Raw genomic sequence first — 72,089 nt, forward strand, 5'->3', positions numbered from 1 at the left:
CCGTGAACATCTCTGAGTGGTCCAGACTGTGGAGAGCACATAGGGAAGTGATTACTGGCTAGCTTGCTCTATCCTCTTTTGATCTGCCCTCTTCTCCTCCTGGTCACCTCTATCTCCCTCCTCCCTCTTCTCTTCTCCATGTAACTCTGTGAACCTCTTGGGGTGTCCCTCACTGTGGAGAAACTTTTCATCTTTAACCTAGATATTTTATCAAGGGTGCTGCATAGATGGAGAAGTCTTGAGGCTACTGTAAGAAAAAGACTGAAAACCAGAGGCAGGAGGCTTAAGTCCAAATCCTGAGAACACCAGAGAACTCCTGACTCCAGTAGTTCAGTTCAGTCACTCAGTTGTGTCTGACTCTTTGCGACCCCATGAATCGCAGCATGCCAGGCCTCCCTGTCCATCACCAACTCCCAGAGTTCACTGAGACTCATGTCCATCGAGTCAGTGATACCATCCAGCCATCTCATCCTCTGACGTCCCCTTCTCCTCCTGCCCACAATCCCTCCCAGCATCAGAGTCTTTTCCAATGAGTCAACTCTTCGCATGAGGTGGCCAAAGTACTGGAGTTTCAGCTTTAGCATCATTCCTTCCAAAGAAATCCCAGGGCTGATCTTCAGAATGGACTGGTTGGATCTCCTGGCAGTCCAAGGGACTCTCAAGAGTCTTCTCCAACACCACAGTTCAAAAGCATCTATTCTTCCGCACTCAGCCTTCTTCACAGTCCAACTCTCACATCCATACATGCCCACTGGAAAAACCATAGCCTTTACTAGATGGACCTTTGTTGGCAAAATAATGTCTCTGCTTTTGAATATGCTATCTAGGTTGGTCATAACTTTTCATCCAAGGAGTAAGCATCTTTTAATTTCATGGCTGCAATCACCATCTGCAGTGATTTTGGAGACCAAAAAAATAAAGTCTGACAGTGTTTCCACTGTTTCCCCATCTATTTCCCATAAAGTGATGGGACCAGATGCCATGATCTTCGTTTTCTGAATGTTAAGCTTTAAGCCAATTTTTTCACTCTCCTCTTTCACATTCATCAAGAGGCTCTTTAGTTCTTCTTCACTTTCTGCCATAAGGGTGGTGTCATCTGCATATCTGAGGTTATTGATATTTCTCCCAGCAATCTTGATTTCGGCTTGTGCTTCTTCCAGCCCCGTGTTTCTCATGATGTACTCTGCATATAAGTTAAATAAGGAAGGTGACAATATACAGCCTCGACGAACTCCTTTTCCTATTTGGAACCAGTCTGTTATTCCATGTCCAGTTCTAACTATTGCTTCCTGGCCTGCATATAGGTTTCTCAAGAGGCAGGTCAGGTGGTCTGGTATTCCCGTCTCTTGAAGAATTTTCCACAGTTTATTGTGATCCACACAGTCAAAAGCTTTGGCATAGTCAATAAAGCAGAAATGTTTTTCTGGAATTCTCTTGCTTTTTCGATGATCCAGTAGATGTTGGCAATTTGATCTCTAGTTCCTCTGCCTTTTCTGAAACCAGCTTGAACAACTGGAAGTTCATGGTTCATGTATTGCTGAAGCCTGGCTTGGAGAATTTTGAGCATTACTTTACTAGCATGTGAGATGAGTGCAATTGTGCAGTAGTTTGAACATTCTTTGGCATTGCCTTTCTTTGGGATTGGAATGAAAACTGACCTTTTCCAGTCCTGTGGCCACTGCTGAGTTTTCCAAATTTGCTGGCATATTGAGTACAGACTTTCACCGCATCATCTTTCAGGATTTGAGATAGCTCAACTAGAATTCCATCACCTCCACTAGCTTTGTTCATAGTGATGCTTCCTAAGACCCATTTGACTTCACATTCCAGGATGTCTGGCTCTAGGTGAGTGATCACACCATTGTGATTATCTGGGTTGTGAAGCTCTTTTTTGTATAGTTCTCCTGTGTATTCTTGCCACGTCTTCTTAATATCTTCTGCTTCTGTTAGGTCCATATCATTTCTGTCCTTTATCGAGCCCATCTTTGCATGAAATGTTCCCTTGGTATCTAATTTTCTTGAAGAGATCTCTAGTCTTTCCCATTCTGTTGCTTTCCTCTATTTCTTTGCATTGATCACTGAGGAAGACTTTCTTATCTCTCCTTGCTATTCTTTGAAACTCTGCATTCAGATGTTTATATCTTTCCTTTTCTCCTTTGCTTTTCGCTTCTCTTCTTTTCACAGCTATTTGTAAGGCCTCCTCAGACAGCCATTTTGCTTTTTTGCATTTCTTTTCTATGGGGATGGTCTTGATCCCTGTCTCCTGTACAATGTCATGAACCTCAGTCCATAGTTCATCCGGCACTCTGTCTATCAGATATAGTCCCTTAAATCTATTTCTCACTTCCACTGTCTAATCATAAGGGATTTGATATAGGCCATACCTGAATGGTCTAGTGGTTTTCCCTACTTTCTTCAAATTTAAGTCTGAATTTGGCAATAAGGAGTTCATGGCCTGAGCCATAGTCAGCTCCTGGTCTTGTTTTTGCTGACTGTATAGAGCTTCTCCATCTTTGGCTGCAAAGAATATAATCAATCTGATTTTGGTGTTGACCATCTGGTGATGTCCATGTATACAGTCTTCTCTTATGTTGTTTGAAGAGGGTGTTTGCTATGACCAGTGCGTTTTCTTGGCAAAACTCTGTTAGTCTTTGCCCTGCTTCATTCCGTACTCCAAGGCCAAATTTGCCTGTTACTCCAGGAGTTTCTTGACTCCTACTTTTGCATTCCAGTCTTCTATAATGAAAAGGATATATTTTTTGGGTGTTAGTTCTAAAAGGTCTTGTAGGTCTTCATAGAACCGTTCAACTTCGGCTTCTTCAGCGTTACTGGTTGGGGCATAGGCTTGGATCACCGTGACATTGAATGGTTTGCCTTGGAAATGAACAGAAATCATTCTGTCGTTTTTGAGATTGTATCCAAGTACTGCATTTTGGACTCTTTTGTTGACCATGATGGCTACTCCATTTCTTCTAAGGGATTCCTGCCCACAGTAGTAGACATAATAGTCATTTGAGTTAAATTCACGCATTCCAGTCCATTTTAGTTCGCTGATTCCTAGAATGTTGACGTTCACTCTTGCCATCTCCTGTTTGACCACTTTCAATTTGCCTTGATTCATGGACCTAACATTCCAGGTTCCTATGCAATATTGCTCTTTACAGCATCGGATCTTGCTTCTATCACCAGTCACATCCACAGCTGGGTATTGTTTTTGCTTTGGCTTCCATCCCTTCATTCTTTCTGAAGTTATTCCTTTGCTGATCACCAGTAGCATACTGGGCACCTACCGACCCGGGTAGTTACTCTTTCAGTATCCTATCATTTTGACTTTTCATATTTTTCATGGGGTTCTCAAGGCAAGAATACTAAAGTGGTTTGCATTCCCTTCTCCAGTGGACCACATTCTGTCAGACCTCTCCACCATGACCCATCCATCTTGGGTGGCCCCACACAGCGTGGCTTAGTTTCACTGAGTTAGAGAAGGCTGTGGTCCATGTGATTAGACTGGCTAGTTTTCTGTGATTATGGTTTCAGTGTGTCTGCCCTCTGATGCCCTCTTGCAACACCTACTGTCTTACTTGGGTTTCTCTTACCTTGGACGTGGGGTATCTCTTCAAGGCTGCTCCAGCAAAGTGCAGCCACTGCTTCTTACCTTGGACAAGGTCGCCCCTTCTTACCTTGAACATGGAGTAGCTCCTCTCGGCCCTCCTGACTCCAGGGAACATTAATCGATAGGAGCTCATTAAATGCCTCCATACCTACCTAGAAACCAAGCACCACCCAAGGGCTAACAAGCTCCAGAGCAAGACATACTACACAAATTCTCAAGCAACACAGGGACATAGCCCTGAGCTTCAATATACAGGCTGCTCAAAGTCACACCAAACCCATTGACATCTCATAACTCATTACTGGACACTTCATTGCACTCCAGAGAGAAGAAATCCAGCTCCACCCACCAGAACACAGACACAAGCTCCCCTAACCGGGATACCTTGACAAGCCACGTGTCCAACCCCACCCACAGCGAGGAAACTCCACAATACAGAGAACTCCACAAACTGCCAGAATACGGAAAGGCCACCCCAAACAGAGCAATATAAACAAGATGAAAAGGCAGAGAATACCCAGCAGGTAAAAGAACAGAATAAATGATCACCAAACCAAACAAAAGAGGAAGAGATAGGGAATCTACCTGATAAAGAATTCCAAATAATGATAGTGAAAATGATCCAAAATCTTGAAAACAAAATGGAGTTACAGATAAATAGTCTGGAGACAAGGATTGAGAAGATGCAAGGAAGTTTTAACAAGGACCTAGAAGAAATAAGAGTCAATATATAATGAATAATGCAATAAATGAGATCAAAAACACTCTGGAGGGAACCAACAGTAGAATAACTGAGGCAGAAGATAGGATAAGTGAGGTAGAAGATAGAATGGTAGAAATAAGTGAAACAGAGAGGAAAAAAGAAAAATGAATTTAAAAAAATGAGGACAATCTCAGAGACCTCTGGGACAATGTTAAACACCCCAACATTCGAATTATAGGCGTCCCAGAAGAAGAAGACAAAAAGAAAGACCATGAGAAAATATTTGAGGAGATAAAAGTTGAAAACTTCCCTAAAATGGGGAGGGAAGTAATCACCCAAGTCCAGTAAACCCATAGAGTCCCAAACAAGGTAAACCCAAGGCAAAACACCCCAAGAGACATATTAATCAAATTAAAAAAGATCAAACACAAAGAACAAATATTAAAAGCAGCAAGGGAAAAACAACAAATAACACACAAGGGGATTCCCATAAGGATAACAGCTGATCTTTCAATAGAAACTCTTCAGGCAAAGAGGGAATGGCAGGACATACTTAAAGTGATGAAAGAAAATAACCTACAGCCCAGATTACTGTACCCAGCAAAGATCTCATTCAAATATGAAGGAGAAATCAAAAGCTTTACAGACAAGCAAAACCTGAGAGAATTCAGCACCACCAAACCAGCTCTCCAACGAATGCTAAAGAATCTTCTCTAGACAGGAAACACAGGAAGGGTGTATAAACTTGAATCCAAAACAATAAAGTAAATGGCAATGGGATCATACTTGTCAATAATTACCTTAAATGTAAATGGGTTGAATGCCCCAACCAAAAGGCAAAGACTGGCTTAATGGATACAAAAACAAGACCCTTAGATATGTTGTCTACAAGAGACCCACCTCAAAACAGGGGACACATACAGACTGAAAGTTAAAGGCTGGAAAAAGATATTCCACACAAACAGAGACCAAAAGAAAGCAGGAGTAGCAATACTCATATCAGATAAAATAGACTTTAAAACAAAGGCTGAGAAAAGAGACAAAGAAGGACACTACATGATGATCAAAGGATCAATCCAAGAAGAAGGTATAACAATCATAAATATATATACACCTAGCATAGGAGCACTGCAATATGTAAGACAAATGCTAGCAAGTATGAAAGGGGAAATGAACAATAACACAATAATAATGGGAGACTTTAATACCCCACTCACACCTATGGATAGATCAACTAAACAGCAATTAATAAGGAAACACAAACTTTAAATGATACAATAGAGCAGTTAGACCTAATTGATATCTATAGGACATTTCACCCCAAAACAATGAATTTCACTTTTACTCAAGCACACACGAACCTTTTCCAGGGTAGATCACATTCTGGGCCATAAATCTAGCCTTGGTAAATTAAAAAAAAATTGAAATCATTCCAAGTATCTTTTCTGACCACAATGCAGTAAGATTAGATGTCAATTACAGGAGAAAAACTATTAAAAATCCCAACATATGGAGGCTGAACAACACGCTGCTGAATAACGAACTAATCACAGAAGAAATCAAAAAAGAAATCACAATATGCATAGAAATGAATGAAAATGAAAACAAAACCTGTGGGACACTGTAAAAGCAGTGCTAAGGGGAAGGTTCATAGCAATACAGGCATACCTCAAGAAACAAGAAAAAAGTCAAATAAATAACCTAACTCTACACCTAAAGCAACTAGAAAAGGAAGTAATGAAGAACCCCAGGATTAGTAGAAGGAAAGAAATCTTAAAAATTAGCGCAGAAATAAATGCAAAAGAAACAAAAGAAACCATAGCAAAAATCAACAAAGCCAAAAGCTAGTTCTTTGAGAAGATAAATAAAATAGACAAACCATTAGCCAGACTCATCAAGAAACAAAGGGAGACAAATCAAATCAATAAAATTAGAAATGAAAATGGAGAGATCACAACAGACAACACAGAAATACAAAGGATCATAAAAGACTACTATCAGCAACTATATGCTAATAAAATGGACAACTTGGAAGAAATGGACAAATTCTTAGAAAAGCACAACTTTCCAAAACTGAACCAGGAAGAAATAGAAAATCTTAACAAACCCATCACAAGCATGGAAATTGAAACTGTAATCAGAAATCTTCCAGGAAACAAAAGCCCAGGACCAGATGGCTTCACAGCTGAATTCTACCAAAAATTTAGAGACGAGCTATCCTATTCAAACTCTTTCAGAAAATTGCAGAGGAAGGTGAATTCCAAAACTCATTCTATGAGGCCACTGTCACCCTAATACAAAAACCTGACAAAGATCCCACAAAAAAAGAAAACTACAGGCCAATATCACTGATGAACATAGATGCAAAAATCCTTAACAAAACTCTAGCAAACAGAATCCAACAACACATTAAAAAGATCATACATCATGACCAAATAGGCTTTATCCCAGAGATGCAAGGATTCTTCAATATCTGCAAAACAATCAATGTAATACACCACATTAACAAGTTGAAAAATAAAAACCATATGATTATCTCAAGAGATGCAGAGAAAGCCTTTGACAAAATTCAACATCCATTTATGATAAAAAACCCTCTAGAAAGCAGGAATAAAAGGAACATACCTCAACATAATAAAAGCTGTATGACAAACAAACATTATCCTCAATGGTGAAAAATTGAAAGCATTTCCCCTAAAGTAAGGAACAAGACAAGGGTGCCCACTCTCACCACTACTATTCAACATCATTTTGGAAGTTTTGGCCACAGCAATTAGAGCAGAAAAAGAAATAAAAGGAATCCAGATGTGAAAAGAAGAAGTAAAACTCTCACTGTTTGCAGATGACATGATCCTCTACATAGAAAACCCTAAAGACTCCACCAGAAAATTACTAGAGCTAATCAAGGAATATAGTAAAGTTGCAGGATATAAATCAACACACAGAAATCCCTTGCATTCCTATACACTAATAATGAGAAAATAGAAAGAGAAATTAAGAAAACAATTCCATTCACCATTGCAACATACCTCAACAGAATAAAAGCTATATGACAAACCCCCAGCAAACATTATCCTCAGTGATGAAAAATTGAAAGCATTTCCCCTAAAGTCAGGAACAAAGACTTAAAAGAATAAAATACTTAGGAATATATCTACCTAAAGAAACAAAAGATCTATATATAGAAAACTATAAAACACTGGTGAAAGAAATCAAAAAGGACACTAATAGATGGAGAAATATACCATGTCCATGGATCAGAAGAATCAATATAGTGAAAATGAGTATACTACCCAAAGAAATCTATAGATTCAATGCAATCCCTATCAAGCTACCAACAGCATTCTTCACAGAGCTAGAACAAATAATTTCACAACTTGTATGGAAATACAAAAGACATCGAATAGCCAAAGCAATCTTGAGAAAGAAGAATGGAACTGGAGGAATCAACCTGCCTGACTTCAGGCTCTACTATAAAGCCACAGTCATCAAGACAGTATGGTACTGGCACAAAGATAGAAATATAGATCAATGGAACAAAATGGAAAACCCAGAGATAAATCCACACACCTATGGATGCCTTATCTTTGACAAAGGAGGCAAGAATACACAATGGAGAAAAGACAATCTCTTTAACAAGTGGTGCTGGGAAAACTGGTAACCACTTGTAAAAGAATGAAACTAGAACACTTTCTAACACCACACACAAAAATAAACTCAAAATGGATTAAAGATCTAAATGTAAGACCAGAAACTATAAAACTCCTAGAGGAAAACATAGGCAAAACACTCTCTGACATAAATCACAGCAGGATTGTCTATGACCCGCCTCCCAGAATATTGGAAATAAAAGCAAAAATAAATGGGACCTAATTAAAATTAAACGCTTCTGCACAACAAAGGAAACTATAAGCAAGGTGAAAAGACAGCCTTCAGAATGGGAGAAAATAATAACAAATGATGCCACTGACAAAGAATTAATCTCAAAAATATACAAGCAACTCCTTCAGCTCAATTCCAGAAAAATAAATGACCCAATCAAAAAATGAGCCAAAGAACTAAACAAACATTTCTCCAAAGAAGACATGCAGATGGCTAACAAACATATGAAAAGATGCTCAACATCATTCTTTATCAGAGAAATGCAAATCAAAACCACAATGAGGTACCATTTCACGCCAGTCAGAATGGCTGTTATCCAAAAGTCTACAAGCGATAAATGCTGGAGAGGGTGTGGAGAAAATGGAACCCTCTTACACTGTTGGTAGGAATGCAAACTAGTACAGTCACTATGGAGAACAGTGGGACTGCTGCTGCTGCTAAGTCACTTCAGTCATGTCCGACTCTGTGCGACCCCATAGATGGCAGCCCACCAGCCTCCCTCGTCCCTGGGATTCTCCAGGCAAGAACACTGGAGCAGGTTGCCATTTCCTCCTCCAATGCAGGAAAGTAAACAGGGAAAGTGAAGTCGCTCAGTCGTGTCAAACTCTTAGTGACCCCATGGACTGTAGCCTACCAGGTTCCTCCGCCCATGGGATTTTCCAGGCAAGAGTACTGGAGTGGGTTGCTATTGCTTTCTCCAGAGAACAGTGTGGAGATTCCTTTAAAAACTGGAAATAGAACTGCCATACGACCCAGCAATCCCACTGCTGGGCACACACACCGAGGAAACCAGAATCGAAAGAGACGTGTATTCCAATGTTCATCGCAGCACTGTTTATAATAGCCAGGGCATGGAAGCAACCTAGATGTCCATCAGCAGATGAAAGGATAAGAAAGCTGTGGTACATATATGCAATGGAGTATTACTCAGAATAATGAGTAATACTCAGAATACCATTAAAAAGAATACATTTGAATCAGTTCTAATGAGGTGGATGAAACTGGAACCTATTATACAGTGAAGTAAGCCAGAAAGAAAAACACCAATACAGTATAATAATGCATATATATGGAATTTAGAAAGATAGTAATGATAATCCTGTATGCAAGACAGCAAAAGAGACACAGATGTATAGAACAGTCTTTTGAACTCTGTGGGAGAGGGCAAGGGTGGGATGACTTGGGAGAATGGCATTGAAACATGTGTATTATCATATGTGAAATGAATTGCCAGTCCAGGTTCAATGCATGATACAGGATGCTTTGGGCTGGTGCACTGGAATGACCCAGAGGGATGAGATGGGGAGGAAGGTGGGAGGGGGGTTCAGGATGGGGAACACATGTACACCCATGGCGGATTCATGTCAATGTATGGCAAAACCAATACAATATTGTAAAGTAATTAGCCTCCAATTAAAATAAATAAATTTTTTAAAATTGAAAATACAAATACCATATGATCCAGCAATCTTATTTCTGGGTATACATCCAAAGAAAATAAAATCAGTATCTTGAAGAGATACATGCATTCTCATGTTCACTACACTACTATTCACAATAGCCAAGATATGAAATCAATTTTAAGTGTCCATCAATGGATAAAGAAAATGTGGCATATGTATCCAGTGGATTATTATTCAGCCCTAAAAAAGAAGGCAAGCTTTGCATTTGTAACAACATGAATGAACCTGAATGACATTATACTGAGTGAAATAAGTAGGCAAAGAAAAATACTGTATGATCTCATTTTAATCTAAAAAAGTCAAAGTCATTGAAGCAAAGAGTAGAATGGGGAGTGGGAGAAATGAGGAGATGTTGGCCAGAAGGTACAAAGTTTCAGTTATGAGGGATGATAAGTTCTGGAGGTCTAATGTATAACATCTTGACTATAGTTAGTAATACTGTATTATATACTTGAAATTTGCTGAGAGTAGTTCTTAAGTATTCTTATTACAAAAGAAAAAAAAGGATAACTCTGTGAGGTAATGGATATATTAGTTAGCTTGATTGTGGTAATAATTTCATGGTGTATACATATGTCAAGGCATCATGTTGTACACTGTAAATATATATGTGTTACAGGCCAGGCCTAAGAGACTGGCAGCTTCTACTTCTGTCTCTGAGAACACTTCTTCTTAGAGTCCTGACTTGTCGCATAAGAAGGCTGATTGCCATGCTGGAGGAAACAGGTGGAGAGGCCGTGGTATCATATGGAGAACAGAGGCACCCAGCCAAGCCCAGCCTACAAGTCATACATGCTAAGGCACCAGGCATGTGAATTCAATAAAGCTGTCTTGAACACTTTAGGTCAGAACAACTACCACTTAGTGTTCCATGTTGACATCATGTGCAAGAGAGTGATCCATCTGAGTCCTACCTGAATCTCTGACTCAGAAAATTATAAAATAGTTGTCAATCTATTGAGTTTGGATTAATTTGTTACACAACAATAGATAACCAGGAAAACCAGGAAAACCAGTTCAGTTCAGTCGCTCAGTCGTGTCCAACTCTTTGTGACCCCATGAACCGCAGCATGCCAGGCCTCCCTGTCCATCACCAACTGTCGGAGTCTACCCAAACGGATGTCCATTGAGTCGGTGATGCCCCTCAACCATCTCATCCTCTGTAGTCCCCTTCTCCTCCTGCCCTCAATCTTTCCCAGCATCAGGGTCTTTTCCAATGAGTCAGCTCTTTGCATCAGGTGGCCAAAGTATTGGAGTTTCAGCTTTGGCATCAGCCCTTCCAATGAATATTCAGGACTGATTTCTTTTAGGATAGACTGACTGGATCTCCTTGCAGTCCAAGGGATTCTCAAGAGTCTTCTTCAACACCACAGTTCAAAAGCATCAATTCTTTGGTGCTCATCTTTCTTTATAGTCCACCTCTCACATCCTTATATGACTACTGGAAAAACCATAGCCTTGACTAGATGGACCTTTGTTGGCAAAGTAATATCTCTGCTTTTTAAAATGCTGTCTAGGTTGGTGATAACCTTCTTTCCAAGGAGTAAGCGTCTTTTAATTTCATGGTGGTTTTTAAAGCTGTGGTTGTGGAAGGGTTGCTGAGGGCAAACACAACAAGCACCAGGTTTACTCTAAAAATCACCTGTAACAACGTTTGTGCCTTACACCCAAGGTAGTCTTTATACATCAGAAGATGAAGATGATAATTTCCCCCTTAATAAACAAGTCAAGTCCCTTCTTTGCAATTTTCTTTTGTTAGTCATATTCCTTCTTTCTAATTTTCAAGATTTTCAAAATCCTATTTGCTATCTCTTTTCATCATCCCTCTGAATTTTGTGTCATTTATACATGAACACTCAAGCATGGGTTTGTTGTCTTATTATTATTTTAACTCATTAGGCTCCTTTTTAAAGAAAACTTACTAGGCAAATCTGCCAATGAGAGTTTTCAACAATAACAACAAAAACTAAACTTTTCTACCTGGAGTTCTAAAGTCACTTCTTTAAAGCTTGTGACCAGTGGAGAAGGACAAGGTCCTGTCATCTCCAGCCCAGAAAAAGAGAGGAGGGAAGGAAAACATTGCATGGAGCCTTTGCCTGGTAATCTCACCAGCTCTGGTGAAAAGGGGCAGGAGCAACTCCCCGAAGGGAGAGCTGAGTACTTGAAAGGTGGACAGTGTATCTCACAGGGAAGAGATGCTGGGTAGTCAGAAAAATGAAGTCTACTATAGTTTCCCAAACTATACTTCTGTGGATGCCTATAAAATCATCATTTTTTTTTTGAAGTCACAATGTTTATCTAGTTACCATCATATATATCATACTATGATATTTTATGCCCCATTGCTTTTGCCTGAAATTAGGTGAAAACATCTTTATTAATCAGTGAAAATATTACAAAGTCTATGGAAGGCAGGATAACAAGGTATTTTTGTTTTAAAAATTCAACATCCTTGTTGGTGTAACCAGATGTGCCTTGGCTTTTGTTTTTGTGTATTCATTAGCTTTCATTGTTCACAGTGATCTTGTAAGAATCTGGCCAAGCTTTGCAAGAGGATGTCACACTGGCCTCATTCCAAGGAAATTAATAATCTTATTTCAAGCTCCTCTCCCTTCTGTTAGCTGTGGGCTTCTAGGCAAGGCCACTGGTGTTCCCCTCTCTATGAAATTACAAATGGTTTAGGCCCCCAATATTTCTATTATAGAACATACTGTCTTTCATTGAAAAATTGCCTCTTATGAGTATTATTCTCTGTTCTAAAAAGATGTCATTGTTTCACTCCTATTCTACACTCCTTCTGTGTTCAAGGTCGCTAGTTACTCTATTATTCAGGCATACAATCTTTTCATAATTTTTTTCCAATCAGTTTCAGTTCAAGGACTTACGTGCTCAATATCCCCCACAAGTTTTGCCATTTCTTCTCATGAAAACATTTTTCATAGCATCTCTTTCTTCAGCAGCTTCCATGTATTCAATTCTTCCTAATACATTGCTGCATGGAACGTAGGCAAGCCTTGTTTATGGTGAGTTTTGTTGCGGCGGGGGGAGGAGGGGGGCGGCGGGGAGAATGATTTTTTTCTCATATTCTTAGATTCAGCATCAATTAACTAAAGTTTATTGACTGTTTTTGGAAATGAACTGTTTTCATCTAGCTTACCTGGAAAAGAGTTCTGAGTTTCCAAAGGGCAAGAGATAAAAGTTTTGAGGGTAGCAGAAATAGACCATAAATCAAAAGCAAAGTTAATCAAAGCAGGAGTTTAGTGAAAAAATTGCAGAAAGTAAAAAAATCCTTTCGATCAAAGTTTCAAAATAAAATGGTCAGAAATCTTGCTCAGAATAAAAGAAAGAAAAGAAATCTTGCTCAAACTAACACTGTATGTCTATATGTGTTACATTGGTTTCTTTTCTTCCAGTTTTATTCAGATAATTGAAATACAGCACTGTATAAGTTTAAGGTGTACTGCATAGCGATTGATTTACATACATCATGAAATGATCACCACAATAAATTTGGTGAACATCCATTATCTTATGTAGATACAAAATTAAAGAAAGGGAAAAAAATTTTTTCCCTGTGATGAGAATTCTCAGGATTTATTCTTTTAACTTTCATATATAACTTACAGCAGTGTTGGTTATATTTCTCATGTTGTACATTATATCCCTAGTACATGTTTATCTTGTCATTGGAAGTTTTTATCTTTTGATCACCTTCATCCAGTTCTCCCTCCCCCAGTTGCTCACCTCTACCAACAACCAATCTGTTCTCTTTTTCTATGAGTTTGTTTGTTTCTGAAGTATAATTGACCTAGAATAATATATTAGTTTCTGTTACACAACATAGTGGTTTGGTATTTCTATACATTTCAAAATGATCACCATGATAAGTCTAGTTACCATACAAAGATATTATATAATTGTTGACTATATTCCTCACACTGTATATTTCATACTCATGAGATGATCCCATTAAGGCTTATATTAATAGTGTTTAGTCACTCAATCGTGTCCAACTCTTTGTGACCCTATAGACTGTAGCCCTCCAGGCTCCTCTCTCCATGGGGATTCTGCAGGCAAGAATGCCATGCCCTCCTCTAGGGGATCTTCCCAACCTAGGAATCAAACTGGGGTCTCTTGCATTGCAGTCAGATTCTTTATCAGCTGAGCTACAAGGAAAGCCCCCCAAAAAGGGAAAGTCATGTCCGACTCTTTGCAACCCTATGAAATGTAGCTTGCCAGGCTCCTGTGTCCATGGAATTCTCCACGCAAGAATCCTGGAGTAGGTAGCTGTTCTCTTCTCCAGAAGGTCTTCCCAACCCAGGTATCGAACCCAGGTCTCTCACATTGCAGGCAAATTCTTTACCGTTTGAGCCACCAAGGAAGTCCAAATTAATGACAGCTTATCATGTACTGCTTATGACCATGAAAAACTGCAATTAAAATCTTCATTTACAAAATCCCAAATCAGAGAGCTGGTAAGAGATGGGTATGTTTAATTCCAAGTTAGTTATCTTTGAAATTAAGTAGTATGGACAGTGCTGCCTTATAACACAGCATACAATGATGTAAAGCTAATCTTTAGATCAGAAAGTAATCCTCATAAGAGGCACTATTTTTAATGAAATAGACTACATATTCTCAGCCCTTCTCTCTATGAGAATCATAGATCATTTTTCTTGGGTTGGAAATCCAGACAGACCCAATAGTTTGATGTTAGGGAGGCTTCTAGAGTACGTACATAAAACAAGGACTTCTTCTTTTGTGCTACCATCATTATCATGCCAGTCCCAACAGATATTCATTATCATGATGCAAACCAGCCCCACCACACTTCCTAGCATTGTGAACCTGTAAAGTTACTTAGCCTCTCTGAGCCTCATTTGTAGCATCGGTAAAATGGAGAGAAGAGACTGGACCAAGATGGCATACTAAACACATTTCAGCCTTCTTTTCTCATCCTAAAACCTTAGAAATGACAGGAAAAAGTATTTTGAAAACTCATAGCTGTCTGGAAAACAACAAAACAACAAAGGATAGTCTTAGTGAACCAGAAATCATAAGGAATTGTTGACAGTCAGGAAGCAGGTAAAACTTGATAGAGAAATTGTAACCTAAAACACACTCAGGAAAGGATGGTTGGAGAAGGTGGGAAGCTTCAAGAGCTCAGAGGAAGCAAACACAAGTGTAGACACAGGAGTCCTGAGACAGCTGCCAGGTCATAGAATTCATAGAAGGGAGCTGGGCCACTCTGCCCCTTCTCCACCCTTGCCTTTCCCAGGTCGGGCAGTGAACAGAAGGATCTAATGTCTGCACAGAAGTGGAATGTTCTGGTTGAGGGTGCTGTGGCTGAGCACACCCAGAAGAACCCAGAGCCTGCTTCCCAGAAGAGTATCTCATGACTAATCCATCCAGAACATCCCCAATATCTTCCAACCCAACCTCCAGAAGAAGAATGTGGCTCTAATCAGAATGCATTTTCCACACAGGCTAATGGATTCTGCAAGTATAAAGACACAAATCACCAAGATGGTAATTTCAAGAAGCATTAAAGTTTGACAAAAACCAATACCGCAACACTTCATGGGTTCCTTCTCTGGGTAGGGAAGATCTCCTGGAGAAGGAAATGGCAACCCACTCCAGTATTCTTGCCTGGGAAATCCCTCGGACAGAGGAGCCTGAGGGGACTACAGTCCAGTCCATGGGGCTACAAAAGAGTCGGACACAAGTTAGTGACTATAACAAAGCAAACACCGCAAAGAGAACTAAAAATCAGTGGATAATAGGACCAATACCCAAGGAACATTTAGTGGGAGAAATTATAAGATATCTTAAACAAAGTGTAATTTTAATCTTTCAGTTCAGTTCAGTTGCTCACTCGTGTCTGACTCTTTGCAACCCCATGAATCGTAGCACGCCTGGCCTCTCTGTCCATCACCAACTCCCGGAATTCACTCAGACTAACGTCCATCGAGTCAGTGATGCCATCCAGCCATCTCAGGTGCTCTGTCGTCCCCTTTTCCTCGTGCCTCCAATTCCTCCCAGCATCAGAGTCTTTTCCAATGAGTCAACTCTTTGCATGAGGTGGCCAAAGTACCAGTTTCAGCTTTAGCATCATTCCTTCCAAAGAAATCCCAGGGCTGATCTCTTTCAGAATGGACTGGTTGGATCTCCTTGCAGTCCAAAGGACTCTCAAGAGTCTTCTCCAACACCACAGTTCAAAAGCATCAATTCTTCGGCGCTCAGCTGTCTTCACAGTCCAACTCTCACATCCATACATGACCACTGGAAAAACCATAGCCTTGACTAAATGGACCTTTGTTGGCAAAGTAATGTCTCTGCTTTTCAATATACTATCTAGGTTGGTCGTAACTTTTCTTCCAAGGAGTAAGCATCTTTTTATTTCATGGCTGCAGTCACCATCTGCAGTGATTTGGGAGCCCCCCAAAAATAAAGTCTGCCACTGTTTCCACTCTTTCCCCATCTATTTCCCATGAAGTGATGGGACCAGATGCCATGATCTTCATTTTCTGAATGTTGAGCTTTAAGCCAACTTTTTCACTCTCCTTTTTCACTTTCATCAAGAGGCTTTTTAGTTCCTCTTCACTTTCTGCCATAAGGGTGGTGTCATCTGCATATCTGAGATTATTGATATTTCTCCCTGCAATCTTGATTCCAGCTTGTGCTTCTTCCAGTCCAGCATTTCTCATGATGTACTCTGCATATAAGTTAAATAAGCAGTGTGACAATATACAGCCTTGACGTACTCCTTTTCCTATTTGGAACCAGTCTGTTGTTCCATGTCCAGTTCTAACTGTTGCTTCCTGACCTGCAGAAAGATACTTAAAGATATCCCATTAATTTCTTCAGCTTATTCAATGTGTACTTTTTGAGCCAAGCACTATGTATACACTGAAAATACAGCAATGAAAAAAATAATTTCTACTCTTTTAGAATTAAGATTCTAATCATGGGAGCAAGAGATAATAAATAAGTAAAAAAAAAATAAGCAAAACAAATATGTCAGTTGGTAATAGCCATGAAGAAGGCTAAAAGAAGAACAATTAAAAAATTTTAATTATATATTTTAAATTAAATTTTATTTACATTTAATTTACAAGTATAGCTGATTTATAATGTTGTGATAATTTCTGCTGTATAGCAAAATGACTCACTACACACACACACACACACATATATTCATATACATTCTTTTTCCTTTTCTTTTCCATTATGGTTTATCACGGGATATTGAGTATAGCTCCCTGTGCTATCCAGTGGAACCTTGTTGTTTGTCCATGTGCTTAGTTGCTCAGTTGTGTCCGACTCTTTGGGACCCAATGGACTGTAGCCACCAGGCCCTTCTGGCCTTGGGGATTCTCCAGACAAGAATACTGGAGTGGGTTGTCCTGCCCTCCTCCAGGGGATCTTCCCAACCCAGGGATCAAACCCAGGTCTCCCACACTGCAGACAGATTCTTTACCATTTGTCCATTACATGTACATAATAGGTTGCACCCAAACTCCTAATCCATCCCTCCCCCACCCCCTCTCTTCCTTGGCCACAAGTCTGTTTTCTATGTTTGGGAGTCTATTTCCAAAATAAGAACAATTTTTAAAAATTATCTTTGACAAAAGTTCTTTATTTTGGACCACTTGAACACAGAAAGGCAACTACAGATATACTCTTAAATTTATTTCTAAGATGGTTCTTATTTTTATATATTAGATTCACTTCACTTGAAAACATGTTTCCTTGCAGAAATATGACAAACAATGGGTTATAAGTTTGGGCTATCCCCTTCTGTTATTATCATGGCTAGATATATCACCTTTTCACAGTTCAAATTTTAGTTTTACTGGTGGATAATTAAATATGAGAGCAAAATTACCTTATTTCATTGTTTCTTTTTTTAATTTATTTTTAATTGGAGGGTAATTGCTTTGCAATGTTGCATAGTTCTACTACACAAAAAGGTGAATCAGCCATAAGTATACATGGAGCCCCCTCTTGAGCCTCCCCTCCCCAACCCAAGAGCAATTTGTTAATATGAAAGACCTAGTTAGAAATTCCTGAAATGAAAAATATGATTGTTGACATGCAATTCTCAGTAAATGGACTGTATAACAGAGTAGCTGAAGGGGAAATTTTCAATTTGAAAATTGAAGCAATGCAGAAGGATGAAGAGTCAGAAATACAAAGGAAAATTAAGGAACATAAAGCACAGACTTACAAGGTCCCATGTCTATCCAGTGGGAATTCCAGGAGAGCAAAACAGAGAGAGGGAATGCAGAGGGGTGGTGGTGGCTCACCCAAATCAGACTAGAACATTTTTCCAGAGCTTAAGAAAGACCAGTGTCTTCAGATTTCAAGACCCCGCTAACATGCAACAAGATTTCCTTAAAGAACACTCAGCCTGGACACACTTTGGTAGATTTTCAAGATGTCAACAATAAAGAGATTACCCCCAAAGCCTCATTCCTTCTTTCAACATCCATCCAGTGACAACTTAAGGAGTGTCAGTATGTATGTTACAGGCAGAGGGTCGAGGATCATGGTGAACACAGGTAAGGGGTCAACCTCATGGGGGCAGAGCAGGGGAGAGGCCAAGGTCAGTATATTGAATACTTAAATACATTAATTTCCTGTGAGTGTGTGAATGGGTGTGTATGTGTAATCAGGATGAAGGAGCTGGAAGCATGTAGGGGTGAGGGGCTCCTGTGGATAGGAGATCACGAAGGAATGCTCTGAGGAGCCCTGAGACTGAAGAAAAGGACCAGAAAAGGAGAGACCAGAGGAAACTTATTCCAGGCAGGGGGACCAGCAAGGTCCCAGGCTGCTATGTGGAAAGAAAAAGGTGTTCTAGGATGGGGGAGAGCCAGCATAGGGAGAGTAGGATAGGTGGGGTGAAAGTGGAGATGGTTGCTGGGATTGGGAACCCCTCGGAGACACTTGTGTCTCTGGATGACATATTGTGTTGTAAGGACTTCAGGGGATCATGACAACCACTGACGGTGCTGGTGACAACTTGTTTCTTCTCTAATGCCTCTTCTGCATCTTATATCAACTGCCAGGCTAAGACCTCAACCTCACTGTCTGTCCTGGAGAACTAAGGAGAGTTTGGGGGGTTGATGAGTGATTTGCCCAAGCTCCTCCCTAATTTAACTTACAGTTTCCAGCTCAGAGGGAGGGGCTACTGCCAGAAGGCACAAGGTGGGACTGAAAGAGAATTGGGTGGGGCACAGGCCTTGAGCTGTTCAGTGATCAGCATCCAACATGAATGAAAAGGCTATTCAAGCCCTGTTCATCTTTGGAAGGTTGGCAGGTGATTGTGGATGGAAGGTTGTGCCAGGAGAGTTGCAGCAGAGAGCAGAAGCCACTTGCTTTCTTCCTGACATGAGGCCTGATGCCTTTTTCCTATCCCCATTCATATCTGCAGTTTCCAGAACTGAAGTGGACTATCAAGAATCCATTTGAGAAGGAAGCATGGAGTAGCATTTTGAATGTGGGCTGATAACCGCTCCTCACTTATCAGCAGTGAACTGCAGGCCACAGGGCAGCATTGGATGGGATGTCTAGTGGATGAGGAATTCCACATTCTCTGTCAGCAGGGTTTTGGCTGCAGAGAGGAAGTGACATTTGGGAAACTCAAGAGCCTGGCAATTGGCCTGGGAAGGGGGCTGGCCAACTCCCCTCATGGCTTTCAAAGATTCTTCCAGAGCAATCATTAAGCAAATAACTCTGGGTCTGTGGTCCTGACTCCAGGGTGTGTTTGAGGCTTGAGAGAAAGTCCACTGGGAAGATTTCAGGAGGTTGAGGACCAGGGAAGAGAAAATCCTAAGGGTTCTGCTGCAAAATGGCCCAAAGGGTGGCTAATTCATGGAGCCGTGTGTTTGCATCCAGAGCTATAGGCTATGAAAATTGTTACAGGAAAACACCACTCTAACGCATTCAGTAAGATCCCCATTTTTCAATCCTGTAAAACATGGGGGTCACAATATCGGGCACTTAATAAAAAACAGTATTTGTCACTGTCACCATTGCTACAAAATGCACAGAAGTAAAGATGGTAGAAAATGTGTTGTGCACACATGGGCATTCATAAATAAAAGAGAATCTTAAGTGACCATGGGCCATTGCTTTCTGTCCATCTGTCCCTCATAGCTCCAGCCCAGGAGAAGAACTTAGCTGCTCCTGCTTGAGAAAAGGAGTCAACTGCTAAGCTCAGTGTAAGCAAGTTTGTGTCATTAAGGGTGGCTATGGGTGGAGGTTTAGGTATTATTATCCTGGCTAAACCAATCTATGGTGCTGAGGGGGAACTGATGACCTCAGACATATGGAAAGCTGAAGCTGTTAATAAGTATGGGTTCATTCTTGTGGGCCAAGGAATATTCAGACAAATTATAATGCCCCTGCTCAATATATATGTGGCAGAAATCTACTTTCTCAAAAAGGGTAGAGAGACACTGCGGGTGGGGAGAGGAGAATGGGATAGAGAGGGAGGAGAGAGAGGAGGGGCGAGGAGGAAGGGACTGACAACTCAGATTAGTGAAGTTTATAGCAACTAGTCTGCATTAACTTTTTGTCTCTACAACCCAAGAGTCAAAACCTCCTCTGTCATGACTCCTAAGGGCATCTTATCAGGGATGAAAAAGTATCTGTTACTGCATAGATATTAGAATTATTCCCTGATCAGATTCATTACAATCGGGAGAGAGTCTTGATGACTTGATTATTATGGAAAGTGTTTTAATTATCGAAGATCAAGCAGTCTATAATCATTCTCTATCTTCCCAAAGAAGCAAATAACCGGATGGAGGCTCTATGTGGGCCCACGAGTAGAAATTACACCACTCTTTTCAAAATGAGTCTTGCTTTTCAGACCAGAGTCAGGTCTCTGCCCCCTGAGTCTCTGTTTTCTACTTTGCTGCAGACAAGGGGGCAGGAAGTGTAGTCCTATCTCATAAACTGCTAAACTGAGGAATAGTCTCCAAGGAACAATGGTAGGTGGGCCACTGGGGTCTCTCAGGATAACATCATGAGACCAAAAACTCCTTGAGACCCCATGTGTGGTTCTAGCACGTGCATGCTATATATGGGCCTCCTTTCAGATGGTGGGGAGGGGGGCGGGGTTCTCAGCACTTGTTGGGGACCCTACTTTTAAACTGTACCACTCAGGACCGCAGCCATGTTCAGTTCAGTGGCTCAGTAATGTCCTACTCTTTGAGACCCCATGGACTGCAGCACACCAGGCTTCTCTGTCCATCACCAACTCCTGGAGCTTAATCCAACTCATGTCCATCATGTTGGTGATACCATCCAACCATCTCATCCTCTGTTGTTCCCTTCTCCTCCTGCCACATTACAGAAGCTATTGGAGACTAGAGTTGGTGAGTCTCAGTGCTGTGTTAGCACTTAGCCTATGCCCACTGGTGGGGATTTTCACACAGTCCTAGTGCTGTGATGTTCACATAGAGGACCCAGGACAAAAGGCAGGTGTCCTAAAGGACCTGACAGGGTTCCAACAGCCCCTTGGTAAGAGGCAGTGATGGTGGAGTAAGGGACAGTTGGCTCTGTGTAAAGATGAAGCACCTATCATCTTGGAGAAGCAGCAAGCTGCCTGCATGAATCTGAATCCAGAGCAGTAGCTTAAGTCCAGGGGATTCAGACAGAGTATCTGTATCAGGAACTATCAGTAGCACCGAGAAAGGGGTGATGATACACAGTGGGAGGGAAGAAGCTGGGTTTCCAGAACTGAGGAACAGGTTCCGGTTTAGCACAGAGGGTTCTGAGAAATCCAGAAAACGGCTCAGGTAACTCATGCTGTCCTGGACAGGCATGCCTGAGGCGGACACATCTCATGTGGCTAAGATGCTGTATGTGCCACACAGTGATGTTAACTCAGATGTCCTGGTCTTCTTTATCCATCTGAGCAGGGGAGAATAGGTTTTCTGGTTTTTCTAAGGATTGTCAAGGTGTTTCACCTTTCCTAGAGTGTGAGGTAATAGAAAGGGGCCCTTTGTGCCAGAACTCAAGGTGGGGACCAAGGCAGAACCTCCCCCTGGTCAGCAGGACATGTGAGATGTTCTTACAGGTTAGATCTTGCAGCTCATCTCTCTTTGCTTCCAGTCCAGGATTGCCCTTGTCCTTGTGTGATTTTTGTATCTTACCTGGTGTAGACCACATTCCCAGGGTGGAAGTGGGTGGGACCTTGCAGTGAGTGACGGCCATCACCGGAGCATCTAATCAGCTACATTTGGAACATTATTAAACACTGTATCAGACTGGATTCTGATTGCTAACACTAAATACCTAAGACTTTGTCAAGCTGCCACCACTCTGGATGATTTTGGGACCTATAAACATTTAGGTGCAAGTTCTAATACAGGATCTAGCTTTGGTAGCACATTTTCATTTTGTATCACAATGTATACAATGAGCACAATGTACCATTTTGATACATTAAAACTGTTATCAAGCTCCTTATAAAACATCCTCCCCAAAAGGACTTTTAAAATAGGGCAGGACTCTTAAAATATGATACACTTATCTGTGTAGCATAAGTTGCTGGAGACAGAGTGCTGTCTTGAGCCAGGTCCAGAGGCACCTTTCTACCTAAGAGGCCTTTTCCAACCAAAATAACACTGCAAGGATGTGTACATGTTGGCATGCTGGTTGGTGGTCATGGGAGTGGTTACCTTGTGTGTCTTTTTGCAAGTAAGCTTCTCCCAGTCCCCCCCTCAATCTTCTCATTTTATAGAAGAACTCAATCAGCTCCTTTTTTTGATTTCTCTTGTTGATAGCCAGGGAAAACCTATGTTCCTGCCACCTTCTGTGTACCCTGGAGGAGCACTGGGGGAGACTGGGACCACGGGTGTTGCCAGACCATGTGGTGGGGGCTGGGGATTAGGGAGAGGCTTAGGACCCCCAAGTGACTGTCTGGTGCTTTTGCTTTGATTTGCTTCTTTGTGAAGTTCTGTAATGAATGGGCCTTGGGGGGAATCTCTTTCCCCCTTGCATTTCCTTTTCGTTGCTAATTCTTGTCACAAAGAGGTCCTCAGTGGAGGGCCAAGCACTGAGGGGAAGGAGCTGGGGAGGTCACCTGGCAGGCTGGGGCCTGGGCACACTGGAGGTATGAGAAGTCACCAGGAGTCTGGGCTAGCTCAAAGGTTTGGCATTCCACAAAAGAAAATCCTGTGTCTCCTACACTGCTCCCTCAAGACCTGGCTGGCAAGGGCAGCTGGGAATATCCTCTCTCTTTACGTTCACACCACCTTCCAGAGTGGGTGTCTCCCTTACCTGCATCTCTCTTTGGGCTTTGTACAGACTTTCCCCACATTGCCTCTCACTAAAGGTGGCCATGACTTTTTTACTAGGGTTGCTTCTTTCTGTGCACTCTCAGAAGAGCAGTGTCCTCGGTAGAACAAAGTCAACTCCGCCCTGTCCGCCCCCACCCCTGCCCCCGCTGCCAAATTTGTGTCCTTACTAGAACCTCAGAATATGACTTTATTTGGAAATAGGGTGTAAATAGTTAAGATAAGCTTATACTAGAATAAGGCAGGTCCTTGGGCTTCCCAGGTGGCTCGGTGGTAAAGAATCTGCCTGCCAATGCAGGAGATATGGAGTTCCACCCCTAGTTTGGGGAGATCCCCTGGAGGAAAAAATGGCAACCCACTTCATTATTCTTGCCTGGGAAATCCCATGAACAGGGGAGCCTGGTGGGGTACAGTCCATGGGAGTCACAAAAGAGTCAGACATGACTGAGCATGCATGCAAGGGTGGGTCCTTAATCCTATATGACTGGTGTCCTTATAAGAAGAGCTACAGAGACAGACACACAGAAGAAGATGATTTGAAGAGATACAGGGGAACTCCCAATGATGACAGAGGCAGAGAGTGGAATGATGCACTTGCAAGTCCAGGAACATCAAGGGTTGCCAGCAAATCACAGAAACTGGGAAGATGCAAGGAAGGGTCCTCACCTAGGGATTTTGGAGAGAGTGTGGCCCTGCTGACACCTTGATTTTGGACTTCTCAGCCTCCAGACCTGTGAGAGAATGAATTTCTGTTGCTTTAAGCACCCCACACTCCCCAGTCTGTGGTCCTTTGTCACAGTGACCCAAGGAAATTAACCCTGGAGCTGTGCTCTGGTCACTGTTGTGTTGCAGGTACCTAAAACCAGGGTCTGGAACGGAGAGGCAAGCTGTCAGTATTTGCCAAAGGTGAACTGTATGTAGAGATGGAGCAAAAGAGAAATGGGCTGGATGAGAGAGCAGACACAAAAAGGTAGAAAGCTCACCCCTCTAGTTTATGACCGAGTATTTGGCATACCTGGAAATCAAGGTAGATGATATGTGCCCAGGAAGTGGGCACATTTATTCATTCACTGAGAGAATGAATAAATGAATGAATGAATTTGTGATACTGGATTTCTCTCACACTGACATCACCTCTCAGAGAATGATCAGTTGACATGCCTGGTGGCAGGAAGTGATGAAACTCACCATGTACAAAATAGCAACGGGCCAGAACTGTGTCAAGAAACATACAGGTACAAATGACTGTGGACAGTGTGACAGTTCAATTTACCCCAAATTTCAGGGCCCACTGTCAAGGATAAGACCAGCCTCAGTCATGGAGCGAGGCAGTGATGCTTAGGGTCATGTTGTGCCTGCTGCTCTGCCTGCGGTGACCTGCTTCCACACTGAACTACACCCCAACCACAAGGTTTTCTTCCCCATCTTAGCTCTGCCACCTGATTCCCATGGAGGACCCCACCCCAGCACTGTGGAGTCTCTCTGGGAAAGCAGGCTGTTTTTCTTGCAGCTGCGCCCCAGCCCCCACTCCACATCCCCTCCCGTCCCTCATTGTTCATCATTGTCCAGCCTTGTTTGCAGCACAAGGACATAAAGAAGATATTTCTCCTATTCTCCAGTCATTGTCACTAATTGAAATGGGAAGCTAGACAAGGCTCCAGAAGAAAAGCTTATTATAGGCTGCCTTGTTGGAAGAAAATGAATCACCTAAGCAGATAGGTTTCCGTGATCTCAGGCAAACCTCACTCTTTATTCGACGCAACCCTGTCTAATTGTTCAAGAAAATGTTCATCTGCTTCATAATGGAACAGCCATAATGGAAGTGTTGTGAAATCACTGAAAAGTTTATTCAAAGCTCGCTCCTGAAAGCCCGGCCATAATGCATGGGGCTCCAGAGGAGTTAATAGAATTGGCTCTCATTGAAAATGCATGGATAACAAATTTCCCTAACACAGATCCTTTTAAATATGCCCGCTGATGGAAGTCTGAATTGGCATTTGACAGATGCGAAGCACTAACAAAAGAGGTGACTCTCTTAACTCTGCTGCAAGTCATTCCCCTGCAGCTGTGTCATTCGAGTCCCTGCCCAGCATCCCATAACTGAGTAGGGCCTAGAAACCCCAAGATGTCCCATGAAACCAAGTCTTGTGAACAGGAAACATTGAACTTTTTCCTCAAAGTGTAAACCATAGAGTAAGAAGAGAAAACCATCTGTCTTAGTCCATTTGGGCTACTCTAACAAGATACCAACAGACTAGGTGACTTACAAATAGCAGAAATTTATTTCTCATAGGTCTGGAGGCTGGGAAGTCCAAGATCAAGATTCTGGCAGATTCAGTATCTGAGGAAGCCCTGCTTCCTTGTTCATAGATACCCAACTTCTGTCTGTGTTCTCACAAGGCAGAAGGGGCAAGAGAGCTCTCTGGGGTCTATTTTTTTTTATGAGGGCACTAATCCCAACCATGAGGGTTCCACTCTCATGAACTAATCACCTTTCAGAGGTCCCACCTCCTAAGATCATCATGCTGGGGAGTTAGTGCTTCAACATGTGAATTTTAGGGGGACACACATTGAATCGTAGCACCATTCCATAAAGTGGAAGGAAAATACCCAGAAAGAATGAGTGGGCAAAACAAGGCTATAGAAGACAAACTACCTTGTAGTGAAATTTCCTTTCAATAACATACGTCCGGATGGAAGAGTCGTAATCAACTGAAGAAAAAGAAACAAAGCCATAAGGCCAATGTGTGCGCTATCCTTGCGCTGCACGAATCCTGATGAATACAAAGAAGTTTAAGATGAATTTCTGCCCTCAAGAAGTCTAGTTAGATCATTACAGGGTATTGAGTAGAGTTCTCTGTGACTAACACAACTTTGTAAATCAACTATACTCCAATAGAAATTTTTAAAAGATTAAATTAAATGAAAAAAAAAAAAAGCCTATTTAGAGTTGTTCATCATTGAAGAAACACTTTAGAGCCTACAGCCATCGCAAAATGATGATGGTTCAAGTACAAAACTAGAGAAAGTTGACCATGAGTTTAAGGCAAATCTGGAAAAAGAAAATAACACTTGAATTGGAGATGAGGGAAGTTGATTTGGAGCCCTCTTCTCCTACCACACACATGCTATATTCCCTCTAAGCTTTACCTAGACCTACCTTTCCAGAAACTTGTAACTGGAGTTGTTGGGCAGTAAATGAAGAGGTGATTCTCTTTGCTTCTTTCATTGTTCCCAGATGCCACAGAGCACACTGAGATAAACTAAATTTTTCTGCTACCTATCATGACTACATGCATAGTGAATTAAAGGTGACTGCACATTCATTTGTACTCCTTCAGTTGAGTAGTGAGATCTATGTCTTTCCTCTGGAAGCTTTATGACAGCTTTGACCAATGGAATATGCTTGCGTGCATTCTCAGCTGCTTCAGCCATGTTCAACTCTTTGCGACTCTATGGACTGTAGCCTGCCAGGCTCCTCAGTCCATGGGATTCTCCAGGCAAGAATACTGGAGTGGGTTGACATTCGCTTCTCCAGGAGGATCTTCCCAATTCAGGGATGGAACTCATGTCTTCTACAGTGCAGGAGGATTTTTTACCGACTGAGCCACCAGGGAAGCCCCTTAGAATATGGTCAATCATATACATATATATAGTGGAAGTGATGCTATGCCAGTCCAAACCCAGGCTTTGAGGAAGAAACTGACAACTTGCACTTCTTGTCTTTAGGAGCCCTGAGCTGCCATGCTGGTGATGGAAAGGCTCCTGGTTGGTCCTCTGGTCCACAGTTTCAGTCTTTCCTTCTTCCCTTCTTAGGAGATCAAGTCTTCCCTTCTTAGACAAGAGATTAAGAAGTAAAGCCATCTGGGACCCTGCAGCCCAGCCCAGATGCCAACTAAATACCATCAAGTGACCTCAATTGATACTACCTGGAGCCAATGAATTATCCAACCAAGCCCCGCCTGAAATTTGGACCCCAGAACATGAACCAAATATGATGAACTGGATGTTGCTTGAAGCTACTGAGACTTGGGGTGGCTTGTTACATAGTAACTGATAGCTTGAAAAGAAGGTTAAAGGCACCAGTGTTAGGGGTGCTTCATTTCCTCCCTCTGTGTGAAAACTTTTGTGTTCGCGTCTCCTGTTATGCCTGGTTAATCTCAATTTACTCACATCATGGATCCTTTTTCGTGACTCATACTACAGCTAGAAGGTTACATAGTGGGGGCTTTTCTATTTGAGGCGCCTTTTTTTTTTCCTCTCAGAGACGCATCCCAGGTCAAAAGGAACTTGCCCACACAATGGCCCGAGTGCAAGAGTGTGTGTGTTTGCTTATTGCTGTGTGAGCAATGTATGTTTCATTACCAGACTTTATTTTCTGTCCTCAATGGAACCTTTTTCTTTTGGTGTGGACTAGAGAAACCATTTCAAGGCAGAGCCGGGTCTATTGCTTTTGTTTTTGCCCCGTTGTTTGGCTGGAGCCTTCGGCATTCAGCGCAGGGGTCGGCATTGTTCCTTCCTCCAGGGTTGGGTACGCTGCTCGGAGGGTCAGTTGGAAATGAAGCTTCTATTATCTGCGATCTGCCTCTAAGCCGGTCGTCCCTACACTAAGGCTCAGCCAAGCATGAAGAAAACTAATTGTCCCCACTCTCTGCTCTACTGCACACCAAAACCCTGCCCCTGCTTCTCGCAGCTCTGCATCAGTGGGAGAAAAGCCGGTCTAGCGGAGGCAGAGGGATCGGCGTTCCAAGGTCCGCTCTGGCCGGGATGCGCGCCGGCGGCGGCCGGGACTCATCCGGAGTGGTGCAGAGGCTTCTCCAGGCTCTGCCGGGGCTGGGAAAGGGGCGGAGGGAGGGAGAAAAAGCTGATGACTCTGCGTGTTCCCAGTAATTGCAATGGGCATAGGAAAGGGGAGTTGATTAATTTGCCTGATGAATTATGCATCAGCTCTGCGTGCCGCCCTCCCAGCTTCAAAGCTTTATTATTCATGTTATTTGAATCCGACCACCTCTCCCCTCCTTGCCTGAATGCTGCTGTCCAACAAGTATCTGGCGGCAAACCTTTTTGGCGCTTGATCGCTATGACCACATAACAGAGCGCTTCCAGGAAGTGGGCAGAATTAATGAAATGTGATCTGTATTTAAACTCCCCCCCTCCCCCCCAACATACACACACATCCACACGCTCACAGCTGGAGTAATTCATCAATAACAAGCTCCGGATTTATAATGTGAGGGCAAACTCAGCTGTCTTTTGTAGTATAGGACAAAAATCAAAATGTAAAGAGAGAAGTGGCAATTATTTTGTTAAGTCTCGTTTTAAGTTAACACCACATGAAAGAAAGTCTCTTCTAATAAAGAAAGAAGCAACAAGGGACACCAGGACAGTGAGATTAACTTTATCTGGGTATTTTCAAGGTCTGTGGATGGCAGATTTGATCTCCTAATTTTTCATCTCTCTTCTCTGTCCAATCTTAGGCTTAACCAAGGGCCCTTTCCAATCCTCCTGAGTCGCTAGTGGAACCTGGCTTTTCATGAAGGGGCCTAGCATCCCCTAAGTGATACAGTCTGCCTTGCTGCCTGTCTTTCCAGGTGAAGACAGAAAACTCTTTGTGTTACCAAACCCAGAAATACAAAGGCAACTCTTCCTGTGTGAGCTGAAGTTGGGGTTGCAGAATTGGGCAAGGCCTAGTTTTTTGCCAAGCTTTTTCTGTTAGACTTGGTCTGAGGGGAAAAACTGTCAAGGGAAACAAATTCAGTTAGTGAAACAGAAGTAAGTTAAAAAAAATTTTTTTTGGTAACAGCTTTTATTGATATGTAATTCACATACCACACCATTCACCTACTTAAAGTATACAATTAAATTGTTTTTAGTATATTCATGGAATTGTATGATTATCACTACAATAAATTTTAGAATATTTTCATCATCTACAAAAGAAACCCTGAATTCCTCAGTTATGACCCACCCAGGCCCTCCCCCTGCCACTCAAGGTAACCACTAATCTACTTTCTATCTGTAAAGATTTGCCAATTCTGGACATTTCAAATAAAAGCTATCATAGGGACATCCCTGATGGTCCAGTGGTTAAGATTCCACGCTTCCAGTCCAGGGGGCATCAGTTCGATTGCTGGTCAGGGAACCAAGATCCCACATGGCATGTGGAGAAAGGAAAAGTGGGAATCAAGATCTCACGTGCCATGAGGAAAAAGAAAAAGTATCTTAAACTATAGGCTTTTGTGTTTGATTTCTTTCACTTAGCATAATGTTTTCAAGGTTCATCCATGCCATAGCATGAGTCAGTACTTCATTTTTTTTATGACCAAATATTCTTTTTTGTCAGTATGCCACATTTTAAAACTATTCATCAGTTGGCAGAACAAAGAATAAGTTTGCAATCTTTTATTTGGAGTTTTTATGTTTTCTGTATTTATGGGAAGAATCTCATATCAAATTGACAAGAAAGCTTTGTCAGGGAGATTTCTGTGTTTCTTCCAAGATGGGGTTAGAGTAAATAGTGAGGTCCAAAAGCATCTGTTATGGCATTCAGAAGAAGCTTTTACAAAATGAGCCCTTTTCCTGGGTACTAATAAAAAAGTACCCAGGAAAAGAAAAGAATAAAAAGAAAAGAAATAAAACCCAGGAAGAGAATAAAAACTCATGGATAACTACTCTACTGCCTGAGTAGTTGACTCCTCATTACACTGGAGATTTCTAGCATTAACAGAGCCTTAAGACATTTATTTGGAGAAGGCAATGGCAACCCACTCCAGTACTCTTGCCTGGAAAATCCCATGGATGGAGGAGCCTGGTGGGCTGCAGTCCATGGGGTCGCTAAGAGTTGGATACGACTGTAGTGACTTAGCAGTAGCAGTAGCAAAACATTTATTTATTGCCTGCTAATGAAAGGCACCTGGTGAACATGACCTCCATTCCATCCTTCCACTGTATTTCTGGGTAAGCTGTATTCTGCCCACTTTACAGATAAGATAACTATCCTTTGGAAGAGATCTTGGAAGAACCTACAATCTATTTCTTGCTTAGAGTTTTCCCATGAGTTTGAGTGAACTTCAGGAGTTGGTGATGGACAGGGAGGCCTGGCGTGCTGTGATTCATGGGGTTGCAAAGAGTCGGACACGACTGAGTGACTGAGCTGACTGAATAAAAAAGTGTCTTGCATCTTTTCAAAACAGCGAGAATCCTATGTAACAAACACATATTGAGGAACTGTGTTAGAATTGCTGATCTCAAGGACTTCAGAGTCTAATGAAAAAACAATAGTCACAGATGATGGAAACAGATGACAAATAGTGGTAGAAAAAACACATGAGGGTGCAAAATGGTCTTTTCTGATGGGCAGATGGAGGGCCAGGTAAACCAGAAGGGTAAACTAGCCAGGTAAAACAGATGCCTGGCTAGAGTCACATTTGCCTCATTCCTACTAAGACTGAGCTTTCAAACCAGCATTTCAATCATGCCTCTTTCCTCAGAGGAGGCAGCTGAAGTTTCAGTATTGGCTCTTCCTTTGTGCCCTTGTGGACTGAAGACCTTTCTAAATCAGCTGGGCTGTGGGGCTGTTTCCCTGGCTGCAAGGTGAAATGAGGAGTTGGAGTGGGTATTCTGCAACAACTCCCAAGAAACAGAGAGCAGAACAGGGAGACTTCTGTGTCTGGCCTTGAATCCTGACTTCATTTAGGATGGAGCTAGCTCCATCTTGGGCAGGTTATCTTCTCTCTTCCAAAGGATAGTTATCTTATCTGTAAAGTGGGCAGAATACAGCTTACCCAGAAATACAGTGGAAGGATGGAATGGAGGTCATGTTCACCAGGTGCCTTTCATTAGCAGGCAATAAATAAATGTCGTAAGTCTCTGTTAATGCTAGAAATCTCCAGTGTAATGAGGAGTCAACTATTCAGGCAGTAGAGTAGATAACTACTTTATGTCCCTAAACATAGAGAATAAAGAATATGATAGGGACACTGCCCTAGGCTATAGGAAACAAATAATAGCCAGGACAGATATTGTTCCTTTAGCTGGAAGATGCTGCTGTCACCTCCCACTCCCAGTAGCCAGTGGCTTGCCCCTCTCCCAGGATTCTCAGCACTTTCCCCTTTGGGTTTGAAGTATTAGGGCAAGAGTTTTATCTGCTCCACCAGACTGTGATGTCCTTGAGGGTGGGGACCATGTTCTTTCATATTTAAAATCTGAGCTTATCAGGGAGTTCCCTCTGAAACCACCGTGCTTCTCTAGTTATCATGCCTTTTTCTTCCTCTCTGTGGCTATTTGTGATTTTATAGTTAGAATTTCATTTTTTAAAAGGCCTCTTGAGCCATATTTCCTTGCAAAGCACAGCTCTACAGGCACGGCTATCTTTCCTCGGAACATTCAGATGTTTCATTTCCTAAAGTCTGGGGCACTGCTTCAGTTCATGTGATTGACGTGATGGGGCATCTCCTCACACTGGTGGATTTTTTCTCCCATGCTGATTGGCAGACTCAAAATAGTAATTACATTCATTGTTCTCTCTACTTTTAGAATCAAATAGTCATCAGAAAGGCAAGTCAAATGTTATTTCTTTAGAAGAATAAGCCTTCCCATTGAATTCTAGGTAGCCAAGCCCCTGCTGCTTCCTCATCTTGCCCAGGTGTAACAGGAGGGAAAGGGGCAGGGCACAACTTTTGAAAGGATGACATAGCCCAAGGACACAACATAAACCGATTAGAATCAAATGGGACCAAGATGGCAGACAGGACTAGACCTTAACACTCAATCAGCAAGTGAAATGACACACCCAGAGGTGCCATGACAGTTCCAAGGCACTGCTAAAAGACCAAGGAGTGGGTGGTGGCCCAAATCCTGGAAATCTCCACCCCTTCCCCAAAATAGCCAGAATAATCTTCCCACTCATTAGCGTATGAAATTACGCAGCCTATAAAAACTGCTACTGCTACTGCTGCTAAGTCGCTTCAGTGTCCGACTCTATGTGACCCCATAGATGGCAGCCCACCAGGCTCCCCCGTCCATGGGATTTTCCAGGCAAGAGTACTGGAGTGGGTTGCCATTGCCTTCTCCATAAAAACTAACCACACCAAATTTTGCCACCACATTTGTCCTCAGCAAAGTCCCACACTCTGTGGAGTGTGTTTCTTTCTGTATCTGAATAAATCCACTTCTTACCTATCACTTTGTCTCTCACTGAATTCTTTCTGCCATGAGACATCAAGAACCTGAGCTTCATTAAGTCCTGAAACCAGGTACTGTGGGTTTTGGCTGGGTTCACATCCCAGCCATGTGGGTTCACATCCCAAGCAGGGTTTTGGCTGGGTTTGAGTCCCAATCTGAGGTAAACAGTTTCACAGGGACCAGGAAACCTCGTGTGACAGGTGATCCCTGACCCATCTAGCTGAAAACCACCATCTCCTGGTCAGGCTCAGCTCTCTTTGGAAAATGAGAGAATGTTGGAACAGTGAAATCCTACCTTTAACCTGGAATAGGTAGATGAGTGTATGGATACATGAGTGTGTCCAAAAAAGATACTGGATTAAAAGGATCCTGAGTGGCTCACAGGATCAAAGAGAAAATGAATTCAGATCTCAGGAAGGGCAAGAGCCAAGGCAAGGAGACTGCAACAGCAGCTCTGGGAATCACCTTCCTAGGGGCTGCCTTTATGCTAACTCCACTCCCACACCCCAGCCGAGACAGGCCTGGGACCTGGGACTCTGCTGCAATTCTGTGAAGCTGGCACCTGGACACACCTCTCCTTGAGCTACAAAATACAAAGAAACTATATGAGACTTAAAAAAAAAAAACTGTGTACATGTGCAGCTGGGAAAATTCTGGACCAAAAGATACAAAAAGACAAAAAACCCAACTGCCCTTTCTGAAGAGTCAGGAGCAAAAAATGGGTATTGGGAGCAAAAGGAGGGACTGCACATGCCCCCTCCACCCAACACCACCAAAGGGGTGGGCAAACCACCTAAGGGACCCCTTCAGCCAGGCCACTGGATACACTCCTACCCTCACTCCATATAAGGGGCAAGGTTGCCCTCCCACCCTTGGGGAGCAAGCAAGGTAATTTGTTACTTTTTTTCACTTCCTCCTGCAGTTGGTGCAGAAGCCCCAATAAAGTCTTGGCTGAATTTCTTGTCTGACCTCTAGTCAATTTCTATTGATTAAGGAAGGCCAAGAACCTTGGTCAGTATCATAGCCACTGGGTACATAAAATGATTCAAGTTTCACATTCCAGAAGACAAATCAGCTGGCCCTTCTTGGGTCAGGGATCTCTCCTTTAACTAGTTCCTCTCACACAGCAGATATAGTCACGGATTGCGTACCACTTTGTTAGGGAACATTCCTAGAGAAGGGAGATTTGTTGTGAACTGGGAACTCATCACCCTAGCTGGTGTCTGCCAAAGTGGGTGCTTGCCTCCTTGCTCCAAACTGGTCAGCAGCAAGCCAGGCAAGGAAAAAACTCTACTCCAGACTCTCTCTGAGGCAATCACTTTTTCATCTGGTAGAAAGTTCCAAGATCAAGGGGAAAAAAAAAATCACCAACCTGTAATTTTCTGGTATTTACGATGCTATCTTCTTTTACATGCTTACCTAGCATTTTAAGTTCTGTTATTTAACAGGCTAGAAATTCATGAGGCCAAGTATTTATTGCAATACGCAAATTTTATGTACCTAAACTGTGCAGCTGGGAATAGGCATTTTCTTAAAACATAGTGCAGCCCTCAAGGGAAAGACTCTAAATCAGAAACCCCCAGGGATTTTTAACCAACAAAAGACCAAGGAGGGACTCGCCCCTGGAGGCACTGTAGGATGGGGGCAGGGAGGACTCTCTTTTCATTTTTGTCTTCACTGTTTCAGTTCAGTTCAGTTCAGTTCAGTCGCTCAGTCATGTCCAACTCTTTGCAACCCCTTGAGTCACAGCACGCCTGGCCTCCCTGTCCATCACCAACTCCTGGAGTTCACTCAGATTATGTCCATCAAGTCAGTGATGCCATCCAGCCATCTCATCCTCTGTTGTCCCCTTCTCCTCCTGCCCCCAATCCCTCCCAGCATCAGAGTCTTTTCCAATGAGTCAACTCTTTGCATGAGGTGGCCAAAGTACTGGAGTTTCAGCTTTAGCATCATTCCTTCCAAAGAAATCCCAGGGCTGATCTCCTTCAGAATGGACTGGTTGGATCTCCTTGCAGTCCAAGGTGACTCTCGAGAGTCTTCTCCAACACCACAGTTCAAAAGCATCAATTCTTCGGCGCTCAGCTTTCTTCACAGTCCAACTCTCACAACCATACATGACCACTGGAAAAACCATAGCCTTGACTAAATGGACTTTTGTTGGCAAAGTAATGTCTCTGCTTTTGAATATGCTATCTAGGTTGGACATAACTTTCCTTCCAAGGAGTAAGCGTCTTTTAATTTCATGGCTGCAATCACCATCTGCAGTGATTTTGGAGCCCAGAAAAATAAAGTCTGACACTGTTTCCCCATCTATTTCCCATAAAGTGATGGGACCAGATGCCATGATCTTTGTCTTCTGAATGTTGAGCTTGAAGCCAACTTTTTCACTCTCCTCTTTCATTTTCATCAAGAGGCTTTTTAGTTCCTCTTCACTTTCTGCCATAAGGGTGGTGCCATCTGCATATCTGAGGTTATTGATATTTCTCCCTGCAATCTTGATTCTAGCTTGTGCTTCTTCCAGCCCAGCATTTCTCATGATGTACTCTGCATATAAGTTAAATAAGCAGGGTGACAATATACAGCCTTGACGTACTCCTTTTCCTATTTGGAACCAGTCTGTTGTTCCATGTCCAGTTCTAACTGTTGCTTCCTGACCTGCATATAGGTTTCTCAAGAGGCAGGTCAGGTGGTCTGGTATTCCCATCTCTTGAAGAATTTTCCACAGTTTATTGTGATCCACACAGTCAAAGGCTTTGGCATAGTCAATAAAGCAGAAATAGATGTTTTTCTGGAACTCGCCTGTTTTTTGATGATCCAGCAGACGTTGGCAATTTGATCTCTGGTTCCTCTGCCTTTTCTAAAACCAGCTTGAACATCTGGAAGTTCATGTTCATGTATTGCTGAAGCCTGGCTTGGAGAATTTTGAGCATTACTTTACTAGCATGTGAGATGAGTGCAACGGTAGTTTGAGCCTTCTTTGGCATTGCCCTTCTTTGGGATTGGAATAAAAACTGACCTTTTCCAGTCCTGTGGCCACTGCTGAGTTTTCCAAATTTGCTGGCATATTGCTGTTTAGTGAACACTTATTCTGTGTCGGCACTGTGCTAGGCACCTGGGATGCCAAAATGATACAGGCAGATATGGACTTTAGCCCTAGAGAGCTTATGGTGCACTATTAAACTAACAGTAACACTCATCAGGCTCCAATGGGGGATGTCTTGGGTATGTAGAATCATATAGGGTGGTGACAAACCCAACCAGGGAGGTTTTCCAAGAAGGGGTGAAACTTGAGGAGAGAGGCTTGAGGCCATGTGGAGCGTAGGTGAAGAGTGATCCAGGCAGAAAGAACTGCATGCACAGAAGCTCTGAGTCAAGACTGAACCTGATATATCCAAGGAGCTCTGTGAGGCTAGGTTTGCTTAAGTATAGACAGCATGAGGCAGTGTGGCCAGTTGAGGCAGGAACCAGCGCAGGGACAGCTTGAGTTAGAATTTTATCCTGGAGGCATGGGAGTAGGAGAAGGTTGAGGGGTGTCACTGAAGATTTTAAGCAGGGATTGTGAAAGAGGAGAGTGAAAAAGTTGGCTTAAAGCTCAACATTCAGAAAAGTAAGATCATGGCATCTGGTCCCATCACTTTATGGGAAATAGATGGGGAAACAGTGGAAATAGTGGCAGACTTTATTTTTCTGGACTCCAAAATCACTACAGATGGTGACTGCAGCCATGAAATTAAAAGCCGCTTACTCTTTGGAAGGAAGGTTATGACCAACATAGATAGCATATTCAAAAGCAGAGACATTACTTTGCCAACAAAGATCCATCTAGTCAAGGCTATGGTTTTTCCAGTGCTCATGTATGGTTGTGAGAGTTGGACTGTGAAGACAGCTGAGTGCTGAAAAATTGATACTTTTGAACTGTGGTGTTGGAGAAGACTCTTGAGAGTCCCTTGGACTGCAAGGAGATCCAACCAGTCCATTCTGAAGGAGATCAGCCCTGGGATTTCTTTGGAAGGAATGATGCTAAAGCTGAAACTCCAGTACTTTGGCCACTTCGTGCGAAGAGTTGACTCATTGGAAAAGACTCTGATGCTGGGAGGGATTGGGGGCAGGAGGAGAAGGGGATGACAGAGGATGAGATGGCTGGATGGCGTCACTGACTCGATGGACGTGAGTCTGAGTGAACTCCGGGAGTTGGTGATGGACAGGGAGGCCAGGCGTGCTTCGATTCATGGGGTCACAAAGAGTCGGACACGACTGAGTGACTGAACTGAACTGAAAGATTAAAATTACACTTTGTTTAAGATATCTTATAATTTCTCCCACTAAACGTTCCTTGATTGGGGGCAGGAGGAGAAGGGGACAACAGAGGATGAGATGGCTGGATGGCATCACTGACTCAATGGATGTGGGTTTGGGTGAACTCCGGGAGTTGGTGATGGACAGGGAGGCCTGGTGTGCTGCAATTCATGGGGTCACAAAGAGTCGGACTCAACTGAGCGACTGAACTGAACTGAACCTTCTAAGTGTTGTGAGGAGAAGGGTTGATGCTGGACCACTCTGGAGACCAGATTCATAGGAACCTGGTAAAGAAAACTCATCAAAACTTAAAGGGCCCTTTCCATAAAGCTCTTCTAAGAGCTAGAACTTGCCTCCCTGAAATGTAGAAGAGGTTTTCTGAGAGCCAGAGCTGATCACTGGAGACCCTGGAGCAGGATAGGGTGGCCAAGGCCAAGGTAGGGCTGATGGAAGTGTTCAAGGAGCTCCTCACAGCCACTGTGAGACTCTGTCTGCTGACACAAGATAGACCAACAGAACCTCAGCCAGCCACTCTGTTTTTAAATGTCTTCATAAACCATACCACTGGCCTAGAGCTCCTGGTCTCTTCCTTTCTGAAAGAGAGTCTCCCAACATTGAGAGACACACCAGGCTCAGGTTCAGAATCTTGTGCCGTTTGGAGCCCAGAATGGGCACAGCCTCTCACACACTCCTTCGATCACTGTGCAGTGAGGGTCAGCAGCTCATCTTTTCATCTTCTTCTCTGGAAAAAAAAAAAAAATCCTTTTTTTTGGCCTGGTTATACCAAAGTGTAACCAGGTTCTCTTCTCCAGTTCTCTTCCACCCATTTCTTTTAAGAGAGTGGTTCTTTGTTTGAAATGACCAGATTGACTTACTGTCTTGTCACTCCTTTAATATTTGTTAAGGATTTATGGGTAAAATGCCACATAGAGAGTTCGGGATGGACATGTACACACTGCTATATTTTAGATGGATAATTAACCTACCGTATAGCACAAGGGACTCTGCTCAGTGTTATATGGCAGCCTGGACAGGAGGGAAGTTTGGGGGAGAATTGATATATGTGTATGTATGGCTGAGTCCCTTCCCTGTTCACTTGAAACTATCACAACATTGTTAATTGGCTATACTTCAATACAAAATAAAAAATTTAAGAGAAAAAGACATTTGAGAGAGTGTCAAATGACTCAGATACAAATCTTGACTTCAAGGAACTTACAGTCATGTGTGAGAAATATACACTGATTCAGCATCTATTTACTGAGGACCTACCAAGTGTCATGTTCTGTGCCAAGTTCCCAAGACACAGCAATAAATGACCACCCTTAAGGAGCTCTCGTGAAAACACAGAAGTGTGTACCAACTGTTCAACGTGTTGTTATTTTAAAAGTCAGCATCTTGGTTCCTTGGAAAGTAAGAGAGAGATTGTGTTGCCAGATGAACACACTGATCAGTGTGCAGGGTAGAAGCTGAACCTCTAGCACTTTGGTGATCAAGTGCCAGGGCTTTCAGGGAAGCACCTGACACAGGGAGAAAAATCTGGGTGCCGGTCTTCTCAGCATCAGAAACTGAAGGGGTGGTGACCCAAGAGGGCAGAGATGAGGACGAGAGGACGAGAGGTGAGGGGAATGCGGCAATGTCAGAAAAGACTTTACCATGGAGGCAACACCTGAGGTGAGTTAGCTGGGCCATCTGGCTGGAGACTAACCCAGACAGAGGGGACAGAATGTCCACCAATAGAGGACAGGCTAAAAGAGAGTGTGAAGTGTTGTCCTAAGATGAAATACCACAGAATAATGAAAAGCCAGTCTCTTAATTTATAATAAGCACATGGGCAGATCTCAAAAAACAATGCTATGTGAAAAGCAAGTTGTAGAATTAAATATGTTTACATGTAAACATACATGAATATATCTATATATGTTTATGTTTAAGCATATAAACTGTATGTTTACAATCTATATCAAGTGCATAAATAGATACACATATCTATACCAGATATTTAATACGTGTCTGTATACAGATATGTAATGTAGATATGAAATGAAAGTGTTAGTCACTCAGTCGTGTTCTCTGTCCTTGGGATTTCCCAGTTAAGAATACTGGAGTGGGTAGCCATTTCCTTCTTTAGGGGATCTTCCCAACCCAGGGATCAAACCCAAGTCTCCTACATTGCCGGCAGATTCTTTACCACTGTGCCAAGGGAAACACATCAAATTCATCAGAGTGCTGAATTTGGGATTGAGGGTGAAGGTGAAGAAGCCTTAAGCTTTATCTGTTGTGTTCCAATTTCTAAAAGGAGACTATATGTATTATTTAGTGAATTAGAAATCTATACAGAGAAGGCAATGGCAACCCACTCCATACTCTTGCCTGGAAAATCCCATGGATGGAGGAGCCTGGTAGGCTGCAGTCTATGGGGTCGCAGAGTTGGACACGACTGAAGCGACTTAGCAGCAGCAGCTGCTATCTATAATACAAAGCAAAAATTGAACACTGCTCTAGACAGACAGAGATGGAGTTCATGGTATACACGGGGTGAGAGAGAACACTTGCAGCTGGGAGGAGTGGAGGAAATCTCGCGAAGGAGGCAGCCCCTGGCTGAAGGAGATGCAGATCTGGCCTTGCAGAGGTGGCATGGGTGGAGGGAAAGGCAAGCGGATAGGAAAATGCAAGATGGATTTGGGGTCAGGCTATAGTTTGCCTGGAGTGAGTGTGAAGGGGAAGATTGAGGAGTCAGGGCCTAGGACCTAGTCACCAGTTGTGGGCTTCAGGGACTTTGGAGCAATGAGGTCTCAATACCCCTCAATACTTCAAGGGCTGGTAGCCACAAGCAATGTAAGAGGCAGGAAGAAGATCAGGAGGCTGCTACAGTGACCCAGGGGGCCCTGCAGGCAAGTATAAGGCCCTGGGGGTGCAGTATCCTGGGGTGTAGATGTAACCTTACAATTCAAACCTAAACGCCCTATCTGGCTTTTTAGAAAGGTGCTCACTTCCAGCCCTAAGCATTGTGGAGCAAAAAACCAAACCAAATCAAACAAACAAACAAAAATCAGAATGAAACCAGAAACAAAACACTGTGGGGCAAGGCAAGCTCTGAAAAATGACATATTCTTTAAACTGGTGCTCGCAAGGAAAGCCTTCGGTTTCTTGAGAAATTCTTTATTAATTTGAACACATGGCTTTCTGCTAACACTAAGAAGAGATTATAATATTCCAGTGGGACTTCCTTTGCTTAACATGAAAATAAACCTGACAGAAGGATTACAAAACTAAACATGAAATATTACAAGAAACACTAATTGCCTCTCATTCTTTCTTCTCACTAAAACAACTATTTAGACAAACAAAGATGTGGAGAGAAAAGGGGAGCAGAACTGAAGGGTGGCCGGCTCTGCTAATTTCTACTGCTTTGATAAATCTGCAGGAGGATCATTTGATATCTGAGACGTGGGAGGTGTCTTTCAAGGAGCACTTTGCATGGGGTGACCGCAGGTAACTCTGATTTATCTTTTGAAACAAAGAGCTTTGGGCTGAATGTATAATTTGTCCTCTGTGAAGCCACCCTGGAACCCTCCCCTCTCCTTCTCTGGCTGCAGTAATTACCACTCCTCAGGCCCAGAGCCCTGTGGTCTGTGAAAACACCTGGGCAGAGATGGCTGCAGGCTGTAAGCTTATTCATATCCCAGTCCACAGGGAAAACGCTGATGCCCACCCTGACTAGCCTAGTGCTTGTAAGAATTTACTGAATGAGAAATTGATTTGGGGAAGAAGGGAAAGGGACCACCTAAGGAGAAAGAGAGAAAGGGTGGATGGTCAGGGAGACTTTTGATAGTTGAAACACTGTATCCTGGGGTCTGTATAAAGCTGTCCAACTCCCCGAAAACCACCCCTATTTGGTCTGTTTCTGCAAAAAGCTTTAATCTCCATTATTTGCATTCTGGACCCTGGATTTTAAAGCAATAGTTAATTGACATCTCCTCACCCTGCTTTCCATCAGATCCTTCTCTTCAGCAGCCTTTGGAAGGGTCCTTCCCATGCAAGGATTCTTACTAAAAACTCAGGAAGGCCTGTGAGGGCAGAATGAAATAAACAAGATGCAGTTTCTGAACAGTCAGCCTGACACATGCCCACTCACCTGAGTTGTGTATGTAAATAATGATGGATTACTGGATTCTCCAGTGTTATCCCCCCACCCCTACCCCATCACACCTTTGAGTGTGTGTGTATGGTGAAATGTTTGGAGCTCCCAATTCCATCATTGTCCCAGTTGGTCTTACCTCAGCAGTCACCTTGCTCCTGCCTCCTGTGTTGTCTGTCTCATCTGATCAGTGCTGAGTGACTTCTTGGCCTAAGGGCTGATGTAGTAATTTCTGGGAATTCCCAGTTCCTCTGTGCATGTTCTTAACCTACTGAATGTTACAGCCTAAATTCTCTGAATCCAGGTAGCATGACTGTCAGTTTAGCCTCTACCTGTGTGTATCTGAAATGCCTTTTTAGAGCTATGTATTAAGACCATGGGGGCTTTTTGGTGGAAAGAGAACAGTTTCCAGTTTGAATGTCACCTGAAACAGTTTCCCTCATTTTCATAAATTTCTTTCATTTTAGTTTTTGGCTTCATCAACATTTTCTTATCTCAGATACAGTGACTTTCTGTTTTGTTTGAGCATTTTACATTGACCTACTTAGCTGTTACAAATATTTCTCAGATATGTACTGCTTTAATTAGGCAAACAACCTGAAAACCTAAAACAAAATGCATGTGTTTAAACTTTTCACTGCCAAACAACAAACTAATAGCAAATAACAACAACAAACAAACACTATTAGTTTCTGGAACAATTATATCTAAGCACACCAAGAGTAATTATTGATTCACAAAATGCTCATTTTCAGAACACAATTCTGAAGGAAAAAAAAGTTTGAAGTAAATAGGCAAATACGCAAGAAAATAAAAGAGATTTAGATTACCAAAATTGGATTAGTAACATTCCACTTAGAAACTGAGGACCTCTTTGTTAATGACTTCATAGTATATTCCTATCTTGTTTATTATAAACTGAAAATGGGCCTCCATGGGATCCTCAAGTGCACTGTAAGCATATTTGGATGAGTGTAGTAAGACTTGGCTCGGAGAAGGCAATGGCACCCCACTCTGGTACTCTTGCCTGGAAAATCCCATGGATGTAGGAAGGCTGCAGTCCATGGGGTCGCTGAGGGTCAGATACGACTGAGCGTCTTCACTTTCACTTCACTTTCATGCGTTGGAGAAGGGAATGGCAACCCACTCCAGTGTTCTTGCCTGGAGAATCCCAGGGACGGGGAAGCCTGGTGGGCTGCCTTCTCTGGGGTCGCACAGAGTTGGACACGATTGAAGTGACTTAGCAACAGCAGCAGCAGTAAGACTTGGGCTTCCCAGGTGGGTAACGAATCCGCTTGCAGGAGACAGGGGTTCGATCCCGGGGTCAAGCAGATCCCCTGGAGGAGTGCATGGCAACCCACTCCAGTGTTCTTGCCTGGAGAATCCCATGGACAAAGGAGCCTGGTGGGCTACAGTCCATAGGGTCGCAAAGAGTTGGACATGACTGAAGCGACTGAGGACACAGTAAGACTTATGGGCAGCAAATAAGAATTAAAACTCTGCAAGGAGAGAGCAGACCCAAAGTGTTCCCAAGCTCTGAGGCTTGAAGCAAGTAGGTGGACTGTCAGTTACTCTACATTGGTGCAGTTCTCTTATCTCACATGCGTATAGCTCAGCACTGAGAAAATCTACAGAAGGAAGCCCTATTATGGACTGCATTGTACACTCCCCAACCACTTCACATGTTGAAGCCCCAAAACCCGATTGGACTGTATTTGGAAACAGAGCCTGTAAAGAGGCGATTGAGGTTAGGTGCTATGGGTGTGGTCCTAATCCAATATGACTGATATTCGTGTAAGGGGAGATAAATATCAGGGATGTCCTTGCACAGAGGAAAGGCCAGGTGAAGACACAGCTGGAAGGCAGCCATCTGCAAGCCAAAGAGACGTCCCTAGGAGAAACCAAACCTGCTAACACCTTAATCTTGCACTTCCAGCCTCCAGAACTGTAAGCAAATAGATTTCTGTTATTTAAGGCACTCAGTGTGTGGTATTTGGTCAGGGCAGCCCTAACACATTGCTGAACATTTTTCTACCATTTTAGAGACAAAAGAAGGGCCGCGTTGCTTGGACATTATATGTTGATCACAGTTTCTCCCATCTTCTAAAAGGAGGAAAAATTAGATGTTGCCATTTTCTATTATCCAGAGCTGTCCAAAGATCTAAAAATTGTCTGCCTATGGAAATAGTAAGCTTTTGCTCCTAAAAGTGGATTTCTGCTTGGGAGAGATTTGGTAGCTGGACTCTGGGCATCAACCAAGGAAATATTAGTGAGGAAAGTACATTCTCCCTCAGGGGTTGTTAGGAAATGTGGGAGAGTGGCTGGTTGTTACAGTGGCCAGGTAGTTAAAACATGTCCCTATAAGCAAGTTTCTTTTAAATTCTACTCTAATGTGGCAAGATGCATACAACAAGATGGCAGAGTAGAAGGACATGTGCTCATCTTCTCCTGTGAGAACTCTAAAGTTGCAAATAGCTGCTGAACAATCATCACCAGGAGAATGTTGGTTGCCACCAGAAAAGGTACCCCACATACAAGGGTAAAGGAGAAGCCCCAGCAAGATGGTAGGAGGGGCAAAATCATGTTTAGAACCAAACCCCATACCCTCTAGAAATGCTCTGAGGGCTCAAACAAAGCCTTGTGTGCACCAGGACCTAGAGACTCCAAAGAGACTGAGCCAGACCTGACTTTGAGTGTCCCCTGTGGAGGCTTGGATCAGCAGTGGCCTGCACTGGGGACAGGGGGCTCTGGCTGCAGCAGACCTGGGACATGCAACGTGTGGCATAAGCCCTCTTGGAGGAGGTTGACACTAGACCCACCATAGAGCTGCAGAGCAGACAACCCACAAACTGCAGAACAATTATACCAAAGAAATTCTTCACATTGTTAAAGTTCTAGGACCCACAACAGATTTCCCAACCTGGGGATCCAGCAAAGGGAGTGAGAAGCCCCAGGGAATTTGACTTTGGAGGCCAGTAGGATTTGATTACAGAACTTCCACAGGACTGGGGACACAAACTCTTGGAGGGCACAAACAAAACCTTCTGCGCACCAGGAGCCAGGAGAAAGGAGCAGTGTCCCTACATGAGACTGAGCTAGACTTGCCTGTGTGTATCCAGGAGTCTCCGGCAGAGGCGTGCATTGACAGTGGCCTGCTGCAGTGTCAGGGGCATGGAATACAACAGTACTTGCACAAGTCCTTTTGAAGGAGGTCGCCATTACTGTCATTACCCCTACCATAGTTTGGCCTCAGGCCAAACAACAGGGAGAGAACACAGCCCCACCCATCAGCAGAAAATTGGATTAAAGATTTACTGAGCATGGCCTCGCCCTTCAGAACAAGACAGTTTCCCCACAGTCAGTCTCTCCCACCAGGAACCTTTCATAAACCTCTTATCTTTATCCATCAGAGGGCAGAGAGAATGAAAACCACAATCACAGAAAACTAATCAAACTGATTACATGGACCACAGCCTTGTCTAACTCAATGAAACTATGACCCATGCCATATAAGGCCACCCAAGACATGGTGGAGAGTTCTGACAAAATGTGGTCCACTGGAGAAGAGAATGGAAAACCACTTCAGTATTCTTGCCTTGAGAACTCCATGAACAGTATGAAAAGGCAAAAAGATAGGACACTGAAAGATGAACTCCCCACATCGGTAGGTGGTCAATACGCTAAAGGAGAAGAGGGGAGAAATAACTCCAGATAGAATGAAGACATGGAGCCAAAGTGAAAACAATGCCCAGTTGTGGATGTGACTGGTGATGGAAGGAAAGTCTGATGCTGTAAAGAACAATATTGCATAGGAACCTAGAATGTTAGGTCCATGAATCCAGGTAAGGAAGTGGTCAAACAGGTGGTGGCAAGAGTAAACATTGATATTTTAAAAATCAGTGAACTAAAATGTCCCAGAATGGGCGAATTTAATTCGGATGACTATTATATCTATGACTGTGGGCAATAATCCCTTAAAAGAAATGGAGTAGCCTTCATAGTCAACAAAAAAGTCCAAACTGCAGTGCTCGGGTGCAATCTCAAAAATGACACAATGATCTCTGTTCATTTCCAAGGCAAACTATTCAATGTCACAGTAATCCAAGTCTATTTCCAACCACTAATGCTGAAGAAGCTGAAGTTGAACAATTCTATGATGACCTATAAGACCTTCTAGAACTAAAACCAAAAAAATATGTCCTTTTCATCATAGGGTACTGAAATACAAAAGTAAGAAATCAAGACATACCTGGAGTGACAGGCAAGTTTGGTCTTGGAGTACAAAATGAAGCAGGGCAAAGGCTGGCAGAGTTATACCAAGAGAATGCACTGATCATAGCAAGCACCCTCTTCCAACAACACAACAGAAGACTCTACACATGGACATCACCAGATGGTTGATACAGATTTCAGATCAATTATATTCTTTGCAGCAAAAGATGGAGAAGCTCTATACCATCAGCAAAAACAAGACTGGAGCTGACTGTGGCTCAGATCATGAACTCATTGCCAAATTCAGACTTAAATTGAAGAAAGTAGGGAAAACCATTAGACCATTCAGGTATGACCTAAATCAAATCCCTTACAGTAGAAATGACAAACAGATTCAAGGGATTATCTGAAAAACAAGGTGCCTGAAGAATGATGGATTGAGGTTCATGACATTGTACAGGAGGCAATGGCAAGACCATCCATAAGAAAAAGAAATGCAAAAAGGCAAAATAGTTGTCCGAGGAGGTCTTACAAATAGATGAGAAAAGAAGAGAAGCTAAAGGCAAAGGAGAAAAAGAAAGATAAACCCATCTGAATGCAGAGTTCAAAGGACAGCAAGATCAGATCAGATCAGTCGCTCAGTCGTGTCCGACTCTTTGCGACCCCATGAATCACAGCACAGCACGTCTCCCTGTCCATCACCAACTCCCAGAGTTCACTCAGACTCACGTCCATTGAATCAGTGATGCTATCCAGCCATCTCATCCTCTGTCATCCCCTTCTCCTCCTGCCCCCAATCCCTCCCAGCATCAGGGTCTTTTCCAATGAATCAACTCTTTGCATGAGGTGGCCAAAGTACTGGAGTTTCAGCTTTAGCATCATTCCTCCCAAAGAAATCCGAGGGCTGATCTCCTTTAGAATGGACTGGTTGGATCTCCTTGCAGTCCAAGGGACTCTCAAGAGTCTTCTCCAACACCACAGTTCAAAAGCATCAATTCTTTGGCGCTCAGCTTTCTTCACAGTCCAACTCTCACATCCATACATGACCACAGGAAAAACCATAGCCTTGACGAGACGAACCTTTGTTGGCAAAGTAATGTCTCTGCTTTTCAATATGCTATCTAGGTTGGTCATAACTTTCCTTCCAAGGAGTAAGCTTCTTTTAATTTCATGGCTGCAGTCACCATCTGTAGTGATTTTGGAGCCCACAAAAATAAAGTCTGCCGCTGTTTCCCCATCTATTTCCCATGAAATGATGTGACTGGATGCCATGATCTTCGTTTTCTGAATGTTGAACTTTAAGCCAACATTTTCACTCTCCACTTTCACCAAGAGGCTTTTTAGTTCCTCTTCACTTTCTGCCATAAGGGTGGTGTCATCTGCATATCTGAGGTTATTGATATTTCTCCCGGCAATCTTGATTCCAGCTTGTGTTTCTTCCAGTCCAGTGTTTCTCATGATGTACTCTACATATAAGTTAAATAAACAGGGTGACAATATACAGCCTTGACGAAATCCTTTTCCTATTTGGAACCAGTCTGTTGTTCCATGTTCAGTTCTAACTGTTGCTTCCTGACCTGCATACAAATTTCTCAAGAGGCAGGTCAGGTGGTCTGGTATTCCCATCTCTTTCAGAATTTTCCACAGTTGATTGTGATCCACACAGTCAAAGGCTTTGGCATAGTCAATAAGGCAGAAATAGATGTTTTTCTGGAACTCTCTTGCTTTTTCTATGATCCAGCGGATGTTGGCAATTTGATCTCTGGTTCCTCTGCCTTTTCTAAAACCAGCTTGAACATCACGAAGTTCACAGTTCACATATTGCTGAAGCCTGGCTTGGAGAATTTTGAGCATTACTTTACTCTCGTGTGAGATGAGTGCAATTGTGTGGTAGTTTGAGCCTTCTTTGGCATTGCCTTTCTTTGGGATTGGAATGAAAACTGACCTTTTCCAGTCCTGTGGCCACTGCTGAGTTTTCCAAATTTGCTGGCATATTGAGTGCAGCACTTTCACAGCATCATCTTTCAGGATTTGGAATAGCTCAACTGGAATTCCATCACCTCCACTAGCTTTGTTCGTAGTGATGCTTTCTAAGTCCCACTTGACTTCACATTCCAGGATGTCTGGCTCTAAGTCAGTGATCACACCATCGTGATTATCTGGGTCGTGAAGATCTTTTTTGGACAGTTCTTCTGTGTATTCTTGCCATCTCTTCTTAATATCTTCTGCTTCTGTTAGGTCCATACCATTTCTGTTCTTTATCGAGCTCATCTTTGCATGAAATGTTCCTTTGATATCTCTGATTTTCTTGAAGAGATCCCTAGTCTTTCCCATTCTGTTGTTTCCCTCTATTTCTTTGCATTGATCTCTGAAGAAGGCTTTCTTATCTCTTCTTGCTATTCTTTGGAACTCTGCATTCAGATGTTTATATCTTTCCTTTTCCCCTTTGCTTTTCACTTCTCTTCTTTTCACAGCTATTTGTAAGGCCTCCCCAGAGAGTCATTTTGCTTTTTTGCATTTCTTTTCTATGGGAATGGTCTTGATCCCTGTCTCCTGTACAATGTCACGAACCTCATTCCATAGTTCATCAGGCACTCTATCTATCAGATCTAGGCCCTTAAATCTATTTCTCACTTCCACTGTATAATCATAAGGGATTTGATTTAGGTCATACCTGAATGGTCTAGTGGTTTTCCCTACTTTCTTCAATTGAAGTGAATTTGACAATGAATTTGAAATGAATTTGGCAATAAGGAGTTCATGGTCTGAGCCACAGTCAGCTCCTGGTCTTGTTTTTGCTGACTGTATAGAGCTTCTCCATCTTTGGCTGCAAAGAATATAATCAATCTGATTTTCGTGTTGACCATCTGGTGATGTCCATGTATAGAGTCTTCTCTTGTGTTGTTGGAAGAGGGTGTTTGTTATGACCAGTGCGTTTTCTTTGCAAAACTCTATTAGTCTTTGCCCTGCTTCATTCTGTATTCCAAGGCCAAATTTGCCTGTTACTCCAGGTGTTTCTTGACTTCCTACTCTTGCATTCCAGTCCCCTATAATGAAAAGGACATCTTTTTTGGGTATTAGTTGTAAAAGGTCTTGTAGGTCTTCATAGAACCGTTCAACTTCAGCTTCTTCAGCATTACTGGTTGGGGCATAGACTTGGATTACTGTGATATTGAATGGTTTGCCTTGGAAACGAACAGAGGTCATTCTGTCGTTTTTGAGATTGCATCCAAGTACTGCATTTCAGACTCTTTTGTTGACCATGATGGCCACTCCATTTCTTCTGAGGGATTCCTGCCCGCAGTAGTAGATATAATCGTCATCTGAGTTAAATTCACCCATTCCACTCCATTTCAGTTCGCTGATTCCTAGAATGTCGACATTCACTCTTGCCATCTCTTGTTTGACCACTTCCAATTTGCCTTGATTCATGGACCTGACATTCCAGGTTCCTATGCAATATTGCTCTTTACAGCATTGGACCTTGCTTCTATCACCAGTCACATCCACAGCTGGGTATTCTTTTTGCTTTGGCTCCATCCCTTCATTCTTTCTGGAGTTATTTCTCCACTGATCTCCAGTAACATATTGGGTTAGCAAAGAGAGATTAAAAAAAAAAAAGCCTTTCTTAGTGCTCAATGCAAAGAAATAGAGGAAAACAATAGAATGGGAAAGACTAGCGATCTCTTCAAGAAAATCTGACATACCAAGGGAACACTTCATGCAAAGATGGGCTTGATAAAGGACAGAAATGGTATGGATCTAACAGAAGAGAAGACATTAAGAAGAGGTGGCAAGAATACACAGAAGAACTGTACGTAAAAGATCTTCATGACCAAGATAAGCACGAAGGTGTGATAACTCACCAAGAACCAGACATCCTGGAGTACAAAGTCAAGTGGGCCTTAGGAAGCACCACTATGAACAAACCTAGTGGAGGTGATAGAATTCCAGTTGAGCTATTTCAGATCCTAAAAGATGATGCTGTTAAAGTGCTCTACTCAATATGCCAGCAAATTTGGAAAACTCAGTAGTGGCCACAGGACTGGAAAAGGTCAGTTTTCATTCCAATCCCAAAGAAAGGCAAAGCCAAAGAATATTCAAACTACTGCACAATTTCACTCATCTCACATGCTAGCAAAGTAATGCTCAAAATTCTCCAAGTGAGGTTTCAACAGTACCAAGAACTTAAAATGTTTAAGCTGGATTTAGAAAAGGCAGAGGAACCAGCGATCAAATTGCCAACATCCACTGGATCATACAAAAAGCAAGAGAGCTCCAGCAAAACATCTACTTCTGCTTCATTGACTGCACCTACGCCTTTGATTGTGTGGATCATAACAAACTGTGGAAAATTCTGAAAGAGATGGGAATACCAGACCACCTTACCTGCCTCCTGAGAAATCTGTATGCAGGTCAAGAAGCAACAGTTAGGACTGGACATGGAACAATAGACTGGTTCCAAATTGGGAAAGGAGTACATCAAGGCTGTATATTGTTACCCTGCTTGTTTAACTTATATGCAGAGTACATCATGAGAAATGCTGGACTGGATGAAGCACATGCTGGAATCAAGATTGCTGGGAGAAATATCAATAACCTTGGATATGCAGAGGACACCACCCTTATGGCAGTAAGCAAAGATGAACTAAAGAGCCTCTTGATGAAAGTGAAAGAGGATAGTGAAAAAGCTGGCTTAAAACTCAACATTTAAAAACTAAGATCATGGCCCTCTAGTCCCATCACTTCATGGCAAATATATGGGGGAACAATGGAAATAGTGAGAGACTTTATTTTCTTGGGCTCCATAATCACTGCAGATGGTGACTGGAGCCATGAAATTGAAAGACGCTTGCTTCTTGGAAAGAAAAGCTATGACCAAACTAGACAGCATATTAAAAAGCAGAGACATTACTTTGCCAACAAAGGTCTGTCTAGTCAAAGCTATAGTTTTTTCCAGCAGTCATGTATGGATGTGAGAGTTGGACCATAAAGAAAGCTGAGCATGAGGGGCAGTTGCAAGATGGTGGAAGAATAGGACGAGGAGACCACTCTCCCACAAATTCATCAAAAGATCATTTGAATGCTGAAAAACTTCCACAAAACAACTTCTGAACTCTGGCAGAGGACACCAGGCACCCAGAAAGGCAGCCCATTGTCTTCAAAAGGAGGTAGGACAAAATATAAAAGATAAAAAGAGAGACAAAAGAGTTAGGGACAGAGAGCCATCCTGGGGAGGGAGTCATGAAGGAGATGTTTCCAAATAGTAGGAAACCCTCTCACCAGCAGGTCTGTGGGGAGTTTTGGAATCTCCGAGGACAATCCAACCGGGAGGGAAAAAAACAAAAACAAAAACAAAAAAACCCCCACAGAATATGCGGCTATCCACAACTCCCAGTGGAGAAGTAGCCCAGACGCTCTCATCTGCCACCAGTGAGCAGGGGCTATACAGGGAGGCACAGGCTGCATGCTTAGGGTAAGGACTGGGCCTGAATGCCCTGAGGACAATCTGAGGGAGCTAATGTGAGATAGCAACCCAAACTGTGGGATAGCCAGAGAGAGGAAAAAAAGAGAGAACTTCCCTGTGACGGTCTCTAACCTAATGCACAGCCTGGTCCACTCACAGAACAAGGATTGAGCGAATACCAAAGGAGCGCTAGTGGGCTGCATACAGGCCCCTCCCCTCTCTGGAGGCAGAGAGGCAGGCATGTGACAGCCAGAACTGAAAGGTGAGGGGCAATTTCAGCCCCGGAGACCAGCATCCTCCACCAAACTGTGAGCAGGCTCCCAGGGGCTAACCACGTCTTTCTGTGATCCTGTATGGTTGACATCTGCCAGGAGAGCCACAGCCTGAGATCAGCTCCCCAGAGGAGACACACAGCACACCTGAGATGGTGTGCAGCGCACCCAGGAAACAAGTGATGGGGACTGGGGAGATTAAGGCACATGGCCCACCTGGGACAGTGTGCTTGCCAAGCAGCTGGTTGCCTGAGCTGCTTGGGCCTGGGAAGGGCACAAAACACATGCCCAACAGAGTCTGTACCCTTGTGGAGTACCTGAGAGCCTGAACCTGAGGGGCTTAGACTTGTGAAGTGCACAAAATACAGGGCTCACTTTGGACGGTGCCCCTGCAGAGCACTTTGGAGTCTGAGCAGTGTAGACCTGGAAAGCACATGCCATGAGCGTGGTCCATACACTGTGAGCACACACGCCAGAGATATTTATTTGCTGTGTTCCTCCCTCCCCACAACACAAGTGAACGAGTGAGCCTAAATAAGTGACCACCTTTGCCCCCTTGTGTCAGGGTGGAAATTAGACATTGAAGAGACTTGCAAACAGAGGAAGCCAAATTAAACAAAGAAGAGGGAACCATTCTGGAAGTGACAGGTGCAACAGATTAAAACCCTGTAGTTAACATTGACTAAGCATTGGAGGGGGCCTAGAGACCTTGAGAACAAATATAAGCTGGAACAAGGAACTATCTGAAACTGAACTGACCCCACACTGCCCTCAGCAGCTCCAGAGAAATTCCTAGATATATTTTTTCTATTATTACTTTTAAAAAAAAGTAAGTTCTTTATTATTTCTTTAATTTTCATTTTATAACCTACTATTACCTTGCAAAAAAAGACCCTATTTTTAAATCAAATTTCATATATATATATATAATAATTTTTGTGATTGATTTTGTTTTGTATTTTTAATATTGTATTTTTGAGAGTCTAACCTCTATGGACGTGAGTCCGAGTGAACTCTGGGAGTTGGGGATGGACAGGGAGGCCTGGCGTGCTGCGATTCATGGGGTCGCAGAGAGTCAGACACGACTGAGCAACTGAACTGAACTGAACCTCTATTCTAGATTTTTAGTCTTTGTTTTTTAATATTTGTCATCAATTTTTTACCTTTAAGAATCTAATCTTCAGCATCCATTTTCACTTAGGGGTGTGATTACTGGCTTGATTGCTCTCTCCCCTTTTGACTCTCCCTTTTCTCCCCCAAGTCACTTCTATCTCCTCCCTCCACCTTCTCTTCTCTACTTAACTCTGTGAATCTCTCTGGGTGTTCCAGGCTGTGGAGAACACTTAGGGAACTGATTACTGGCTAGATTGGTCTCTCCCCTTTTGATTCCCCCTCTTCTCCTCCTGGTCGCCTCTATCTCACTCCTCCCTCTTTTCTATGTAACTCTGTGAACCTCTCTGGGTGTTCCAGACTGTGGAGACCACATAGGGAATTGATTACTGGCTAGACTTCTCTCTCCCCTTTTGACTCCCTCTCTTCTCCCTCCTCCTTGTCACCTCTATCTCCCTCCTCCCTCTTCTCTTCTCCATGTAACTCTGTGAACCTCTCTGGGTGTCCTTCACTGTGGAGAATTGTTTCACCATTAACCTACATGTTTTATCATTGGTTCTGTATGGATGGAGAAGTCTTGAGGCTACTGTAAGAATAAGACTGAAAATGAGAGGCAGGAGGCTTAAATCCAAAACTTGAGAACATCAGAGAACGCCTGATTCCAGGGAACATTACTAGGCAAGAGCTCATCCAAAAGCCTCCATTATCTACACTGAAACCAAGCTCCACCCAAGAACCAACAAGTTCCAGAGCAAGACATACCACGCTAATTCTCCAGCAAAGCAGGAACACAGCCCTGAGCATTAAAAGACAGGCTGCCCAAAGCCATGCCAAACCCATAGACACCCCAAAACTCACTACTGGACATTTCATTGCAATTCAGAAAGAAGAGATCCAGCTCCACCCACCAGAACACAGACACAAGCTCCCTTAGCCAGGAAACCTTGACAATCCACTAGTCCAACCCTACCCATAGGGAGCAGTCTACACAATAAAGAGGAGCCACAAACTTCCAGCCTACAGAAAGGGCACCCCAAACACAGCAATCTAAATAAAATGAAAAGGCAGAGAAATATTCACCAGGTAAAGAAACATGATAAATGCCCACCAAACCAAACAAAAGAGGAAGAGATAGGGAGTCTACCTGAAAAAGAATTCAGAATAATGATAGTAAAGATGATCCAAAATCTTAAAAATAAGATGGAGTTACAGAAATAGACTAGAGACAAGGATTGAGAAGATGCAAGAAAAGTTTAACAAGGACCTAGAAGAAATAAAGAAGAGTTAATCAATAATGAATAATGCAATAACTGAGATAAAAAACACTCTAGAGGGAACCAACAGTAGGATAACTGAGGCAGAAGATAAGATAAGTGAGGTAGGAAATAGAATGGTGGAAATAAATAAAGCAGAGAGGAAAAAAGAATTAAAAGAAATGAGGACAACCCCAGAGACCTCTGGGACAATGTTAAATACCCCAACATTTCAATCATAGGAGCCCCAGAAGAAGAGGACAGAAAGAAAGGGCATGAGAAAACACTTGAGGAGATAATAGTTGTAACTTCTCTAAAATAGTGAAGGAAATAGGCACCCAAGTCCCTGAAATCCAGAGAGTCCCAAACAGGATAAACCCAAGATGAAACACCCCAAATTAACAATAAATAAATACCCCATATTAATCAAACTAACAAAGATCAAACACAGAGAGCAAATATTAAAAGCATCAAGGGAAAAACAACAAATAACACACAAGGGGATCCTCATAAGGATAACAGCTGATCTTTCAATAGAAACTCTTCAGGCCAGAAGGGAATGGCAGGACATACGTAAAGTGATGAAAGAGAAAAACCTACAACCCAGATTACTATCCCAGCAAGGATCTCATTCAGATATGAAGGAAAAATGAAAAGCTTTACAGATAAACAAAAGCTGAGAGAATGCAGCACCACCAAACCAGCTCTTCAACAAATGCTAAAGGATCTTCTCTAGACAGGAAACACAGAAAAGGCTTATAAACTCAACCCCAAAACAACAAAGTAAATGGCAACAAGTTCATACTTATCAATAATTACCTTAAATGTACATGGGTTGAATGCCCCAACCAAAAGACAAAGACTGGCTGAACGGATATAAAAACAAGACCCTTTTATGTGCTGTCTATTATGCTGTCTACAAGAGACCGATCTCAAACCAAGGGATACATACAGACTGAAAGTGAAGGGCTGGAAAAAGATATTTCATGAAAATGGAGGCCAAAAGAAAGCAGGAGTAGCAATATTCATATCAGATAAAATAGACTTTGAAATAAAATTCATGAGAAGAGACAAAGCAGGACACTACATAATGATCAAAAGATCAATCCAAGAAGAAGATATAACAATTGTAAATATATATGCACCCAACATAGGAGCACCTCAATACATAAGGTGAATGCTAACAAGTATGAAAGGGGAAATTAGCAGTAACACAATAATAGTGGGAGATGTTAATATTCTACTCACACCTATGGATAGATCAACTAAACAAAATTAGCAAGTAAACACAAGCTTTACATGATACAATGGACCAGGTAGACCTAATTGATATCTATATGACATTTCACCCCCAAAAAATGAATTTCACCTTTTTCTCAAGTGCACACAGAACCTTTTCCAGGATAGATCACATCCTGGGCCATAAATCTAGCCTTGGTAAATTCAAAAAAGTTGAAATCATTCCAAGCATCTTTTCTGATCACAATGCGGTAAGATTAGATGTCAAATACAGGGAAAAAAACTATTAAAAATACAAACATATGGAGGCTAAACAACATGCTTCTGAATAACCAATAAATCATGGAAAAAATCAAAAAGGAAATAAAAATATACATAGAAACAAATGAAAATGAAAACATGACAACCCAAAACCTATGGGATTCAGTAAAGCAGTGCTAAGGGGAAGGTTCATAGCAATACAAGTTTACCTCAAGAAACAAGAGAAAAATCAAATAACCTAACTCTACACCTAAAGCAACTGGAAAAAGAAGAAATGAAGAACCCCATGGTTAGTAGAAGGAAAGAAATCATAAAAATTAGGGCAGAAATAAATGAAAAAGAAACAAAAGAGACTATAGCAAAAATGAACAAAAGTAAAAGCTGGTTCTTTGAGAAGATAAAATAGACAAACCATTAGCCAGACTCATCAAGGAAAAGAGGGAGAAGAATAAAATCAACAAAATTAGAAATGAAAATGGAGAAATCACAACAGACAACACAGAAATACAAAGGATCACAAGAGACTACTATCAGCAACTATATGCCAATGAAATGGACATCTTAGAGGAAATGGACAAATTCTCAGAAAAGTATAACCTTCCAAAACTGAACCAGGAAGAAATAAAAAATCTTAGCGGATCCATCACAAACATGGAAATTGAAACTGTAATAAAAAATCTTCAAACAAAAGCTCAGGACCAGATGGCTTCACAGGTGAATTTTGCCAAAATTTAGAGAAGAGCTGACACCTATCCTATTCAAACTCTTCCAGAAAATTGAAGAGGAAGGTAAACTCCAAAACTCATTCTGTGAGGCCACCAAAACCAGACAAAGATGCCACCAAAAAAAGAAATCTACAGGCCAATATCACTGATGAACATAGATGCAAAAATCCTCAACAAAGTTCTAGAAAACAGAATCCAACAACGTATTAAAAAGATCATACATCAGGCTGGTCCGAAGGTAGTGAGTTATCTCAATTGATTGTTCACAGTCAGTTACAGATCGAACTCCTCGTTCTACTCTTCCCCCCTTCTCACTACTGCACTTGACTAGTCTTAAAAAAAAAAAAGAAAAAAAAAAAAAAAGATCATACATCATGAACAAGTGGGTGTTATCCCAGGGATGCAAGGAATCTTCAATATTCGCAAATCAATCAATGTGATATACTACATTAACAAATTGAAAAGTAAAAACCATATGATTATCTCAATAGATGCAGAGAAAGCCTTTGACAAAGTCCAACACCCATTTATGATAAAAAAAAAACTCTCCAGAAAGCAGGCATAGAAAGTACACATCTCTTCATAATAAAAGCCATATATGATAAACCCAGAGCAAACATTATCCTCAATGGTGAAAAATTGAAAGCATTTCCCCTAAAGTCAGGAACAAGACAAGGGTGCCCACTCTCACCACTACTATTTAACATAGTTTTGGAAGTTTTAGCCACAGTAATAGAGCAGAAAAAGAAATAAGAGGAATCCAGATTGGAAAAGAAGAAGTAAAACTCTCACTGTTTGCAGATGACATGATCTTCTACATAAAAAACCCTAAAGATACCACCTGAAAATTACTAGAGCTAATCAAAGAATATAGTAAAGTTGCAGGATATAAAATTAATACACACAAACCCCTTGCATTCCTATACACTAACAATGAGAAAACGGAAAGAGAAATTAAGGAAACAATCCCATTCACCACTGTGATGAAAAGAATAAAATACTTAGGAATACATCTACCTAAAGAAACAAAAGACCTATATAGAGAAAACTATAAAAAACTGGTGAAAGAAATCAAAGAGGACACTAATAGATAGAGAAATATACCATGTTCATGGATCAGAAGAATCAATATAGTGAAAATGAGTATACTACCCAAAGAAATCTATAGATTCAATGCAGTTCTATCAAGCTACCAATGGTATTTTTCACAGAACCAGAACAAATAATTTCACAATTTGTATGGAAATACAAAAACCTTGAATAGCCAAAACAATCTTGAGAAAGAAGAATGGAACTGGAGGAAGCAACCTGCCTGACTTCAGACTACACTACAAAGCTACAGTCATCAAGAGAGTATGGTACTGGCACAAAGACAGAAATATAGATCAATGGAACAAAATAGAAAGCCCAGAGATAAATCCACACACCTATGGACACCTTATCTTTGACAAAGGAGGCAAGAATATACAATGGAGAAAAGACAATCTCTTTAACAAGTGGTGCTGGGAAAACTGGTCAACCACTTGTAAAAGAATGAAACTAGAACCCTTTCCAACACCACACACAAAAATAAACTCAAAATGGATTAAAGATCTAAACTATCTAAATCCATAAACTATAAAATTCTTAGAGGAAAACATAGGCAAAACATTCTCTGACATAAATCACAGCAAGATCCTCTATGACCCACTTCCCAGAGTAATGGAAATAAAAGCAAAAATAAACAGATGGGACCTAACTAAACTAAGCTTTTGCACACCAAAGGAAACTATAAGCAAGGTGAAAAGACATCCTTCAGAATGGGAGAAAATAATAGCAAATGAAGCAACTGGCAAAGAATTAATCTCAAGAATATACAAGCAGGTCATGCAGCCCAATTTCAGAAAAATAAATGACCCAATCAAAAAATGGGCCAAAGAACTAAACCGACATTTCTCCAAAGAAGACATACAATGGCTAACAAACACATGAAAAGATGCTCAACATCACTCATTATCAGAGAAATGCACATCAAAACCACAATGAGGTACGATCTCACGCTGGTCAGAATGCCTGCTATCAAAAAGTCTACAAACAATAAATGCTGGAGAGGGTGTGGAGAAAAGAGAACCCTCTTACACTGTTAGTGGGAATGCAAACTAGTACAGCCATTATGGAGAAAAGTGTGGAGATTCCTTAAAAAACTGAAAATAGAACTGCCATATGACCCAGAAATCCCACTGCTGGGAAACCAGAATTGAAAGAGACACATGTACCCCAATGTTCATCGCTGCACTGCTTACAATAGCTAAGACATGGAAGCAACCTAAACGTCCATTGGCAGACAAATGGATAAGAAAGCTGTGGTATATATACACAATGGAATATTACTCAGTTATTAAAATGAATGCATTTGAATCAGTTCTAATGAGGCAGATAAAACAGAGTGAGGTTAAGTCAGAAAGAAAAACATCAGTACAGTGTATGGATGTCAGAGTTGGACTGTGAAGAAGGCTGAGCACTGAAGAATGATGCTTTTGAACTGTGGTGTTGGAGAAGACTCTTGAGAGTCCCTTGGACTGCAAGGAGATCCAACCAGTCCATTCTGAAGGAGATCAGCCCTGGGATTTCTTTGGAAGGAATGATGCTAAAGCTGAAACTCCAGTACTTTGGCCACCTCATGCGAAGAGTTGACTCATTGGAAAAGACTCTGATGCTTGAAGGGATTGGGGGCAGGAGGAAAAGGGGACGACAGAGAATGAGATGGCTGGATGGCATCACTGGCTCGATGGACGTGAGTCTGAGTGAACTCCGGGAGTTCCTGATGGACAGGGAGGCCTGGCGTGCTGCGATTCATGGGGTCACAAAGAGTCGGACACGACTGAGTGACTGAACTGAACTGAATGCATATATATGGAATTTAGAAAGATGGTAATGACGACCCTATATGCGAGATAGCAAAAGAGACAAAATTTAAAGAACAGAATTTTGAACCTTGTGGGAGAAGAAAAGGGTGGGATGATTTGAGAGAATAGCATTGAAACATGTATATTACCGTATGTGAAATAGATCACTGGTCCAGGTTCGATGCATGAGAGAGGGTGCTCAGGGCTGGTGCACTGGGATGACCCTGAGGGATGGGATGGGGAGGCAAGTGGGAGGGAGGTTCAGGATGGGGGACACATGTACACCCATGGCTGATTCATGTCAATGTATGGCAAAAACCACAATAATAATGTAAAGTAATTAGACTGCAATTAAAATAAATAATTTTTTAAAAAAGGAAAGCTGAGTACTGAAGAACTGATGCTTTTGAACTGTGGTGTTGGAGAAAACTCTTGAGAGTCCCTTGGACTACAAGGAGATCAAACCAGTCAATCCTAAAGGAAATCATCCCTGAATATTCATTGGAAGGACTGATGCTGAAGCTGAAACTCCAATACTTTGGCTACCTGATGCGAAGAACAGACTTACTGGAAAAGACCCTGATGCTGGGCAGGACTGAAGGCAGGAGGAGAAGGGGACAACAGAGGACGAGATGGTTGTATGGCATCACTGACTCGATGGACATGAGTTTGACCAAGCTCTGGGAGTTGGTGATGCACATGGAAGCCTGGCGTGCTGCCGTCCATGGGATCACAAACAGTTGGAAACAACTGAGCAACTGAAGTGAACTGAACTAATGCAGCACCTTCAAAGGGCTTTGACTTTTCTTTTTTAAAAGGATTTTGAAAAGAAAGAGTGACTCATGACCAAAAACACAGAATTCCAAGTACAGTAACTCAGAGGCCATAACACATAATGGTTTTATCTCTGGTCCTTTAAAGCAATATCCCCAAACTTGTTGAATGAAAAAATGATTCCTGTGGTGCTTATTAAAAAGAAAAATTCTCTGGTCGCACCCCACATTGCCTGACTCTTCCAAGGAAGGCTTTAAAAGTTCTGCATCAATTTCTGAATCCTGGCTGCATACTGGACTCACCAAAGAACTTCAGTGAAGTCTTGGGTCCTACCTCAGACACTCTGCTGTGGCTGGTCTTCATGGGGGGCTGGATTTCAAGTTCTCCAGGGGATGCTGCTTTGCAGTCAGGGCTGAGACCCACAGCTCTGTGTCAGAACCTCACATAATTCCTTACTTTGAGTCCTATTGGGCACCATGAATTGAAGAATTGTGCTCATTAATGGTCTGTTTGATGGCTGGCACAGGCAGGTGTGAGCTGGCTGTGGGGTCAGAGAGTGCATCGCTTCTGGAGGATCAGAATATTTGGGACTTGTTGTCATTGTTCAGTTGCTCAGTCGTGTCCAACTCTTTGTGACCCCATGGACTGCAGCATGCCAGGCTTTCCTGTCCTTCACCATCTCCCAGAGTTCGCTCAAACTCATGGCATCCAATCGTCTCATTCTTTCATCCCCTTCTGCTCCTGCCTTCAATTTTTTTCCAGCATCAGTGTCTTTTCCAATGAATTAACTCTTCATATCAGGTGGCCAAGTGTTGGAGTTTCAGCTTCAATATCAGTCCTTCCAATGAATATTCAGGGTTGACTTCCTTTAGGATTGACTGGTTTGATATCTTTGCAGTCCAAAGGACTCTCAAGAGTCTTCTTCAGCACCATAGTTTGAAGGCATCAATTCTTCGGCACTTAACCTTTTTTACTGTCCAACTCTTGCATCTGTACAGGACTACTGGAAAAATCATAGCTTTGATTATATGGACCTTTGTCAGCAAAGTAATGTCTCTACTTTTTAATACGCTGTCTAGATTTGTCATTGCTTTTCTTCCAAGGAGCAAGGGTCTTTTAGTTTCATGGCTGCAGCCACCATCCTCAGTGATTTTGGAGTCCAAGAAAATAAAGTCTCTCACTGTTTCCATTGTTTCCCCATCTATTTGCTACAAAGTGATGGTATTGGAAGCCATGATCTTAGTTTTTTGAATGTTGAGTTTTAAGTCAGCTTTTTCACTCTCCTCTTTCATTTCATCAAGAGGCTCTTTAGTTCCTCTTTGCTTTCTACCATAAGAGTGGTGTCATCTGCATATCTGAGGTTATTGATATTTCTCCTGGCAATCTTTCAGCTTGTGCTTCATCCAGCTCAGCATTTCGCACGATGTACTCTGCATATAAGTTAAATAAGTAGGGTGACATATACAGCCTTGATGTACTCCTTTCCCAATTTGGTACCAGTCTATTGTTCCATGTCCAGTTCTAACCATTGCTTCTTGATCTGCATACAAATTTCTCAAGAGCCAGGTAAAGTGGTCTGGTATTCCCATCTCTTAAAGAATTTTCCACAGTTTGTTGTGATCTACACAGTCAAAGGCTTCGGCGTAGTCAATGAAGCAGAAGTAGATATTTTTCTGGAATTCTCTAGCTTTTGGCAATTTGATCTCTGGTTCCAAACTTGGGCCTAACTTTGATTATAATAGGAATTTTAAGTTATTTCCATGACTTTGCTTGTATTGATTAAAGTGACCAATTTGACACCTAAGTTGGGGTGGCCAGGGTGGAGTGCGGGATGAGGGGAACTAAGATCCTGCCAACTATGTGGTACAGCCAAAAGAAGAAAAAGATAAAGAGACCCAGAAAGGTTTTCATCATGAAATATAAACTTAACAGATAGCAATAGAAAGTATTCAAAATCAAGTAGAGAGAGAAAAAAGATTGAAAAACAAACAAACAAACAATTCAGCATAGTAAGTTGTGGGTCAAAAGCAAGTGGCCTGGTTGATAATGTGTGGAATTAGAGTCCCAGAAAAAGAAAAAGTTAAGGGGGACATAAAAATAGTTGAAGATGTAAGCAATAAAATTTTTTTTTAAATCTGATAAAATCTATAAACCTGCAGTTCAAGATGTTTTCATGCAGAGTTCGTACAGTGCAAAGATGATGATTTTGGACTTGGGGATCATCCAATCTAGGTTCCCACCATGTTTGCAATGCCCTGTCTATATGACTTAAATGGTTTATTTAAGCAGTCTAAACTTCAGTTTCCTTAGCTGCAGAGTATATATAAAAATTGCACAAAATATTAATTATTTTATAGTTTTTAAATAGAAAATATTGGCAACAACTTAAATGTCTACATGGCATGACTAAATTAATTGTGGTACAGCTATAGTACAGAATATTATACTGATGTCAAAAGAGGGATGTCTATATGAATTGGTATGGAAAGGTTTCCAAGAATACTGCCACATGAAAAAGCAAGTCACATGATATGATTTCATTTAGATATTCAAAAATCTTGTATAGATTGACACAGATATGTGGCTATCTATAATAAATAAAGACATATACATATAATAAATAAAGACTGGAAGGATGCTCATCAAATTGTCTCTGAAAGAGAATGAGTCATAAGAAAAAGTAAAAAGCCTCTTTCATATTTATCTCCATAAACCACTGTAATGCCTGAATTTCTTTACAATGACTGTGAAATGATTTTTGAAAGAGGGAAAATAGAAGCAATACGATTTGAGGAGTTTGCCCCAGGCTGTCCATGCTGATGGAGGATGGATGAGATGCTTGAAGACCATGTGAACTGGTGACAGTGTCAATTTAAAGAGATCATTCCCCTTCTGAAAATCCTTCTGTGGCTGTTACCTGGGGAATAAAACTCAACCCCTGAGCAGGGCTCATAGGAACCCTGTGATCTGGTCCTGCCTGATTTTTCTGGGCTTATTACACACCACACACATCTAAGGGCTCTTCCCCGTCTTGCACCCTGGCCAACTCTTAGTCATTCTGTACTTGGATTATTTAGTACATTCATTATTTCTCTCTCCCTCCCTCCCTACCCTGGAAGAGTTAATTAATTACCCCAATGCTACCTCTTATCTACATATACCTCCACGTTGGCATTTATTAAAATGTAGTTCTACTGGTGTAATCACATGTGGATTTAGTAATTGTGGCACATGGGCTTAGTTGCCCGGTGGCATATGGAATCTTAGCACATGCACATATTTTCCTGTGTAGTTTCTGGCTGTGTGATTTTACTTGAATTGTCTTTGTCTTAAATGTGGCTTCTTACAGTTTTACCCACTTAACACCTGTGATACTATCTGTTAAACTTACCAACTCCAAAATGACAGGACCTATTCCTTGTGTGTGTGTTAGGTCACTTCAGTCATGTCCAACTCTTTGTGACCCTGTGGACCATATCCACCAGACTCCTCTGTTCATGGGATTCTCTAGGTAAGAATACTATAGTGGGTTGCCATGCCCTTCTCCAGGGGATCTTTCTAACCCAGGGATCGAACCTGAGTACACAGGAAAATACTGTTCAACAATTTCATAGACAGAAATATAAGGTAGTGAGAGCACCACCATTTTTTGTATCCAAGAGAAGAATTTTCACATTGAATGGGAATCATGCTCGATGACTTCCCCAGCCCCTTCCAGTTCTCAGGTTTTTAATTCTATATTACCTCAACCCCAGGCTGCCAGACAGGGAGATAAATAAAATTCAAATCCAATCTCTCCTCAATGAAATAGGAAGTGCAAAAAAAGCTCTCTGAAAACTATTGGGTTGTCCTTAAAGTTTATTCAGGATATAACGTCATACAGAAAAACCCTAACAAACTTTTTGGCCAACCCAATAGATCAGAAAGTAGGAGATACTGAAGGGGACTACCTACAGCAAGTGACGAGGTGGCTTTGCTTTGACTCCTGGCCCCCTGCTGGAAATACTGTTGGCTCCTGTGGTCATACCTAAGACTGGGGTAGGCTCGCTACAGATTTTAGTGTCTTTGTTCTTGTGCCAGTGAGGATTGAGCCCTTACTGAGAGTTTTTTCCTGTTGCTTCTTCATTGCCTAGTTAAGGTGGTCCTTGGAGGCATGCGCCTTCTGACTATCTGAAGAGGGACACCCTTGCTTGTTCCTATTCAGAGCCATGATGTGAATTGGGATGAACTATCGGCTGCCCATCATGCTTAATCTATGTTTAGAATCTGTACTTTGAAAGGAATATTGGACCTGTTAGGATATAGTCTGCAGTAACCAGGGCTGCTTTATTATACAATCCACAGTGGCTTCCCACCCCACCTTTTTTTTTTTTTTTTTTATTGAACTGGTTACTCAGTCATACTAAACATGGAATAAAGTGAAATAAATAAATATATAAAACTCGGAATGCACTGAATCTTTTCACTGTCAAGCTGGCTCAAATGTTCTCAAAGTTTATCTGAGAGCTTGGTTGCCCTGCTGAAAATAGCATTGTGCAGTGAAACAGAAAATAAGATGTCATGGCAAACTAAACATCTTCACTTTCTGGACAAATATCTGAGTTGACTGGACCATCGAGAGGGGCCTGGGGAATGACCAGAGGGAGGATCTCGCCCCGCATTTGGGGGCTCCGTGGGGTTCAGGTGAGCAGTGGGTGAAACTCACTGACACCTGACTTCTGTTAAAGGCTCTGGCAACTTCTGGCCGGTTCAAAGGTGGCTCCTTTGTATGTTGTGAAAGTAAAAGATGGCTAGTTTGCCGTGACAGCTTATTTTCTGTCCTACTGCACAGTGTTATTTTAACCAAGGAGGCTTACTCCCTCCTTGATAAACTCACTGGGACTTGATATCTGCAAATGAATCCCATTATAATGAGTGGGTATTAAAATAACTGTGTGTGTGTGTGTAGGAGAGGATGACAAGCAGAGGGGAAAGGAAGAAAAAGGCAGATATATCCACATTCACTTATTGGCCTGTTATTTAATCTGTGTACAACCCTCTAATTAAAAGTGAGGATAACAGTATTATTCATCTCAGGGGGACTTTTATGAGTATTAAATGAAATGAATCAATGAATTCATTATTAATTATTAATTCATTATTAATTATTGTATTAATTAAATTAAATACCTGGATCATACCAAGCACACCACAAATGAAAACAAACAAGTACCTGGCCATATTAAGTACTCCATAAATGTTAACTATTATTTTATTTTTTTACAAAAGTGTAAGGAGGAAAAGAAGGAAAACAGAAGAGAAAGAAATGTTAAGGCTGAAGAACACATTGGACACCAAGGAGAAAAGATCATCTTATTTTCTTAAAAAGATTATATCCATGAAGTCATATTCATTCCAGAAACAAGGGAAAACATCTATGAAACACTAACAAAAGTCCATAATGCTGGAAGGCAGCATTCATGATCAGCTCTTCACTAATATCCCCTCAAGTCCTTTACCATTCTCTCGTGTCTTTTTCCTTGGATGCTTTCATCCCCAACAGCTGGAACTAGTGCTTCTTTGTATGAGGGCTTTCCTCTGGCTACTTAAAACCCATTTTGCCTAAGGCTACAGGGAACCCCACTTGCCAGAGGGTATTCAGCCCCTTCAGCATAGCCCTTGACTGAAGGGTGACACCTGTGCTTCCTCCCCATCTTTTTCTTGGTTCACCTTCCTCATTCCCTTCCTGATTTCTGTGATATATATTCTAATGAATCTCGTTGTTAGCAAACCATTGATTGAAACTGCCTGCCTTGGTCAGGCATTAAAATATTTGTTTGCATGAGTTGTCTCAAAACAGTAGGTCCCAGTAAGGAACATCGTGCTGTTGCCAAAACCTAACTGGGAGAATTTGGGAGGGGCCAAAAGGAGGGAGGAGACACCAGCACATAAAATGTCTTGCCAACCTCCCAGAAACTCTCACGCTGGAATTTATCTTGGCTGAAACATGTGAGCAATGCCAGGAAGGACTCTTGAGTCAAACCAAATATGTGAACAAGCAAGATGACTGGCCAGAGACAACCCAGAAAGATAACCCTGTTACCTTAAAACCTGAGATTGTGAACCACATGGCAGAGCAGCTCTCCTGGGTTCCCTCACTCTACAGTTCTCTGATCAAGTACTTGTTTGCAATAAAGTCTTTCACTTTGTCAGTATATGTGTCTCCTTGGACAATTCATTTCTAAGTGTTAGACAAGAGTCCACTCTCAGGCCCTTCCTGGAACACCTTCAGCATAAATTCTTATCTCAGACTCTGTTTCTTGGGAATCTAGTGTAAGACAAAGACATTCTCAACTTATAACTAGTTGTCTTCAAGAAAAGTTTTATAAATCAGTTTGGAAATCAACAAATGTTCTTGTGTAGAAAATGCATTAGAAATGTTGTTAGAATCCACAAAGTTTACCTAAAATGTTAGTCGCTCAGTTGTGTCCAACTCTTTGCGATCCCATGAACTATAGCCCTCCAGGCTCCTCTGTCCATGAGATTCTTCAGGCAAGAATCCTGGAGTGGGTTGCCATTTCCTTCTCCAAGGGATCTTCCCGGCCCAGGGATTGAACCTGGATCTCTGTCTGAGCAATCAGGGAAACCCCAAGTTTATCTAACCTATCATGTATTTAAAATACTGAGCACTTGTAGCAAAACACTGTACACAAATTTACTGTTGCTCTATCTGCAACAAAATTAACTGAGAAAAAATTAAAATGACAGCAACGGCAACAAAAGGCAGAGTTTTCCCTGAGCCCCAGTAAGGGCTTAGACATTGGAAATTTTCTAGGGATTTCCAGAAGCAGGAGAAACTGTTAAGACAGGTTCTTTTGTCTAGTTTTTCTTTCCTTCCGTTCATGCAAATGCACCTCACACAAGCACCCCAGTCACCTTTCAAAGCAATTCAGGGTCTTTTTGATAACAAATAGCATAGGGAGCAGGAGGCATGGAGGAGGATCTTGGGGGGAGGAAAGGAGGGGAAGAGGGAAGGGAAGAGACAGTCCTAGGGCCAGAGTAGGGGTTAAGCAAAGATTTAGGAGAATGACTGTAAATGTGGGGGGAAAGAGATGTAGAGGGGAAAAGTCTCAAAGCCCTGCCTATAGAAAGTCAGAAAAGAATTTTCCATAGAAGGCTATGAAGAACCCAGGAATAAGGAATTGAGGATGGAGAGAAAAGTGTTCTAGAAAGGCTTGAGGAAGGTCAGAAAATTTCTCCTGAACATCTTTCCTCTTGTTGCTGTCTCCTCTGTGGTGTAGAGATCAGACATTTTTAATGAATCCTATTTGTCCTGTTTGGAGACCTACACCTAATGGAAAGGAGTTGTAAGTCTTTGCCTCATGGATTCTGGAGTTGACTTCATACTGTTTGGCTGGCAACCAACTGCAAGCACATGAGTGAATCCAGCTAAGACCAGAAAACCATATAACTGAGCCCAGCATAAATTATCAGCCCACAGAATCATGAATGAAATAAATGGTTGTTTTAAGCTCTAGGATTTGGGGTGGTTTGTTATACAGTGAAAGTACCTGATACAATGTTGCTTATGATAATGCACTTATTATTACAAAAATCATGATAATATAATAGCTATGCAATAATTATGTAAATATTACTTAAAAGTAACAGGATTATAGTTTGAAATTACATTTTTTAGCTTTTCATTTCTTTGTTAGTTCCCTAGGGTCTGTAAGTAGCTGTCTTCTACTAAAATTACCAACACACACTTTTAGAAGCCAAGAGTTTAGACCCAACTTCTCCAACTGCTGTGGAGAACCCAAATTATTAGCCCTGCATGGCTCTGGGTCAATATTTATTCTTCAACTCTCCATCTAGACATTCATCATCTCTTGTGTCAATGAGGGTCCAGTTAGAAAAACAAAACCATATTAGTTATTTTAATAGAGGGGAATTGGTTAATAGGTATTGGAAGACTTGAAAGGCAATCAAGGGAACACTGCACTAAGAAGCCACATATCCCAAAGGCTAGGAAAATGAAGTGGCAGAGGTTGAAGTGATTTTGGACACTAGAAATTTGGAGCAGCATCATGGAACTGAGACTTTTCCTTCTCAGGAGGGGGCACTGCCTAGATAGTGCTGATACTTCTGCAGGAATGCAATGAGACTATTTCTGGGAATGAAGGAATAAGCTGGAAACTGGAACTGTTGTTCCTGGAGTGAAGATCCATTGGTGGGGCATCCTGATAGGAGTCATCAAGCAAGAAGGAAGGAACCAGTCCCATCTCCTGCCTGCCTTCCAGTCTCTCTCTTCCAGCTCCTATTCATAGAACCTAACAGGAATCATTCATTTAAGGCAAAGAAAAGTTGTGGTTTCCAGCACCAGCGTCACAGAACAGCATATAGCAGGATGGATTTGGAGCTGTAATATAATAACTTAATATCTGGTATTCTTCATCTTTATCTTAAAGACTTCTTGAGCTTGCCTTTCTTCTCTCTTCTCTGTGTCCAGCTGGATTCAAACAGCAAAATCTCCAAGCATAAAGTCTATGCTTAACTAACTTTTGGTTGAATACGTGCATATGAGGCTATAGAGTAATATGAAACACTTTCTTTGTGTTGGATGCTAAACTGAGCACTTTTTATGTTTATCATGTTTATCCCCTTTAACATTCACAACAACCATATGAGGAAGTAGATAAGATTCCTCCTAATAGTATCCCCATTTTACAGATGAGAAAACTGACATGCAAAAAAGTTAGGTAACTTGCCCCATCACACAGGAAGATTTGACAGAAGATTGTTATTTCCCACAGGTGAGGCAAGGGGAAAGCCTGGTTTCTCAAGCTGTATTCTCTAAGGAATCCCTTAGTCTTCGATGAGGTAACAGAGAAAGCAAGAGAGGGGTCAGGTTGCTGAAAATAGTGTAATAGTCACTAAGGCTGATAGGGAAAGCATTAAGCAATACGCTTCATTATCAAGTAGAGTGCTCACTGCCTTCAAGGGGGTTGGTCTGATGGTTTCTTTCTTTCTTTCTTTCTTTGGTGAAGGACAAGAAAATATCTGATGATGATGTAACTAGGTTTCCCCGGAAAGTCTGGTGGCTTCTGCTTCTGACACAGTAGAAAATCCAAAATGCACCAAACTTGCTGGGAAGTGACAGGCCACAGCAGCCTGGTCCAAAACCTAGTTCCAGGTGGAGGAAGGGAGACTATGTCTGGTCCTACATCTGTTTTATTATTCATGGTACCTGGCCGATCACACAGATAGGGTTAGGAAGGTCAGTGCAGCATTAATATGCTGAATTGGGAGATGGCATGGGCTGGTGATGGGACTTGTCACACCAGAGTGATTCTTATTGAGGGGGATTGATTTGATATTAATATTAATTTGATGTTTCTTGCTATCTTTAAGAAATTTGTCCTACCCAGACAGGAGAAAGCCTGAATGCTAGCCCCATGCAAAGCAGTTATGTTAGGCTTTATGGTGGGGGTGGGAAGTTGCAGACTAGGGAGGGAGGATCAGACTATCTACAATCTTTAGTGTGAGGTTCTACCATGGACGTTTAGGAAGTTATGTAGAGAGGCTTTCATGGGAATTAAACAGGTTCCACATTTCTGCCCCAAAGTATAGTTGGGCCTATGTCCAAGTAAGTCTCCCTTCTCAAAATCATAAGAGCCAAAACCCAGGGAGGGATGTGCCAGGGCACTCATCACCCCCACTTCTCAACCTCACTCCAGTTTAAATCAATGGTTCTCAAGTTGGCTGCATAGACTGGGATTCACAGGTGGCACTGGTGGTAAAGAACTTGCCTGCCAACGCAGGAAACATAAGAGATGTGGATTTGATCCCTCAGTCAAGAAGATCCCCTGGAGGAGGGGAAAGCACTCACTCCAGTATTCTTGCCTGGAGAATTCCATGGATAGAGGGGCCTGCCAGAGTCAGATGCCACTGAGTGACTTAACAGGTACATACAAGGGGACGCTTTTAACAAATTGTGCATGCCTGGGTCCCAGCCCAGACTCTCTGAATCAGAATCTCTGAGGTTGGGCCCATGTTCAAAAAGCTCTCATATGACTCTAATCTGCACCTAGGAATGCAAACTGCCAGGGTATGCTGTCTTGGCAATCTCTTCAAATGATGAAAACAGAATAAAACCTCAAGGACCAGTAACTCTGCTTCCCAAGGCTGTGTGATGGGCTCTTCCGACATGAAAAGCTAGCTTCCAGGCTCAAGCTTGCTTCTCAGTGGTTTCTCAACCCCATACGCCACTGGGTTTCCAACTTATGCACAAGAATTGCCTTGAGGGCTTGTTAAAACACGCATGGTTGGATCCCACCCCCTAGTTTCTAAATATGTGTGTCAAGTGGGGGGCCTGAGATTGTGCATGTTTCACCAGTGTCCAGGTGATGCTGCTGCTCTAGGGACCACATGCTGAGAACCACTGGCAAACACAGACTAGAGTTTCAGCCAGTTCAGTCATGAGATCTGTGTAAGGCTGAATGGCTGCTTCCCACTGGTGAAATTTCATTCTCACCTGGCTGCTGCAGTAGCCAAACTTAGGGAGGCAGCACTGGGGCTAAAACAGTAAATGGGCTTGTGCTCTTGAGCTTGGTGCTGAGCAACTGATGCTAATTATTGTCATGGTAAATGCAGCTCAATGTCCTGGTTTGAGGTAAGCTTCCTCAGATCACACTAGGAAATGGCAGTTACAAGAACCTGGGGGCTGATCAGAAACATGTTTTGCTACTGAAATGATAAACCGGGACCTAGGACTTGAACTCAACATTGCTTCTGGAGTGTGAACTCCCCAAAGGCAGGGCTGTGTTCCTTCACATCTATCTGCCTATGGAGGAGCCCGGGACAGAGGAGTCACTAAGTAAGGGTTTAATGAAGGAGGTTGTCGATGTCCCTCAATCCAAAGCCCTGTCCGCACTCCTGGGCCCACTGAGATTCAACAGAGCTGGATTCTGTTGGAACTGGAAAGACAGCAAGTCCCTCATCAATACCATCAGTACTGTGTTCTGTCTGGTTCTCTTTTCCTTTCAGCAATTCCAGGCATTTCTGCCTCCCTGATCCACCAAGAGTTAACTACACCATGTGTCTGGTTCTGGTCAATGGTCTATTACGAGAAATGGAGGCCTTGCATTGAGATGGCTGAGTGATGGAAACAGATGGATGGCTGGGTTCCTGCATGCAGGACGGTGGCCCTGGAGAGTCCCCTGGCTCACAGGAGAGCGAGTAACCATGTTGGGTTCTAGGTCCTGAGATTTAGCTTCTCTCCAGGACTTGAGCTGTTAAGTTCCTGGGGCCTTGTTTTGAGTTTCTTTACTAAGGGCTGCTATTGCTTTCTGGATGTTAGGTTCAACCTGAGGACTCACGCGGCATATTTTGCTTTAACAAAACCAGAAAACATCGCAAAGTCATCCTCTGTCATGTTGTGCATTGACTCTTTTTTAAAAAATTCATTTTAAAATTAATTAATTTATTTTAATTGGAGGCTAATTGCTTTAAAATATTGTAGTGGTTTTTGCCATACATTGACATGAATCAGCCATGGGTATACATGTGTTCCCCATCCTGAACCCCCCTCCCAACTCCCTCCCCATCCCATCCCTCACGGTCATCCCGGTGCACCAACCGTGAGCACCCTGTCTCATGCATCAAACCTGGGCTGGCGATCTGTTTCCCATATGATAATTTACATGTTTCAATGCTTTTCTCTCAAATCATCCCACCCTTGCCTTCTCCCAGAGTCCAAAAGATTGTTCTTTACATCTGTGTCTCTTTTGCTGTCTCGCATATAGGGTCATTGTTACCATCTTTCTAAATTCCATTTTTTTGCGTTAGTATTGAACTTTCAGGGATGGGGTGCTATGTGTTGCTTCTCCCCCTGGACATTTGTATATTATACTCTATCCCTGTAATTAGACAGAGGAGGAGAGGCAGGAGGCCGAAGGAGAGGGATGGGGGGAGGGTGGTTGAAGAGAGAGAAGACTTTTCTGTGGATTAAAGAACTTTTGGGCATCAGTGATCATGTGGACATACAAGGAGATTTGGAGGGATTAAAGAACCTTCTTACCACCCATGAAATTTGATATAACTACTTCTAAGTATTGACTTGGAGGCAGGGTTGGTATAAAAATAAAAGGGGATGCTGTGCTTGAATACACAGATTTGTTTCCTTCTCCCAAATCCCCCAAGATAGCTATGAACCTGAATTTACAGATGGAGTCACTTTGCCTAAAGATGTGAAGTAACTTGTCCAAGGTCACACTGCTAGAAAGTGGCACAGCCAGGAAGCCCACCTCAGTCTGTCCAGTGCTCACTTTGGCAGAGGATACTCATCTTCAGTCAAAACCTAGAAGCCTGCATGTGTGTCAACCTGTCTGCAGTCTCTGAAAGGGGACACTGTGGCATCTCCTCCAGAGGATCAGAACCTGCTTAGCCAAGCACAAGCCCTCAGATTGCACTCTTCAGCTGCCCTGTCTCCCTGCTTGAGAATGTGACAGGATAAGATTTCTCTTTCTCCTTCTTGCAAGGTCAACCCTTCTCTGCAAGCCAAGTCTCCCATTGCCAGGAAATGCTCCTACACCATGTACCACTGGGAATGGGCTACAGGTATGTACAGTTGCTGCTGGTTGCTTTCCACCTCCCAGGGCCCTGGAGCTCGCCCGACACAAGGGGCTTATGACAGAAGCAACCTCATCTAGTTTTCTCAGTGTGCCATACACACCACCATCTCTCTGTGCCATTCGATCAAAAGGGCTGAGGAACGCTGCTCTGGAACATAGGCCACTGCTGAGAGGAAAAAGTTGGTAGAGAAAGGGGCTTAATCTGGAGAGAAAGGAGATAAAATTAATGGACAGTGGATTAAAGGTTTTTGTAAATTATTTAATGCAAAGTACTACAAATGCTCCTGTTATAATGAATGTATATAATGACCCCTTTTGTGATTGGCTTTTTTTTTTTTTTAACAATTAATGGCATTTGAGACTGTTTTCTGTTATAGCACTTATAGACTTACTGTGTTCCTTTTAAGCTTGTACTATATTTTACTTAACTAGTCCGTTGATGATGGGTCTTCAGGTTCCTGCAAGGTTTTTTTCTATTGTAAATGACCTTACAATGAACATCCTTACACATATAGTTCTCTTTCTTTCCTTCTCTTTTTTCCCCACATATTTGAGTATAGCTGGAGGAGAAATTTCTAGAAATGTAATTGTTCGGTCAAAGTATATGTTCTTTTTTAATTTTATTAGCTATTGCTAAATTTACAGGCTTTAAAATGTATATAGTCAACTTTATTAATCTTTTC

Source organism: Bubalus bubalis, chromosome 1 (assembly GCF_019923935.1).
Source record: "Bubalus bubalis isolate 160015118507 breed Murrah chromosome 1, NDDB_SH_1, whole genome shotgun sequence".
Lineage (NCBI taxonomy): Eukaryota > Metazoa > Chordata > Mammalia > Artiodactyla > Bovidae > Bubalus > Bubalus bubalis.